The 70,843-nt window shown below is 45.2% G+C and overlaps 6 protein-coding genes and 1 long non-coding RNA gene across 7 annotated transcripts; 3 read left to right on the top strand and 4 right to left on the bottom strand.

The window, feature by feature from the left end:
* Positions 1–4,347: 4,347 nt before the first annotated feature.
* Positions 4,348–6,045, top strand: LOC100384173 (uncharacterized). The gene has a single exon (NM_001176750.2). It carries the CDS (start codon positions 4,508–4,510, stop codon positions 5,837–5,839), a length of 1,332 nt encoding a protein of 443 aa, NP_001170221.2. The 5' UTR covers positions 4,348–4,507; the 3' UTR covers positions 5,840–6,045.
* A 25,769-nt stretch (positions 6,046–31,814) lies between these two features.
* LOC100191623 (uncharacterized) lies at positions 31,815–33,263 on the top strand. The gene has a single exon (NM_001137052.2). The coding sequence runs from the start codon at positions 31,820–31,822 to the stop codon at positions 33,176–33,178; it is 1,359 nt and encodes a 452-aa protein (NP_001130524.2). The 5' UTR covers positions 31,815–31,819; the 3' UTR covers positions 33,179–33,263.
* Positions 33,264–48,864: 15,601 nt separating this feature from the next.
* Positions 48,865–54,720, bottom strand: LOC100281814 (uncharacterized). The gene is made up of 4 exons (NM_001349039.1): positions 54,504–54,720; positions 54,292–54,391; positions 49,286–49,438; positions 48,865–49,201 (listed from the first exon to the last, which is right to left on the bottom strand). The coding sequence occupies exons 1-4, from the start codon at positions 54,637–54,639 to the stop codon at positions 49,165–49,167; spliced, it is 426 nt and encodes a 141-aa protein (NP_001335968.1). The 5' UTR covers positions 54,640–54,720; the 3' UTR covers positions 48,865–49,164.
* LOC103647474 (uncharacterized) lies at positions 50,157–54,284 on the bottom strand. Its single transcript, XR_562868.2, has 2 exons — positions 53,096–54,284; positions 50,157–53,005 (listed from the first exon to the last, which is right to left on the bottom strand). It is a non-coding gene; the product is annotated as an uncharacterized lncRNA (long non-coding RNA).
* A 143-nt stretch (positions 54,721–54,863) lies between the features above and the next one.
* On the top strand, positions 54,864–57,322 carry LOC100285181 (uncharacterized). Its single transcript, NM_001158075.1, is given in 4 exon segments — positions 54,864–55,111; positions 56,563–56,772; positions 56,861–56,937; positions 57,047–57,322. Coding segments are annotated over 4 exon segments (633 nt in total). The 5' UTR covers positions 54,864–54,910; the 3' UTR covers positions 57,192–57,322.
* LOC100275591 (uncharacterized) lies at positions 57,100–58,861 on the bottom strand. Its single transcript, NM_001365909.1, has 5 exons — positions 58,603–58,861; positions 58,300–58,530; positions 57,961–58,194; positions 57,759–57,848; positions 57,100–57,660 (listed from the first exon to the last, which is right to left on the bottom strand). The coding sequence occupies exons 1-5, from the start codon at positions 58,807–58,809 to the stop codon at positions 57,448–57,450; spliced, it is 975 nt and encodes a 324-aa protein (NP_001352838.1). The 5' UTR covers positions 58,810–58,861; the 3' UTR covers positions 57,100–57,447.
* Positions 58,862–59,635: 774 nt separating this feature from the next.
* LOC100282882 (nucleoporin p58/p45) lies at positions 59,636–66,154 on the bottom strand. The gene is made up of 6 exons (NM_001155788.1): positions 65,742–66,154; positions 65,077–65,191; positions 61,358–61,780; positions 60,417–60,903; positions 60,127–60,167; positions 59,636–60,027 (listed from the first exon to the last, which is right to left on the bottom strand). Exons 1-6 carry the CDS (start codon positions 66,050–66,052, stop codon positions 59,995–59,997), a joined length of 1,410 nt encoding a protein of 469 aa, NP_001149260.1. The 5' UTR covers positions 66,053–66,154; the 3' UTR covers positions 59,636–59,994.
* Positions 66,155–70,843: the final 4,689 nt, after the last annotated feature.

Genomic DNA, 70,843 nt, shown 5'->3' with positions numbered 1-70,843 from the left:
GAGTGCCGGATCGCAGGCACTCGGCAAAGAACATTTTGCCGAGTGCCAGCTGGATGACACTCGGCAAAGAATCTTTTACAATCCTTTGCCGAGTGCTGTACAGCTAGCACTCGGCAAACATAGTCTTTGCCGAGTGTCCTATGTAGACACTCGGCAAATCATATTTTTATTTTTTATATTTTCCCTACCAAACTTTTTGTGGTATGTTCCTACACTATGTAGACCAACATGTACCATTTTGGGATAATTATAACAGTGTTTTCTATACCTAGTACATTTAGTTTGTTTATTTGAATTTCTTCGGAAAATTCAGATTTGAACTGCAGGTTACTCGAAACTTGGAAATCCGTGCATGCAAAAATGATATCCATGCTACTTAGCACAAGTTACGACCGATTTCAGGAGCGGACCGGAAACTTCGAGCACCATGCTCACTCAACATGACCGTAAACTTGCCATCCAGGTGTTTAAAAATTGTATAAAACATAAACAAAGTCAGAAAATCATGAAACATGTCCACGTGTCATGATATCATATGTAGAGGCTGTGATAAAAAATTTAGAATGTTTGGAGAAAATTGTGAGACATTATGTGTAGAAACCTAAGAGAACCACACATGAAATCATAGAGTTTCAATGTGGATCTCTTAGGTTTGTACACATAGTGCGTTACAGCTTTCTCGAAACTTTTTCAATTTTTTATCACAGCCTCTACATATGATATCATGACACGTGGACAGGTTTCATGATTTTCTGACTTTGTTTATGTTTTATACAATTTTTAAACACCTGGATGGCAAGTTTACGGTCATGTTGAGTGAGCATGGTGCTCGAAGTTTCCGGTCCGCTCCTGAAATCGGTCGTAACTTGTGCTAAGTAGCATGGATATCATTTTTGCATGCACGGTTTTCCAAGTTTCGAGTAACCTGCAGTTCAAATCTGAATTTTCCGAAGAAATTCAAATAAACAAACTAAATGTACTAGGTATAGAAAACACTGTTATAATTGTCCCAAAATGGTACATGTTGGTCTACATAGTGTAGGAACATACCACAAAAAGTTTGGTAGGGAAAATATAAAAAATAAAAATATGATTTGCCGAGTGTCTACATAGGACACTCGACAAAGACTATGTTTGCCGAGTGCCAGATATTTGACACTCGGCAAAGACTGACGGCCGTCAGTTGTAGACGGCCGCTAACGGCCCTTTGCCGAGAGCCGTATTTGCCGAGTGCTTGACGCTCGGCAAAGAAGTCTTTGCCGAGTGCTTGGATGGGCCGAGTGTACTACACTCGGTAAACCAGCTCTTTACCGAGCGCAGAACTTTGCCGAGGGCGGTACTCGGCAAAGTCTGCTTTGCCGAGTGCCCGATAAAAAGCACTCGGCAAAGCCTTCGGCACTCGGCAAAGGCGCGGATTCCGGTAGTGGATGCTAGCTTCCAAATCGATAGAGATTATAGTCAATCATACTAGATTTATGTTCTACCTCAATGGAGGAGCGATATATAAGTTGGAAAAGTTCTAAGCAAGAGATGATAGTTAATTCTATGATCGAGGCTAAGTATATAGCAACTCTTAGAAGATGATAAGGAGGTTGTCTAGATCAAAAAGTTTGCTTTCTGAGTTAGGTGTGGTGTCGAGTACACCATATCATTTGGTCCTTTATTGTGATAATAATGGTGCCATTGCATATGCCAATGAACCTAGATCACAAAAAAATCCAAACACATACTTTGGCACTACCACCTTGTTTGTGAAATCATTAATTGAGGTAATGTGAAGATTTGTAAAGTACATACTGATTCAAGTGTTACTAATCTATTGACAAAGCCTCTTCCACAACTAAAATATGAGACACACACGAGTGCAATTAGTATTAGATACCTGCATAATTGATTTTAGTGTAAGTGGAAGATAATTATATAAATGTCTCATATTTAGGAGTGTTGAATAAATTGTTATTTAGCCCCTTAAATTATCATTATTATATTGATTGGCGAGTATTTGACTTGTTCATGAAACTCTATAAATATAATGTTATTCAAAATATTCTAGTGTTATGTCACTATGTAGAACGATAATGATTTTATATGGTAGCACATGTATTGATTGATAATCATATTTCATGGATCATTGATATAGAGATATCAAATCAATAATACAAACACATGATAAAGTTCATAAGTTTGTTTTGTTAAAATATATGTCATCAATCGTTCACGAGTGGTATACCTGTTGGATCCTTAGAGATGGGTTTGTCATTGTTTCTCACTATATGTAGTGATGCATTTGAGGTTATCAAATGCTATTATGTAACTTGGTAGCAATAAAAGCAGTTTTTGAATGTACTATGAATTATAGAATGGGATGTGGGCAAATCAAGATAGAATTTGTCCCTACATAATGAGAGATAGAGAGATTCTAGATCTCCCGATATGATCGGATTAAGAAAGTGCATGGCCATACTAATGTGATTAAAGAGTTCATCATGATGTAACTAAAGAGTTCGTCACAAGTTGTAATGATGTAATTCACTACAAGACTGAGTGAAATGTTGAGCTATTATAAGGGTGGCACAAATCTTACTTTGAGTTCGACAAATGTAATGTGATAAAATGATCAAACATATGTATATATCATGGTTTAGTTGATACTATCTTTATGTGCATATGTGATTCAATATATGCTGATAGGCTTCGCTATTTATTAATGGCTTACAATAGTTTTCGATCATGGCCATCTACATATGAACCTAATGGGTTATATACTTAATGGGTTGGAACATTTGCATAGATTATTAAATCTAGCACAAGTATCAGATTTTTGAATATATGGCCAAGATACAATCATGATCCAAGAGAACACTAACAAACCTTTACGGTAAAAGCTCATTAATAAGGGTCTATAAATACGATAGGGCTGGTCTGCCAGAGAGAATCATTTAGCCATTGTCGTCTCTCTCCCTACGCTTACGAACGTGCGTCCAACACACCACTGTCGTTTCTCTTACTCCATGTGCGGTACTAGCACACCGACCAATGTCACGACGTTTCATCTCATGCGTATAGATACCATGGAGACATTGTTACTATATTGATCAACAACAAACTTAAGAAGCATGTGTAAATGTGTTGCTTACGAGAGGACGTTCAATCATTTTTACTATATCGATGTATTCTTTTTCCGCTGCGATGTACGTCACTACACCAAACCAATTAACTTTCCAGAGCCTAAACTCTAGGAAGTTAGCTAAACCCTCGAAATTAAAGCGATACCGTCGGAAGTTTGGCTCTCGAAAATTTTTGGTCAGAAGTTAACTTGACTTCCTATAGGTTATAGTGGTAGCGATTGATGATTCTTCACTCACATGTTAAATATGCTAGATAATGATGGTGCGTAGTATACGATTTTTCCTACGCTACCTTGTAGTATGGTTTTAGCACGCGCTGAAACGAGTGTACACTTTGTCCACACATTCCGGATCCGAACAAGAGCAGTGTCACTTCCTCTGCACGCCTGCGTCTCACTGAAACCGGCCCACGCATCCGGATGTTTCCGTGCGCCACGCACGGTATCAGTGCCGGCGTCGCCCACCCATGCCCATGCCGATCAAGTTGCGAGGTGCCTTGCGCTTCACTCCCGGGCTCCCGCCGCCCGAGAGCGAGCAGCGAGCGGAGTAAACAAAATCTGCTCGGAGATCGGGGAACAAACTCGATTCGCCACTGCAGATTTCGCGTGCGCCCCTGCGGAGTGCCGACTCCGTAGACGACGAAGCCGATCCCGGTGGCTCCCCGTCTCTCGTCTGCCGCTGCACGTCAGCACATGGCAGAAACCGCTTCGCTATGCTAGTCTACTACTCTAGGCTCTAGCTCGTGCATCTCAGCACCTCTGCTATGGCTTGTACATGCATGTAAACCTTCTGCCTGTCTGTGTCGTGCTAGAAATGCTAGCAGAGGATGAAGATTTCTCTGGCAAACCATCAGGCCACTCTTATTGAAGACACTCATTAATTCTTTTGTTCCTGTCAGCAATAGATAGCTTCTTTCCATGGAGATCGATTGTGCTATCTGCAGCTCTTCAAGTGGTTCAAACCCCAAATATATGACTCTGACTACCACTCCTGGGTTACTGGACATAAACAAAAACCACGATTTCTAACTGGTGAAATGGGGCACTCAAACGCAGATCTCCAAGCCACCTACGGTAGCTAGCGTTGATGTTAAGCAACGCAGAGCTTGACGCGTCATTACGACCTCGATTCCTGCCCATATTCCTCATTGCTCCATGGCCAAATGGCCTAAACTAACTTCCACAGAGCAGAAGCAAGAACTCACGTTCTCAGGATCAGTGTCGAGAGTAATGGAGTGATGCAACACATCACACATGCATGGCCACGGTATTTATACAAGGATCCAAGAAGCCTTCGTGCTCACAGCATACCTTTCATGGTAGCTAGCTAGTGGCGTACTGCGCTCGCTACCACTCAACACGTCTCGACCCCGACCAAAAATGCCGAGTCTTGCGGCGTTCTTGGTCCTCCTGCTCCCGCCGCTGCTGCTTTCCGCTGCTGGTGCCGCAGAGGCAGAGGAGCTTATCGGCTTCAAGGCCACGCTGAGGCACGTGGACGCGGACGCCGGGTACACGGAGGAGCAGCTGCTCTCGCGAGCGCTACGCCGCAGCAGTGCTCGCGTGGCCACGCTGCAGTCGCTCGCGGCGTTGGCGCCGGGCGACGCGATCACCGCGGCGCGCATCCTGGTGCTCGCCAGCGACGGCGAGTACCTGATGGAGATGGGGATCGGCACGCCGACGCGGTACTACTCGGCCATCCTCGACACCGGCAGCGACCTCATCTGGACGCAGTGCGCGCCGTGCCTGCTCTGCGTCGACCAGCCCACGCCCTACTTCGACCCGGCGCGGTCCGCCACGTACAGGTCGCTCGGCTGCGCGTCCCCGGCGTGCAACGCGCTCTACTACCCGCTCTGCTACCAGAAGGTGTGCGTCTACCAGTACTTCTACGGCGACAGCGCCAGCACTGCCGGCGTCCTCGCCAACGAGACGTTCACGTTCGGCACCAACGAGACCCGGGTCAGCCTGCCGGGCATCTCGTTCGGGTGCGGGAACCTGAACGCTGGCTCGCTCGCCAACGGCTCCGGCATGGTCGGCTTCGGGCGGGGGTCCCTGTCGCTGGTCAGCCAGCTGGGCTCCCCCAGGTTCTCCTACTGCCTCACCTCCTTCCTGTCTCCGGTGCCCAGCCGGCTCTACTTCGGCGTGTACGCCACGCTGAACAGCACCAACGCCAGCAGCGAGCCGGTGCAGTCCACGCCGTTCGTCGTCAACCCGGCGCTTCCCACGATGTACTTCCTGAACATGACGGGCATCAGCGTCGGCGGCTATCTGCTGCCCATCGACCCGGCGGTGTTCGCCATCAACGACACGGACGGCACGGGCGGGACCATCATCGACTCCGGCACCACCATCACGTACCTCGCGGAGCCAGCGTATGACGCTGTCCGCGCGGCCTTCGCGTCGCAGATCACGCTGCCCTTGCTCAACGTTACGGATGCCTCGGTTCTGGACACGTGCTTCCAGTGGCCGCCGCCGCCGCGCCAATCGGTGACGCTGCCGCAGCTTGTGCTCCACTTCGACGGGGCGGACTGGGAGCTCCCTCTGCAGAACTACATGCTGGTGGATCCCAGCACAGGGGGCGGCTTGTGCCTGGCCATGGCGTCGTCTTCCGACGGCTCCATCATCGGCAGCTACCAGCACCAGAACTTCAACGTGCTCTACGACCTCGAGAACAGCCTCATGTCCTTCGTCCCAGCACCGTGCCATCTAATGTAGCTGTAACTTGAGTTTCCGTGTACCTTTATTTCGTTTCCGATCCGTTGCTATTTATGCATAGATGTGTTCTATGGATTGGTGATTGGTGCTTGGTACTTTGGTAGGGCTTTTAACTAGGTCGGTGATCTGTATCAGTAAAGCATACTGTATTTGGTTTATGTATTGTTGTCTCTTCTCAACATCTGATGATTATAATGACTCTTCTCAACATCTGATGATATCAGTAGGTGTTGGAGGACTCTATTGCCGAAGATCCTTGAAACCCCTTATTATCAAACCAAAAAGTGTTTCAGAAACTATGTAAACGAGGCACGGCTTCTGCTAAAAAGGTATTAATACATGAAGCAAGGCTGAAGGAAGGAGCTTCAGTTTGCACATGACGAAGTACGAAGCACAGAAGGTTAAAAAATCCAGAGGACTTAGCAGGGCAAGTGAAGGAAAAGGAAATTTATAGTTGACATATATAGGGCGGGCTCGTGGGCATGTTTGTCTATAAAGAAGAACAATATCATGCATTAGATATCTCTTGGAGTGTGTCGCACCCAACACGACGGGGGACCACTTCCGCCACGCGAAAAGCCTTGGGGACTTCTCCAATGTCGCGATATGTGCCAGGACGTCTGCCCCGCCTCATCTCAACCTACTTCCTCAAGAATCACCACCGGGCTCGAGCCTTTCACGGAGCAGCGAACACCTCGCGATAGGGAGGGCCACGATGGAGGACGGGACGACCGCGTCAAGTTGCAGGGCGAACACACGTCATGATAATTAACACATGTCGGCGCGTAGCCTACGGTAGGGGGCGGGCCGCCGTGTTTCCCTCGAGCAAGCCAAAATGTCGTGGCAGTTGTGACACTTCTGAACAAACTCCCTAAGGTCGATACTCTGAGCGAGCGAAGAACCCACCAAGAAATCCAAGACCTTCTCAGCCTCGCAGTGCAACAGTAGGCCGAGATCTCCATGTCTCGACGTCATGAGCCGAAGACCAACCGGTGAAGAAATAGTTGCGCCTCTTCGACGAAGAAAAACGCAAGGCCATCGGAGAAGAGATCAGCAAGCTTCTCGTTGTATGTTTTATCCGCGAAATTAACCACCCCGAGTGGCTGGCCAACCCCATGTTGGTCCGAAAGAAAAGCGGAAAGTGGAGAATGTGTGTCGATTACACCATCCAAATAAGGAGTGCCTGAAAGATCCATTCCCCCTCCCACGCATCGATTAGGTGGTCGATTCTACCTCCGGTTATGAGGTCCTAAGTTGCCTTGTGAGAGCACCTATAGGGGGGTGAATAGGTGATCCTGTAAAAGTAAACACTAAATAGCCACAAACTTGATTGTTAATGAGTTAGTGTGATCAAGTGGCTATGGAACACGCTCGTGTGAACAAAGCAATCACAAGAAGCAACACACGAGACACGCGATTTTTATCCCGTGGTTCGGCCAAGTAACACTTGCCTACTTCCACGTTGTGGCGTCCCAATGGACGAGGGTTGCACTCAACCCTTTTCAAGCGATCCAATGATCAACTTGAATACCACGGCTTTCTTCCTATAGTCTTTCTCCCATTTGCGAGGAATCTCCACAGATTGGAGTCTCTCGCCCTTACAATTTTGTCACAAGAGAGTCACAGTAGTAAGAGAGGGAGAGCAACACACACGCACACAAGCCAAGACTTGAGCTCAAAACACAGCATAGGGAGTACGTAACTCAAACGGAGCTCAAATCACTAACACAATCAATCAAATGCGTGGAGGCAGAGTCTGGGAGTCTTAGAATGTTTCTTGCAAGCTTGGTGTACTGCTCCATGCGCCTAGGGGTCCCTTTTATAGCCCCAAGGCAGCTAGGAGCCGTTGGAGATCAACATGGAAGGCTATCCTTGCCTTCTGTCGAGTGGCGCACCGGACAGTTCAGTGCGCCACCGGACAGCCATTGTAGCTTGTCCGGTGCACCATTTCCTTCCAAATCGGGCACAGTCGACCGTTGCTCCCACGGGTCAGATGGCGCACCAGACACTATCCGGTGCACACCGGACAGTCCGGTGCACCCAGTCGACCGTTGGAGCAGCCACGTGTTGCGCGTTGATCGCGCGGACGACCGTTGGCGCGGACGCCGTTGGCTCACCGGACAGTCCGGTGCACCACTGGACAGTCCGGTGAATTATAGCCACGTCACCCTGTTCCTTTTCCCGAGAGCGACGAGTTCGTCGCGGATGTCTCACCGGACAGTCCGGTGCACCACCGGACAGTACGGTGAATTATAGTCGTACGACTCCGTCGATTCTCGAGAGTGGCTAGTTCACCGGAGACTCGCCTGGTGCACCACCGGACAGTCCGGTGTGCCAGGCCGAGCTGAAGTTTGGTTGTAGACAGCCAAGTCTTCTTCAATTCACCTTTTCTCTTCTTGGCTCTGTTTCTAGCACTTAGACACAACATGTTAGTACACAAAAACAATGTACTAAGTCTAGAAACATACCTTGTGTCTCGATTTGCACTTCTTATTTTATTTGGCACATAAGAACTTAATCAAACGTGTTGGACATTTAATCACCAAAACATTGTAGAAATGGCCCAAGGGCACATTTCCCTTTCAATCTCCCCCTTTTTGGTGATTTATGCCAACACATCAAAAAGCAACCAACATAAGTGCAACATCAATGCAAATGAGGACCAAATCATTTTTGCACAAGATTTGACATATTTTGATCATTCTTTGCCACCACTTGGTATATTTTTACAAATCAAATTCATTTGCCTATCTCTAAGTCAAACACGCTTGTTTGGGCACATTGAGAGATATTTCAAGAGTGAAATTGATTAAGTGCCAAAAACTCCCGCTTTTTTCCATAATCAAAATTCTCCCCATAAGAGACCAGATTTTGCAATAAGAGGATTTTGGGCAAAACACAAATTCTAACTCTATTGTTTTCAAAATTCACAAGTGGTTGGCTGATCCATTTGCTTTGGTCTTAAATTTCTCCCCCTTTGGCATTAAGCACCAAAACGGGATCATTTTTGGCCCTTTAACCCCATTGCCTCACCAAAAATGTCAATTCAAAGCAAAAGGCAAATAGAGCATAAGAATGAACTTGGAATTAAATACACTAATACTGGAGTGCAGTGGAAGTCTTTGCATCGTCCAAATCCATTTTTCCTTTCAACGTACCTTTGAGACTGCATTAAGGATACTCAAACAAACAGGTTAGTCTCAAAGGGTCAAGTTGTAGCACACTCCCCCTAAGCACATGCATCATTTGCATACGGACTGGTGAGGTCCGGGGGGACTTGTACAACTTGAGCACCATAAATAAACAACAAGTGATATAAATGCTCAAATTAACATGATCAAAGGCATAGAACACATGTATGCTATAGATCAATCTAAGTTACGTGAATCTAAGACATTTAGCTCACTACGCAACATGCAAAACCTTTTCTTATCTAAAAGCTTAGTGAAGATATCAGCTAGCTGGTTCTCGGTGCTAATATGGTACACCTCGATATCTCCCTTTTGCTAGTGGTCTCTCATGAAGTGATGCCGGATGTCTATGCGCTTAGTGTGGCTGTGTTCAATAGGATTATCCGCCAAGCGGATTGTACTCTCATTGTCACATAGGAGTGGGACTTTGCTCAGATTGTAGCCAAAGTCCTGGAGGGTTTGCCTCATCCAAAGTAGTTGCGCGCAACACTGTCCTGCGGCAACATACTCGGCCTCAGCGATGGATAGGGCAACGGTTTGTTTCTTTGAACTCCAGGACACTAGGGACCTTCCTAGAAATTGGCATATCCCCGATGTGCTCTTCCTATAAACCTTGCACCCGGCATAATCGGAGTCTGAGTATCCAATTAAGTCAAAGGTAGACCCCTTTGGATACTAGATCCCGAAGCAAGGCGTAGAAACTAAATATCTAAGAATTCGCTTAACAGCCACAGGGTGACATTCCTTGGGGTCGGATTGATATCTAGCACACATGCATACACTTAGCATAATATCCGGTCTACTAGCACATAAATAAAGCAATGAACCTATCATGGACCGGTATGCCTTTTGATCAACGGACTTACCTCCTTTGTTGAGGTCAACATGCTCGTCAGTTCCCATCGGTGTCTTTGCGGGCTTGGCGTCCTTTATCCCAAACCTCTTAAGAAGATCTTGAGTGTACTTCGTTTGGGAAATGAAGGTGTCGTCTTTGAGTTGCTTCACTTGGAACCCAAGGAAGTAGGTCAACTCACCCATCATCAACATCTCAAACTTTTGCATCATCACCCTGCTAAACTCCTCACAAGACTTTTGGTTAGTAGAACCAAATATTATGTCATCGACATAAATTTGGCACACAAAGAGATCACCATCACAAGTCTTGGTAAAAAGAGTGGGATCTGCTTTCCCAACCTTGAAAGTATTAGTAATTAAGAAATCTCTAAGGCATTCATACCATGCTCTTGGGGCTTGCTTAAGTCCATAGAGCGCCTTAGAGAGCTTATACACGTGGTCGGGATACCTGTCATCCTCAAAGCCAGGGGGTTGTTCCACGTATACCTCCTCCTTGATTGACCCATTGAGGAAAGCGCTCTTTACGTCCATTTGAAATAGCCTAAAAGAGTGGTGAGCGGCATAGGCTAATAATATTCGAATAGACTCTAGCCTAGCCACAGGAGCAAAAGTCTCCTCGAAATCCAAACCTGCAACTTGGGCATAACCTTTTGCCACAAGTCGAGCCTTGTTTCTTGTCACCACCTCGTGCTCGTCTTGCTTGTTGCGGAACACCCACTTGGTTCCCACAACGTTTTGCTTTGGATGTGGCACCAGGCTCCAAACTTCATTTCTCTTGAAGTTGTTAAGTTCTTCCTGCATGGCCAGCACCCAGTCCGGATCCTGCAAGGCCTCTTCTACCCTGAAAGGCTCAATAGAGGAGACAAATGAGTAATGCTCACAAAAATTAGCTAAGCGTGAGCGAGTAGTTACTCCCTTGCTGATATCACCCAGAATCTGATCGACGGGGTGATGTCTTTGGATCGTTGCTCGGACTTGAGTTGGAGGGACCCGTGGTGCTTCTTCCTCTATTTCTTGATCTTCTTATGCCCCCCCTTGATCATGCCCTTCTTCTTGTGGTACCTGTTCATCGTCTTGAGTTGGGGAATGCACCATCGTGGAGGAAGATGGATGATCTTGCTCCTTTTGTTCCTGTGGTCGCACATCACCTATCACCATCGTGCGCATTGCGGCCATCAGAATTTCATCTTCATCTATGACATCAAGATCAACTTGCTCTCTTGGAGAGCCATTAGTCTCATCAAATACAACATCGCTAGAGACTTCAACCAATCCTGATGATTTGTTGAAGACCCTATACGCCTTTGTATTTGGGTCATATCCTAGTAAAAACCCTTCTACTGCCTTGGGAGCAAATTTAGAATGTCTACCTTTCTTCACCAGAATGTAGCATTTGCTCCCAAATACACGAAAGTAAGAGACATTGGGTTTGTTACCGGTAAGGAATTCGTAGGAGGTCTTCTTGAGAAGGCGATGCAGATAGAGCCGGTTTATGGAGTGACAGGCTGTGTTCACAGCTTCCGACCAAAACCGCTCGGGCGTATTGAACTCTCCAAGCATCGTTCTCGCCATGTCGATTAGCGTCATGTTCTTCCTCTCTACTACACCATTTTGCTTTGGTGTGTAGGGAGCAGAGAACTCGTGCTTGATGCCTTCCTCCTCAAGATACTCCTCGACTTGCAGATTCTTGAACTCGGATCCGTTGTCGCTTCTTATCTTTTTCACCTTCAGCTCAAACTCATTTTGAGCTCTCCTTAAGAAGCGCTTTAGGGTCCCTTGGGTTTCTGATTTGTCCTGCAAAAAGAACACCCAAGTGAAGCGGGAAAAGTCATCGACAGTTACAAGACCATACTTACTTCCCCCGATGCTGAGGTAGGCAACGGGTCCAAAGAGGTTCATGTGAAGAAGCTTCAGTGGTCTTGATGTTGTCATCACATTTTTGCTGTGATGAGTGCTTCCCACCTGTTTCCCTGCCTGACATGCTGCGCAAAGTCTGTCTTTCTCAAAACAGACATCGGTTAGTTCTAACACATGTTCTCCCTTTAGAAGTTTATGAAGGTTCTTCATCATGTGCTAGACGGTGATGCCAAAGCCAGCCCATACTAGTCTTAGCCATTAAGCATGCATCTAGATCGGCATTCTCTTTCGAAAAATCAACTAAATAGAGCTTGATGTCTAATACACCCTTAAAAGCTAATGAACCATCACTCCTTCTAAAGACAGATACATCAATATTTGTAAACAAACAATTGTAACCCATGTGGCACAATTGACTTATAGACAAAAGGTTGTATCCTAGTGATTCTACTAAAAATACATTTGAGATGGAATGATCGCTTGTGATGGCTATCTTTCCCAAACCTTTGACCTTGCCTTGATTCCCATCTCCAAATATGATTGTATCCTGGGAATCCTTGTTCTTGACGTAGGAGGTAAACATCTTCTTCTCCCTCGTCATGTGGTTTGTGCATCCGTTGTCGATAATCCAGCTTGAGCCCCCGGATGCATAAACCTGCAAGGCAATTTAAGCTTAGGTTTTAGGTACCCAACTCTTGTTGGGTCCTACAAGGTTAGTCACAATACTTTTGGAACCCAAATACAAGTCTTGTCTCCCTTGCATTTGGATCCCAATTTTCTAGCCACTACTTTTGTATTTTTGCATGTAAGTACAAAAGAAGTGTTGCAAGTATGAAAAACAGTAATTGGTTCATTGCACATTTTTCTAGGAGCATGAGACACAACATAATTTCTCCTAGGCCTACTTCTACCATGAACAAAAGTGAAACTAGAGGCAATCATAGCATGTGAATCATTATAAGCAACATAATCATGACTCCTATTATAATGAGAATGACTAGCAGTTTTCCTATCATAAATAAAGTCATGGTTCCTTTGAGGACTACTAGCCATAGGGGCCTTCCCTTTCTCCTTGTTGAGAACGGGAGTCCTTTGGCTTATTAAGTTATTGGTTTCCTTTCGAAAACCAAGTCCATCCTTAATTGAGGGGTATCTACCAACAGTGTAGGCATCCCTAGCAAATTTTAGTTTATCAAAATCAACTTTGCAAGTCTTAAGTTGAGCATTAAGACTTGCCACCTCATCGTTTAGTTGAGCAATAGAAATAAGATGTTTATTATAGGCATCAACATCAAAGTCCTTACATCTATTACAAATAATGACATGCTCTACACATGAACGAGTTTTATTAACTTCTTCTAGTTTAGCATTTAATTCATCATTTAAATTCTTTAGACTAGAGACAGTTTCATGGCAAGCAGATAACTCAGAAGACAAAATTTCATTTCTCTTAGTTTCTAAAGCAAGAGTTTTTGCACATTAACAAATTTGTCATGTTCCTCATATAAAATATCCTCTTGTTTTTCTAACAATTTATCCTTTTCATTTAGAGCATCAATTAATTCATTAATTTTGTCTACCTTGGCTCTATCTAGTCCTTTAAACAGATCAGTGTAGTCTACTTCATCATCAGAATATTCTTCATCACTAGATGAAGTGTACTTGGATGTGTCTCGAATATGTACCTTTTTCTCCTTGGCCATAAGACATGTATGGCGTTCGTTGGGGAAGAGTGATGATTTGTCGAAGGCTGAGGCAGCAAGTCCTTCGTCGTCGGAGTCTGATGAAGAGCAATCAGAATCCCATTCCTTTTCTAGATGTGTCTCGCCCTTCGCCTTCTTGTAATTCTTCTTCTTCTCCTTCTTCCCATGTCTTTCTTGTGCCTGGTCATTTTCATTATTGGGACATTGAGCAATAAAGTGACCAGTCTTACCGCATTTGAAGCAGGAGCGTTTTCCCTTTGTTTTATTCTTGTTAGGGTACTCCTTGCGTCCTTTGAGTGCGGTCTTGAAGCGCTTGATGATGAGCGCCATCTCATCTTCATTTAGCCCAGCAGCCTCCACTTGTGCTACCTTGCTTGGTAGCGTCTCCTTGCTGCTAGTTGCTTTGAGAGCAATGGGTTGTGGCTCGTAGACGGGTAGTGGACCGTTTTGTGCATCATCCACATATCGAGCCTCCTTCACCATCATGCGCCCGCTCACGAATTTTCCGAGGATCTCCTCGGGCGTCATTTTGGTGTACCTGGGATTTTCACGAATAAGATTGATAAGATGGGGGTCAATTACAGTAAAAGACCTTAGCATGAGTCGGACGACATCATGATCCGTCCATCTTGTGCTTTCGTAGCTTCGTATCTTATTGACCAGGATCTTGAGCCTGTTGTAGGTTTGTGTTGGCTCCTCTCCCCTGATCATCGCAAACCTCCCTAGCTCACCCTCTACCAGCTCCATTTTGGTGATCATGGTGGCGTTGTTTCCCTCATGGGATATCTTGAGGGTGTCCCAGATTTGCTTGGTGTTGTCCAAGCCGCTCACTTTATTATATTCATCCCTGCAGAGAGATGCTAGCAACACAGTAGTGGCTTGGGCATTTTTGTGAATTTGTTCATTTATAAACACAGGGTTATCAGTACTATCAAAATGCATCCCATTCTCAACAATTTCCCAAATACTAGGATGTAGAGAAAATAGATGACTACGCATTTTATGGCTCCAAAATGAATAGTCTTCTCTATCAAAGTGTGGAGGTTTTCCAAGGGGAATTGATAACAAATGCGCATTGGTATTGAATGGCATGTGAGAATAGTCAAAAGAGTAGTTCTGATTAACCGTTTTCTTCTTCAATGAAGAGTCGTCGTCGTCGTCTCTTGGTGAAGAAGAGGAAGCATCACTGTCGTAGTAGATGATTTTCTTGATGCGCATCTTCTTCTTCCCGTCCCTTTTCCTGTGACTCGAGCCTGAGTTAGTGGGCTTGTTGTCCCTTGGCTCGTTAAAGAGGGACTCCTCCTTATCGTTGACCACTATCCCCTTTCCCTTAGGATCCATCTCTTCGGGCGATTAGTCCCTTGAATGAAGAGTACGGCTCCAATACCAATTGAGAGCACCTAGAGGGGGGTGAATAGGTGATCCTGTAAAATTAAACACTAAATAGCCACAAACTTGATTGTTAAGGAGTTAGTGTGATCAAGTGGCTATGGAACACGCTCGTGCGAACAAAGCAATCACAAGAAGCAACACACGAGACACGCGATTTTTATCCCGTGGTTCGGCCAAGTAACACTTGCCTACTTCCATGTTGTGGCGTCGCAATGGACGAGGGTTGCACTCAACCCCTTTTAAGTGTTCCAATGACCAACTTGAATACCACGGCTTTCTTCCTTATAGTCTTTCTCACGTTTGCGAGGAATCTCCATAGATTGGAGTCTCTCGCCCTTACAATTTTGTCACAAGAGAGCCACAGTAGCAAGAGAGGGAGAGCAACACACGCAAGACTCAAATCTGCAGCACACACACGCACACAAGCCAAGACTTGAGCTCAAAACACAGCATAGGGAGTATGCAACTTAAACGGAGCTCAAATCACTAACACAATCAATCAAATGCGTGGAGGCAGAGTATGGGAGTCTTAGAATGTTTCTTGCAAGCTTGATGTACTGCTCCATACGCCTAGGGGTCCATTTTATAGCCCCAAGGCAGCTAGGAGCCGTTGGAGATCAACATGGAAGGCTATCCTTGCCTTCTGTCGAGTGGCACACCGGACAGTCCGGTGCACCACCGGATAGCCACTGTAGCTTGTCCGGTGCGCGATTTCCTTCCAAATCGGGCATAGTCGACCGTTGCTCCCGCGGGTCAGATGGCGCACCGGACACTGTTCGGTGCACACCGGATAGTCCGGTGCACCCAGCCGACCGTTGGAGCAGCCACGTGTCGCGCGTTGATTGCGCGGAAGACTGTTGGCGCGGGCGCCGTTGGCTCACCGGACAGTCCGGTGCACCACCGGATAGTCCAGTAAATTATAGCCACGTTGCCCTGTTCCTTTTCCCGAGAGCGACGAGTTCGTCGCGGATGTCTCACCGGACAGTCCGGTACACCACCGGACAGTCCGGTGAATTATAGTCATGAAAGGGAAATGTGCCCTTGGGCCATTTCTAAGTATTTTGGTGATTGAGTGCCAACACAAGTGCTTAAATGTGAAATCATGCTTGTGGATGGACAAAGTGAAAATCAAGAGCAAAGGTATGTTTCTATGTCTTAGTACATTGGTTTTGTGTACTAATATACTTGTCTAAGTATTGGAAACAGGAAGAAAAAGAAAAGAAAAGAGTTGGCTGTGTACAGCCAAGGGGCTGTTTCGGTCTGGGGCACCGGACTGTCCGGTGGTGCACCGGACAGTGTCCGGTGCGCCAGGCTGCCTCGGCCGAAGAGCCCGCTCTCGGGAATTTTGCTGACGGCGTACGGCTAAAATTCACCGGACTGTCCGGTGTGCACCGGACTGTCCGGTGAGTCAACGGTCGCCAGGGCCAACGGTCGGCCGCGGATTCTGCGCGCGACACGTGGCCAAGCCAACGGTCGGAAGGGGGCACCGGACTGTCCGGTGTGCACCGGACATGTCCGGTGCGCCAACGGCTCCCAGATCTGCAACGGTCGGCTTCGTCATTTAAGGAAAGGAATCGGGCACCGGACACTGTTCGGTGTGCACCGGACTGTCCGGTGCGCCCGATGACAGAAGGCAAGGATGGCCTTCCTGATTTGTTCTCAACGGCTCCTAGCTGCCTTGGGGCTATAAAAGGGACCCCTAGGCGCATGGAGGAGTACACCAAGCATTCCTACAACCTTTCTAAGCACCAAGACATTGATCTAGCGCATTCGATTCATTGTGATAGCATATAGAGCTCTTGTGGAGTTGTGTACTCTTTGAGTTGTGTTGCGAGCTCTTATTGCTGCTTGTGTGCGTGTTGCTCTGATCTTTTGAAGTCTTGTGTGCGTTGCTCATTCCCTCCCTTGCTCCGTGATTCTCTGTGAACATCTTTTGTAAGGGCGAGAGGCTCCAAGCTGTGGAGATTCCTCGCAAACGGGATTGAGAAAAGAAAAGCAAGAACACTGTGGTATTCAAGTTGATCATTGGATCACTTGAGAGGGGTTGATTGCAACCCTCGTCCGTTGGGACGCCACAACGTGGAGTAGGCAAGCGTTGGTCTTGACCGAACCACGGGATAAACCACTGTGTCAACTCTGTGATTGATCTCTTGTGGTATTGTGTTTTGTTGAGACTCCTTTCTAGCCACTTGGCATTTATTGTGCTAACACTTAACAAGTTTTTGTGGCTATAAGGTTAAGTTATACAGGATCACCTATTCACCCCCCCCCTCTAGGTGCTCTCAATTGGTATCGGAGCCGTTCTCTTCAAGAAAGGGACTAACCGCCCGAAGAGATGGATCCTAAGGGGAAGGGAATCGTGATCAACGACAAGGAAAAGGAGTCCTTCGTCAACGAGCCAAAAGATGACAAATCCAACGACTCTGGCTCGGGCCACAGACGTAAAGATGGGAAGAAGAAGAAGACAAGGCGCATCAAGGAGATCGTCTACTACGACAGCGACGAATCCTCTTCTTCCCAAAAAGACGATGACAACGACTACAGGAAGACGGTCAATTCGAACTTTTCATTTGATTATTCTCGTATTCCACATAGTTCGAATTCGCATTTGCTTTCCATTCCTCTTGGCAAACCTCCACACTTTGATGGGGAGGACTACGGATTTTGGAGTCACAAAATGCGTAGTCATTTATTCTCTCTCCATCCAAGCATATGGGAGATTGTAGAGAATGGAATGAAATTTGATAGCTCGGATAGCCCTATATTTATTAATGAACAAATTCATAAAAATGCACAAGCTACTACTGTGTTGCTAGCCTCTTTGTGCAGGGACGAGTACAATAAGGTGAGCGGCTTGGACAATGCCAAGCAGATATGGGACACCCTCAAGATTTCTCACGAGGGGAACGACATCACCATGCTCACTAAAATGGAGTTGGTGGAGGGCGAGCTTGGAAGGTTTGCAATGATAAGGGGCGAGGAGCCAACCCAAACATACAACCGGCTCAAGACCCTTATCAACAAAATAAGGAGTTATGGAAGCACGCGATGGACGGATCACGACGTCGTCCGCCTAATGCTAAGGTCATTTACCGTTCTTGATCCTCATCTCGTGAACAATATTCGTGAGAATCCCAGGTACACGAAGATGACGCCCGAGGAGGTACTCGGAAAATTCGTAAGCGGGCGGATGATGATCAAGGAGGCAAGATACGTGGACGACGCCTTGAATGGACCGATCAACGAGCATCAACCCCTTGCTCTCAAGGCAACAAGTAGCAAGGTGGCACAAATTGAGGCGGCCGGACTTAATGATGAAGAGATGGCTCTCATCATCAAACGCTTCAAGACGGTGCTAAAAGGTCACAAGGGGCAGCCAAGCAAGACCAAGACAAAGGGGAAGCGCTCATGCTTCAAGTGCGGTAAGATTGGTCATTTTATCGCTAACTGCCCCGATAACGATAGTGACCAGGAACAGGGGAACAAGAGGGAAAAGAAGAAGAATTACAAGAAGGCTAAGGGCGAGGCACACATCGGAAAGGAGTGGGATTCGGATTGCTCCTCCGACTCCGACAATGAAGGACTCGCCGCCACCGCCTTCAACAAGTCATCCCTCTTCCCCAACGAGCGTCACACATGCCTTATGGCAAGGGAGAAGAAGGTGAGTACTCGAGACTCCACTTATGCTTCTTCTAGTGATAATGAGTCTAGTGATGATGATGACATAGACTATTCATGCTTATTCAAGGGTTTAGATAGATCTAAGATAGACAAAATTAATGAATTGATTGATGCCTTGAATGATAAGAATGTGCTTTTAGAAAAGCAAGAGGATTTGTTGTATGAGGAACATGACAAATTTGTAGAAGCACAAAAATCACTTGCATTAGAGATTAAGAGAAATGAAATGCTTTCTTGTGAGTTGTCTACATGTCATGATTCAATTGCTAGTTTAAAGAGCAAAAATGATGATTTAAATGCTAAACTAGAAAAATCTAGTAAATCAACATCTTGTGTAGAACATGTTGAGATTTGCACTAGGTGTAAAGATTTCAATGTTGATGCCTGTAGTGATCATTTAGTTTCAATTTCCAAACTAACTGAGGAATTGGCTAGTCTTAATGCCCAACTTAAGACTAGCAAGAATGAATTTGATAAACTAAAATTTGCAAGGGATGCCTACACGATCGGTAGACACCCCTCAATTAAGGATGGACTTGGCTTCAAGAGGGAAGCCAAGAACTTAACAAGCCATAAGACTCCCATTCCCGCTAAGGAGAAAGGGAAGGCCCCTATGGCTACTAGTGTTAAAAAGAACCATGCCTTTTTGTATCATGATAGGAAAAATTCTAGAAATGCTTTTAGAAGTTATGATGCTTATGATTCACATGCTTATGATTCTTATGCTATGACTGCTTCTAGTTCTCATGTTGTGCATGATAGAAATGTTGGTAGAAGGAATGTTGTTAATATTCCTAGGAAAGTAGTAAATGAACCTTCTACAATTTATTGTGCTTTAAATGCTTCTTTTGCCATTTGTAGAAAGGATAAGAAAATTGTTGCTAGGAAGTTAGGGGCAAAATGCAAGGGAGACAAAACTTGCATTTGGGTCCCTAAGGATATTTGCACTAACCTTGTAGGACCCAACAAGAGTTGGGTACCTAAGTCCCAAGCCTAAATTTGCCTTGCAGGTTTATGCATCCGGGGGTTCAAGCTGGATTATTGATAGCGGATGCACAAACCATATGACGGGGGAGAAGAAGATGTTCACCTCCTACGTCAAGAATAAGGATTCCCAAGATTCAATTATATTCGGTGATGGGAATCAAGGCAAGGTAAAAGGGTTAGGTAAAATTGCAATTTCTAATGAGCACTCAATTTCTAATGTGTTTTTAGTTGAGTCTTTGGGATATAATTTGCTATCAGTTAGTCATTTATGCAACATGGGGTATAACTGTCTATTTACAAATGTAGATGTGTCTGTCTTTAGAAGAAGTGATGGTTCACTAGCTTTTAAGGGTGTATTAGACGGCAAACTTTATTTAGTTGATTTTGCAAAAGAAGAGGCTGGTCTAGATGCATGCTTAATAGCTAAGACTAGCATGGGCTGGCTGTGGCATCGCCGCTTAGCACATGTGGGGATGAAGAACCTTCACAAGCTTCTAAAGGGAGAACACGTGATAGGTTTGACTAACGTTCAATTCGAAAAAGATAGACCTTGTGCAGCTTGTCAAGCAGGTAAACAAGTGGGAGGAGCGCATCACAGCAAGAATGTGATGACAACTTCAAGACCCCTGGAGCTGCTGCATATGGACCTCTTCGGACCCGTCGCCTATCTGAGCATAGGAGGGAGTAAGTATGGTCTAGTTATTGTTGATGACTTTTCCCGCTTCACTTGGGTGTTCTTTTTGCAGGATAAGTCTGAAACCCAAGGGACCCTCAAGCGCTTCCTCAGGAGAGCTCAAAATGAGTTTGAGCTCAAAGTGAAGAAGATAAGGAGCGACAACGGGTCCGAGTTCAAGAATCTTCAAGTGGAGGAATTCCTTGAAGAAGAAGGGATCAAGCATGAGTTCTCCGCTCCCTACACACCACAGCAAAATGGTGTGGTAGAGAGGAAGAACAGGACGCTCATCGATATGGCGAGGACGATGCTAGGAGAGTTCAAGACCCCCGAGTGCTTTTGGACGGAAGCCGTGAACACGGCTTGCCACGCCATCAACAGGGTCTACCTTCATCGCCTCCTCAAGAAGACGTCGTATGAGCTACTAACCGGTAACAAACCCAATGTATCTTACTTTCGTGTATTTGGGAGCAAGTGCTACATTCTAGTGAAGAAAGGTAGAAATTCTAAGTTTGCTCCCAAAGCTGTAGAAGGGTTTTTGTTAGGTTATGACTCAAATACAAAGGCGTATAGAGTCTTCAACAAATCATCGGGTTTGGTTGAAGTCTCTAGCGACGTTGTATTTGATGAGACTAATGGCTCTCCAAAAGCGCAAGTTTTTGATTGTGATGATGTAGATGAAGAAGATGTTCCAACGGTCGCTATACGAACCATGGCGATTGGAGAAGTGCGGCCACAGGAACATGATGAACGAGATCAACCTTCTTCCTCAACATTGGTACATTCCCCAACTCAAGACGATGAACAGGTTCATCAACAGGAGGCGTGTGATCAAGGGGGAGCACAAGATGATCATGTGATGGAGGAAGAAGCGGATCCGGCACCTCCAACCCAAGTTCGAGCAATGATTCAAAGGGATCATCCTGTCGACCAAATTCTGGGTGACATTAGCAAGGGAGTAACCACTCGATCTCGACTAGTTAATTTTTGTGAACATTACTCCTTTGTCTCTTCTATTGAGCCTTTCAGGGTAGAGGAGGCCTTGCTAGATCCGGATTGGGTGTTGGCCATGCAGGAGGAACTTAACAACTTCAAGCGCAATGAAGTTTGGACACTGGTGCCTCGTCCTAAGCAAAATGTTGTGGGAACCAAGTGGGTGTTTCGCAACAAACAGGACGAGCACGGGGTGGTGACGAGAAACAAGGCTCGACTTGTGGCAAAAGGTTATGCCCAAGTCACAGGTTTGGATTTCGAGGAGACTTTTGCTCCTGTGGCTAGGCTAGAATCTATTCGTATCTTGCTAGCATATGCCGCTCATCATTCTTTCAGGTTGTACCAAATGGATGTGAAGAGCGCTTTCCTCAATGGGCCAATCAAGGAGGAGGTGTACGTGGAGCAACCCCCTGGCTTCGAGGATGAACGGTACCCCGACCACGTGTGTAAGCTCTCTAAGGCGCTCTATGGACTTAAGCAAGCCCCAAGAGCATGGTATGAATGCCTTAGAGACTTTCTAATTGTTAATGCTTTCAAGGTTGGGAAAGCCGATCCAACTCTTTTTACAAAGACATGTGATGGTGATTTGTTTGTGTGCCAAATTTATGTCGATGACATAATATTTGGTTCTACTAACCAAAAGTCTTGTGAAGAGTTTAGCAGGGTGATGACGCAGAAATTCGAGATGTCGATGATGGGCGAGTTGAACTATTTCCTTGGGTTCCAAGTGAAGCAACTCAAGGACGACACCTTCATCTCCCAAACGAAGTACACGCAAGATCTGCTAAAGCGGTTTGGGATGAAGGACGCCAAGCCCGCAAAGACTCCGATGGGAACCGATGGACACACTGACCTCAACAAAGGAGGTAAGTCCGTTGATCAAAAAGCATACCGGTCCATGATAGGTTCTTTGCTTTATTTATGTGCTAGTAGACCAGATATTATGCTTAGCGTATGCATGTGTGCTAGATTTCAATCCAATCCTAAGGAGTGTCACTTAGTGGCGGTGAAGCGAATTCTTAGATATTTAGTTGCTACGCCTTGCTTCGGGCTCTGGTATCCAAAGGGGTCTACCTTTGACTTAGTTGGATACTCAGACTCCGACTATGCTGGATGTAAGGTCGATAGGAAGAGTACATCGGGGACGTGCCAATTCTTAGGAAGGTCTCTGGTGTCATGGAATTCTAAGAAACAAACTTCCGTTGCCCTATCCACCGCTGAGGCCGAGTATGTTGCCGCAGGACAGTGTTGCGCGCAACTACTTTGGATGAGGCAAACCCTCCGGGACTTTGGCTACAATCTAAGCAAAGTCCCACTCCTATGTGATAATGAGAGTGCTATCCGCATGGCGGAAAATCCTGTTGAGCACAGCCGCACAAAGCACATAGACATCCGGCATCACTTTTTGAGAGACCACCAGCAAAAGGGAGATATCGAAGTGTTTCATGTTGGCACCGAGAACCAGCTAGCCGATATCTTTACCAAGCCTCTAGATGAGAAGACCTTTTGCAGGCTGCGTAGTGAGCTAAATGTCTTAGATTCGCGGAACTTGGATTGACTTATAGCATACATGTGTTTATGCCATTGATCATGTTCCTTATGCATTTTGTTGCTTCTTGATGGTGCTCAAGTTGTACAAGCACTCCCCGGACCTCACAAGTCCTTTTGCAAGTGATGCACACATTTAGGGGGAGATGTGCTACAACTTGACCCTTTGAGACTAACCATTTGTTTGAGTTTGCTTGATTTAGTCTCGAAGGAAAATTGAAAGGGAAAAGGTGGACTTGGACCATGAAAGACTTCCACTGCACTCCGATGAGAGGGTAACTAATTCCAAGTTCATCTCATGAACTCTTATTGCCATTTGCTCTTCATTGAAGATTTTGGTGAGGCAATGGGGTTAAAGGGCCAAGATTGATCCCGTTTTGGTGCTTGATGCCAAAGGGGGAGAAAATAAAGGCCAAAGCAATAAATGGATCAGCTACCACGTGAGAGATTTGAAAATAGTAGAGTAGAGCTTTTGTTTTGTCAAAACTCTCTTATTTTCTCTTTTGTGAAAAGTTGGCTTCTTGTGGGGAGAAGTAGTAATTATGGGAAAAAGGGGGAGTTTTTGAAATCTTTGATCAATCTCTTTTGGAATGACTCTCTTTATGCTTCAACATGTGTGTTTGGCTTAGAGATAGAGATTTGAGTTTGATTTGCAAAAACAAACCAAGAGGTGGCAAAGGATGATCCATATATGCCAAAATTGAATAAAACTCAAATTTATTTTTATTTGAAGTGATTTTGCACTTGTTCTAGTTGCTTTATGTTGTGTTGGCATAAATCACCAAAAAGGGGGAGATTGAAAGGGAAATGTGCCCTTGGGCCATTTCTAAGTATTTTGGTGATTGAGTGCCAACACAAGTGCTTAAATGTGAAATCATGCTTGTGGATGGACAAAGTGAAAATCAAGAGCAAAGGTATGTTTCTATGTCTTAGTACATTGGTTTTGTGTACTAATATACTTGTCTAAGTATTGGAAACAGGAAGAAAAAGAAAAGAAAAGAGTTGGCTGTGTACAGCCAAGGGGCTGTTTCGGTCTGGGGCACCGGACTGTCCGGTGGTGCACCGGACAGTGTCCGGTGCGCCAGGCTGCCTCGGCCGAAGAGCCCGCTCTCGGGAATTTTGCTGACGGCGTACGGCTAAAATTCACCGGACTGTCCGGTGTGCACCGGACTGTCCGGTGAGTCAACGGTCGCCAGGGCCAACGGTCGGCCGCGGATTCTGCGCGCGACACGTGGCCAAGCCAACGGTCGGAAGGGGGCACCGGACTGTCCGGTGTGCACCGGACATGTCCGGTGCGCCAACGGCTCCCAGATCTGCAACGGTCGGCTTCGTCATTTAAGGAAAGGAATCGGGCACCGGACACTGTTCGGTGTGCACCGGACTGTCCGGTGCGCCCGATGACAGAAGGCAAGGATGGCCTTCCTGATTTGTTCTCAACGGCTCCTAGCTGCCTTGGGGCTATAAAAGGGACCCCTAGGCGCATGGAGGAGTACACCAAGCATTCCTACAACCTTTCTAAGCACCAAGACATTGATCTAGCGCATTCGATTCATTGTGATAGCATATAGAGCTCTTGTGGAGTTGTGTACTCTTTGAGTTGTGTTGCGAGCTCTTATTGCTGCTTGTGTGCGTGTTGCTCTGATCTTTTGAAGTCTTGTGTGCGTTGCTCATTCCCTCCCTTGCTCCGTGATTCTCTGTGAACATCTTTTGTAAGGGCGAGAGGCTCCAAGCTGTGGAGATTCCTCGCAAACGGGATTGAGAAAAGAAAAGCAAGAACACCGTGGTATTCAAGTTGATCATTGGATCACTTGAGAGGGGTTGATTGCAACCCTCGTCCGTTGGGACGCCACAACGTGGAGTAGGCAAGCATTGGTCTTGACCGAACCACGGGATAAACCACTGTGTCAACTCTGTGATTGATCTCTTGTGGTATTGTGTTTTGTTGAGACTCCTTTCTAGCCACTTGGCATTTATTGTGCTAACACTTAACAAGTTTTTGTGGCTATAAGGTTAAGTTATACAGGATCACCTATTCACCCCCCCTCTAGGTGCTCTCAAGTCATATGACTCTGTCGATTCCCGAGAGTGGCTAGTTCACTCGAGACTCGCCTGGTGCACCGGACCACCGGACAGTCCGGTGTGCCAGGCCGAGCTGAAGTTTGGCTGTACACAGCCAAGTCTTCTTCAATTCATCTTTTCTCTTCTTGGCTCTGTTTCTAGCACTTAGCCACAACATGTTAGTACACAAAAACAATGTACTAAGTCTAGAAACATACCTTGTGTCTTGATTTGCACTTCTTATTTTATTTGGCACATAAGAACTTAATCAAACGTGTTGGACATTTAATCACCAAAACATTGTAGAAATGGCCCAAGGGCACATTTCCCTTTCACCTTGACGCCTTCTCGGGATATCACCAGATCATAATGAAGTCTGACCAACCGACAACATCCTTCATCACTCCTTTCGGTTCGTACTCTTACGTGATAATGTTGTTTGGTCTAAAGAACGCGGGCACCGCATACCAACGGTGCATGATCAATTGTTTTGGTGACCTCATTGGATGAACTATAGAGGCCTATGTCAATGACATTGTTGTCAAGACCAGGCAGTCCAAAGACCTCAACCATAACTTGAGGGAAATATTTGATAAGCTAAAAGGAAACAATATCAAGTTGAACCCAGGGGCATGTTGCTTGGTTTCTTGGTCTCCTAGCGAGGTATCGAGGCCAATCCATAAAAAGTTTTAGCCATCCCAAATTGGGACACATACAAGATCTCAAGGGAGTCCAATGAGTTATGGGGTGCCTAGCCTCCCTCAGCCACATTGTGTCATGCCTCGGAGAGCACGACCTATCGCTGTACAAGCTATTGAGGAAAGCCGACCGCTTCGAATGGTCGACAGAGGCGTAGGAGGCCCTAGATGACCTCAAAAGTCTTCTAAACCACACCCCCATTCTAGTCCCATCGGAGGATAAGGAGCCACTCCTACTTTACGTCGTAGGGACTACCCACGTAGTTAGTTCAGTGCTCGTCATCGAAAGACAGGAACGAGAAGGCGCATGCCCGCTTCAACGCCCCATCTACTTCATAAGCAAAGTCCTCATAGGCGTGAAAACTTGCTACCCCCAGGTACAAAAGCTCATGTACGCAATCTTAATTACTAAATGGAAGCTTATACAATCTTATCGCATCCCATCACCGTGGTGACGTCGTCCCCCTCGATGAGGTGACCCGCAATCCGAACATTTCTAGGAGGATCGCCAAATGGGCTCTTGAGTTGATGGGGTATAGGATCTACACTCTGTGAACAACGATCAAAACGCAAGTCCTTGCCAACTTCATCGCCGAGTGTACCAAGACCCAAATAGAACCAACACCAACCAGCGAGAAATGTTGGATCACGCATTTGATGGGTTGCTAACAAAGGAGGGAGTCGGTGGTGGCCTCGTTTTCATGTCGTCATCGGGAGAGCAGCTGTGATACGTTGTGCGACTCCGTTTCCAAGCTTCTAATAATGTGGCCGAGTACGAAGCACCCGCGCATGGACGGTTCGGTGCTCAAGCAAACAGTCTAACTGACTCAGCCAGACAGACCGACAATGGCCAGAAGCGTCAACGTCCACACAAAGCAAAAAATGGTATGCAGGGGCAAAGCACATATGAAGAACATGGTCGACTAGTCAAACTCGGTCATACTTTTCATCAATCGCTCTTAAAATATGCTAAGAAGAAGGTCGTTCTACGTGATCGGCCAATGAAGCAACTCCAATTAGCCGCAAAGGCAACATAGTCGAATAAAACGCCCAAAGGGCGACACGAGTGTCGTCTGTTCATTCAATGATGTGATGGTACTTTCCACCAGCCTATTTATCGTCGATATATTTTCTTGTTCAAGCATGGGGTAGTGCGGCGATGAACCCGTATTACATGTATCATACCTCTATGCATTAGAACTCTATTAAATAATCACCCTATTAGATTGAAAAGCCACTGACCTACATCGGGCTTAGTCCTTACTTCGGCAACAAGATGACTTGTGTGATCCATTGTTTCTTGAAGGGTGATGGCAGTACATATGTTTAGGGTTCATTAACCTCCACTAAAAGACAGGGGGCATATGTTGAACTTCGTTTTAGGCAGTCGGACAGTACGACCCTATAGGCCAGATGGTCTGCAATCTTAACGGTCTGCGGTGGCGGCGCAGACGGCCCGCGCGTGAATAGAATCGGTTAGGGTTTCTGATTTCTCTTGCGGGGCTTGTTAGCAAATTCTACGGGATTTGTTTGGGAACTGACTTGTAATAGGTTCATACCTCCCTTTATATAGATAAAGAGTTACGGTCAATTGGTCAATTGAACCCCTACAATCGATCTAATCAAACCTACTTATCAAAGTTATCTTATTTGTAGTGTTCTTTCTATTCCTTTGGACTAGGAGTAATCTAGTCTTAGTTTAGCTCTAGTGTTAGTCTTTCTCGACCTATTTATTCACCTCTCTTCGGCCCGATGTCATCTAGAGGCGTCTTGTGTGACCTGCTAATCTCAAGACAACCCTTTGGATCTCTCCTCCCTGACGGGTCCCTCCCGAGAGGCGAGATTCAGGTTCTTCGTGGAGAAGACCCTTTGCGCACGTGGGGACCGTCCGCACTCTCTCAGAGAGCACGGCGAGACACCTAGCGTTTGGTGCCAGATCGGCGCCAACAAACATCATTTGTACTTGATAAAAACAAGAATGTTCTATCTTCAAGAAATAAATCCTGCATTATAAAAGAAACTATCTAAATATACCTATGTGGGGTTTTGTTTAAAGATTCATTATTAATGCAATTAGAATTTTAATTGGATGTTTAGTTTATAAACTACGATTTTTTTAAATTTCAAACATTCTCCAAACGCTAACATCAGCAAATCTGAAACATACTGCATGAATGTTTATCCGGAAGATAAGCATAGTAAAGTGGGAGCTAGTGGTCGGTGCAGGACGAGAGGGAGCGTCGAGGGCGACTGTTTCGATCTTCTCTTCATGGCGAAGCAGGAACAGCAGTACAGCACTATCCTCGCGCACATACTTCGCTATGTTGATCGGGAAAAAAAACCCGCCACATGTTGCTCCAAAAAAACCGTCTCATGTTGCCCCCCCCCCCCCCCCCCCCCCCCCCCCAAAATTCTCGCCTTATCGGCCAAAATTGCAGGGTTGACACGTTTGCAGTCACATTACCATCACACCAACCTTCATTCCATTATATTGGAGGCATAATTCTTTGGCAACCCGAAGAGCAGCTAGTGGTGCAGATGAAATTGGCTGGCTAGGTGCGCTTTGGTTAGTGCTGTTGTTCAGTAGACCCAACAGCCACATTCAGACACAGTTAACCTGAAGCTGATGTGCCACGACGATCACAACAAGTGGATGCACGTCCGACTGTTATGTGTGCTACATACAACATATATTTATTTAAATATTTTTTCTTCATATCTCACATATTCCAATTTAATAGGGTTTTTTTAGTCCTATCTTATTAAGATGACTTCAGTTGATCGTGTAAAATAGAGGACGCAGAACTGTAGATGACATTGTTTGAGAGTGTTTACATAGTGAAGCTTGAAATATGGGAGGTTGGATATGGCCGTAGGTCCAACAAATAAATGAATAAAGCATAACCATGAATATGGTCCTATCACATTTAACAAGCAATCACACATGTAGACGAGAACGAAGCAGTAGAGAAACAACAACAACACACACAGGCTAGCATGGATCATTGCCAAGAGAGGCCGCCAGCGATCAATGACTGCGAGCAAGCAGTGGTTGTATGCGAGCGACAAACGCAGGCAAGCACAACAGCAAGCGAGCAATGACATGTACTGTGCATCAACCAAAGATGTTCGATGCTCACGTGTCACGACCTAGATCGAATTTTGCAAGGACTATATGGGCATATGATAGAAAAGAGTGCTCTTAAAATTCAGAAAGTATAATTACTCGTAAATAAGCATATAAAAAGTATAAGAATATGCATGGTACCATATGAAAGCTTCATTGTATGATTTTGGTAATTGAAACAACTAGTGAACTAATCTGTATTCTAAGTATTGTGAGTGAGATAGGTTCAAGTCCATATTCAAATGTTGAGAAGGTGGTTAACTGTAAGGAGAATGGTGATAACCACGATGGATGAACAAGTGCTAAACATTTAGAAAAGCAAAATACAAAGGCTCAAGATGAAAGTATAAGCTAACTTACTTTACTAGTGAAAAGTCAATAGAGTGTGTGATTGGATTTAGAATAGTCATACTATAAAGAGGAAAACTTAAGGTTGAAGATGGTTACTTAAGTGCCATTAGGTGGAATGAATTTATACTTTTCCATTAGACCTGGTGAAGTTACAAAATGCCATCTTAGTCACCATTTACAAAAGACTAACTCATAGACTCTAGAAACTATGAATGTCGGACCATACGATGATATAGTCATTGGTGAGACGGCGATAATATTTAAACGACTAGTACATGTGCCATGCTCTAGATTTATCAAACCCTCGCATTATGGTTTGACAGTGGGGCGTTAAACGGTGTGACAACCCTAATTTTTTGCACAATGAAGATCCAACAACTAGTTTCATCTTAGGACCTTATAAATAGAGCGTATCTGGGTTTGAGGTGAGCATCCTAGGTTTCGAACTTGATATACACCCTAGCAAATCCAATAAAATATCTCTCACTCACCTCCAGTGATAGTGATTCATCCAAGTGAGATTAGGAGTGATTTCTAGTGACTTGTATTGATTGTTACATCTAGTGGCACTAATGATCATATTGAGCTACGCGATTCTTGTAACTTTTGGTGATTGTCATCACCTAGATAGTTTGAAGGCAACGAAAGATCATTGAGCAACTTTGGTGATTATTGTTGGCTTTGTTCATTATATTGTAAGGGTTTCTTATGGCCATCCCCGTGGGAGATTCGCAAATACTAACTCTAGTGATATTGTGGCTCATTAGAATTATTCTTGTGGCATTCTTTGTAGGATTGGCTTGTTATGCCAATTAGTGCTTGAATCAACTAATTTGGATTCGCCACAACAAGGATGTATGTTGTCGAAAAGTAGCCGAACCTTAGGGATAACTATCGTGCCATCTTTTTTCATGTATGGTTTGCTTTCTAAACTATCGTCACTATTACATATACTTGTTACAAGTTCTCTCATTGTATATATATATTTTGATTGATTCATTTCTGTTGTTTAGCACATAGCTTGTTATATTCATACATATCTTTTATAAGCTATTATTTTATTTAGAGACATAGTCAATAGCATAACTAGAGTAAGTAATCATTTTCATATATTTATATTAGCTCTAGTTATAACTGATAGCTTTGTAAAAAATATAGGTTATTCACTTTGTTTTTAGCCATTTATGTCTTCTCACTAGATCATTACGGTAAATCAATATGATTAAGAAAGTATGACACACTAAATAAATATATTTTTTAATTATAAGAGAGTCCAAAAGCTAAATAATTGTGATAGCCAGTTGAAGTTTATTAAATGATAATGAAGGCTAAATTTGAATTTGCAAGGAAAAGAATATAGAGGCGGCAATAAATTTAAACAAAAAAATATATCGACAATAAAGTCTGTACAATATGTCATATGAACATAATGCAAATGCAATAAAAAAGGAAAATGATTATTCCAAGCAAAAAAATCCAAATATATATGAGAAAAAAACTAGTTATCCACACTATATGTGGTGATCATCTTGATAGATTAATACTATAAAAGGAGCCACTATATTTGCCGAGAGGTTTAGAAATCATGAGAATAATAAAAAAACAGTATACCCTTGATTTTAATGATCATCTAAAGATTTAGATCTGACTGAATAGTCTAGACCAACTATAATTAATATAATTGATAAGATATAGCTAAATTTGGATTCTAAAAATATGAAAGTGGACTATATCAATTATTAGCATTAAATAACTAAGATTACAAGTGATACATGGATTGTCATACTACGCATATGGTGTCTTATAGCTATAATACTTTTGAAAGCAATACCGATAAACTACATGTTATACTAATAAAAGATTTAGATATAGCTATATTTAAAATTAAAGAGTGTGAAAGATACTATATAAACTAAATACAATTATTAATTATAAAAAATCCACACCATTAATAGTTACGTACTATATATACTGTATTTGATAATTACGCTATCAGCAAGCTTGTCCGTTATACGACTTTGGTATAAAAAAATAAGAACAAGAGAGTCTTTATACCTTTCCTAATTTATAATTTAAGGAATAGAGATTTTAGGAAAAAAATACCATCCAACTGGTTTTTCACTTAGATATGTAAATATAGACACCCTCTATTCCGTATTTCTCGCGAGCCAAAGATAAAGAGCGAGGATGGCTCTTTAGATCACGCACAAGACATAAAAAAAGTTATTGGAGGATATAAAGATATAGAAAACGATTTTAATAGATTTTAGAAAGACTCTTACAGATGTTCTAAGATTTAGTAAAGTTTATAAATGTATTTAGGGAACATCAAGAGTAAACAATTATAACTAAACAAACAATTTTCTTTTTTCAAAAAAAATGCGCAGGTCGCCCTGCTAGTTTTATTCACTTGCCGTGTTAACGAAAGCATACTTGGATTAGGTCTGAATTAGATCCGCTGTCCACACATGTAGCCCCAGATCGAAGGCTAGAATATTTGTCTCTCTACAGTCGCCCGGCAGCATCGCTGCGTTCGGATCGGCCCTCTTTTCACCGGCAGCCACATTCTCCTCAAAATTCGGCGATCACATCAAGAGCTTTAGCCGCCAGGGTGAGTTACAGGTCGCCAACCTTTTCTCTTGATCTTAGCAGCCCGGGTGCCCCAAGAGCATTCCCCCGACTGATTCGGTGCCTAGACCACCATGGGCAAACGAATTTTGTGAAGTTTCGTGAGCAATCCTGCCCGTTGCTTTCTTCCCCAGCTTGCATCGATGCGTTTGCAACAAGACGGTGCAAGAATATATATTGTTTGTGCCTATATATATAGCCATCACACTATAGGGCATTATTAGAGAGAGCTACAAACATGAAGCTAAGACTGGTAGCGCTAGTGCTAGCGGTAGCGTCGGTGTACGCTTGCTCGTCGGCGGCATCAGCGTTCGCGGGGGACGACGTCGTCCGTGTCGCGCTAAAGCATGTCGACGCTGGGAAGCAGCTGTCCAGGCCCGAGCTGATCCGGCGCGCCATGCGGCGGAGCAAGGCGAGGGCGGCCGCGCTGTCCGCGGTGAGGAACCGCGCCCGCTTCTCTGGCAAGAACGAGCAGCAAACGCCCGCCGGCGTGCTGCCGGTGCGCCCGTCGGGGGACCTCGAGTACGTCGTCGACCTCGCCATCGGCACGCCGCCGCAGCCCGTCTCGGCGCTGCTCGACACCGGCAGCGACCTCATCTGGACGCAGTGCGCGCCGTGCGCCAGCTGCCTCTCGCAGCCGGACCCGCTGTTCGCCCCGGGGCAGTCGGCGTCGTACGAGCCCATGCGGTGCGCCGGGACGCTCTGCTCCGACATCCTGCACCACAGCTGCGAGAGGCCCGACACGTGCACCTACCGCTACAACTACGGCGACGGCACGATGACCGTGGGCGTGTACGCCACGGAGCGCTTCACCTTCGCGTCGTCGGGCGGCGGCGGGCTCACGACGACTACCGTCCCGCTCGGCTTCGGGTGCGGCTCCGTGAACGTCGGCAGCCTCAACAACGGCTCCGGCATCGTGGGCTTCGGCCGGAACCCGCTCTCGCTCGTGTCCCAGCTCTCCATCCGCCGCTTCTCATACTGCCTCACGTCCTACGCCAGCCGCAGGCAGAGCACCCTCCTGTTCGGGTCCCTGTCCGACGGAGTCTACGGTGACGCCACGGGCCGCGTGCAGACCACGCCGCTCCTCCAGAGCCCCCAGAACCCGACCTTCTACTACGTACACTTCACGGGCCTGACCGTCGGCGCCAGGCGGCTGCGGATACCGGAGTCAGCGTTCGCGCTCCGGCCCGACGGCTCGGGCGGCGTGATCGTCGACTCCGGCACGGCGCTCACGCTCCTCCCAGCCGCGGTGCTCGCGGAGGTGGTGCGGGCGTTCCGCCAGCAGCTGAGGCTGCCGTTCGCAAACGGCGGCAACCCCGAGGACGGCGTGTGCTTCCTGGTGCCCGCGGCCTGGCGGCGCTCGTCGTCGACGTCACAGATGCCGGTCCCGAGGATGGTGCTCCACTTCCAGGGCGCGGACCTCGACCTGCCGCGCCGAAACTACGTCCTGGACGACCACAGGAGGGGCCGCCTGTGCCTCCTCCTGGCAGACTCCGGCGACGATGGCTCCACGATTGGCAACCTGGTGCAGCAGGACATGCGCGTGCTCTACGATTTGGAGGCAGAGACCTTGTCGATCGCTCCGGCACGATGCTGACACGCGCGCAACTAGTAGAAAGGCCGCCGACTACTCGACTACTCTCACTGTATGCAAGTTAGTGTTAACCATGCAAATGCATGCCAACCATACCGGGTCGCACTTTGCACGCAGCAAACAAATTTTTTTTGTCGGTCTAAGGGGAGAGGGTCCCGCCTGAATATTCCATTAATCGTCCGTCATAAGCGGAGAGGGAATCACAAACGTGTTACACAGCTTGTTTACCAGCAAAACAAGGAAGGAGGAAGGGGGATACATTTTGGGCGGAGATCACAGAGAGATTACACACCAAAGATATTGCACCACACCTCCGTCTGATGGCGTTTATGGGGGTGGAGGGGTTGCGCCCACAGACGAGAGTGACTTGCACGCGCATATTACCTTGCGCAGGGAGTTGAGTTCATACTTAAAATTTTAGTGTTTCGGCATTTCCACAAATGCCAGCAGCAAAGCAGAATGAAGGAAGGAGGAAGGGAAGATATATTTTGGACGGAGATTACACACCAAAGATATTGCACCACACCTCCATCTGATGGTGTTTATGGGGGCGGAGGGGTTGCGCCCACAGACGAGAGTCTGACTTGCACGCGTATATTACCTGACGCAGGGAGTTGAGTTCATACTTGAAAATTTTAGCGTTTCGGTGTTTCCACAAATGCCAGCAGCAAAGCATAATGAAGTCGTTGAAGCCCCGATCTTAAAGAGCTATTTTCCTAGATGAACATAGACAGGGGGAGGTAGGCTCCCCATGGATTTTTAGAACTCTATAAAGGAGCCCTGAGTGGAGAGAGTCGTCTGACTTAGCAAGAGTGCGCTGTCTGACGTTGGGTGTGTCTGAAAGCCTAACAATCTGAAGGAGGGTGCTGAGATTTTCAAGCTCAACTTTAGCTTGATCTGAGAAGCGGGAGACAGATGACATAGGTAGCGAGTGGGAGAGGACTCCCAGGCACTTTGGTCAGCATTTTTGGCGTGTGACTTGAGAGCAGGAACCTGGTGGCGAGGTTGACATCCTTGCACCAGACATCGTGTCAGAATGACGTGCTTTTCCGATCGTGGACATCACAGGTGGTGATAGAATGGTAAATGGGGAGCATGGAGCACAAGGAAGCCCAATGTACACCTGGGAGGTCACCTGTAAGGCTCGCCAGACAAATGTCGGGGCGGACCTAGGCTCCCCAGGAGGAGCAAGACGATGTGTGGAGGCGGTGAATGAATTTAAGGTGGAGGCAGGTGTTGAACAACTTGAGATCTCGAACGCCCATGCCACCGACAGGTTTGCTTCGAAGCACCATTTCCCAGGGAACAAGACATCGTGATCCATGGGCAACATCCTTGCCCGACCAGAGGAAGCCACGACGACGTTGATCAAAGTTTTTGATAGCACCTTTTGGGAGCTGGACATCACTCATGATGTAGTTCAGGTGAATGTCCAGGACAAAGTTAATGAGGATTAGGCATCTCGTTGGATTTAGGAGAGACGCATGCCACCTTGCAAGGTATTTATCAGTTTTGGCTATGGTGGCAGCAAAAAGATGGAGGCAGAGTTTGGTAGGGGAAAGGGAAAGACTGAGGTAGTTTTGAGGGAAATCTCCTAGCCAGCAGCCGACAAAGGAGGTGATTTGTTGAACGACAATGCTCTTGTTGAAGTTAATCTTGAGCCTCGCTAGAGAGATGAACAGGCCGAGAGCAGTTTTTAGAAGGGAGACATCATCCAGGTGACCTTTGAGGAGGATGAGGGTGTCGTCCACGTATTGCAGGACCGCACAAGTTTGGTCGGCCACGAGAGGGTGTCTGATGCAGGCGTCGCGGCTGAAGATCGCTTGTAGCACATCAGTAATGAGGATGAAAAGATAAGGGGACAACGGATCACCTTGGCGCAACCCACGTTTGCAGGAGAACCAGGGGTTCGGAGGTCCCTTTCACAAGGATATAAGTTCTGAAGGAAGCTAGGATTTTTTCGACCCACATCCTCCAGGAGTCGCTGAATCCGTGGGGAGCTGCCAGGATTTTGAGCAAGGCGCCCCCAATAAACTGTGTCGAAGGCTTTGGCGAAGTCAAGCTTGAGGACAAGGGTTGGAGTTTTCCATTTGTGAAAGCATTGGATCAGTTCAAGAGCATATATGAAGTTTTTTGAGATGGATCTCCCTTTAAGGAACCCGGTTTGGTCAAGGTTGATGAGGGAGCCAATGATAGGTTTGAGGCAGTTCTTAATAACCATGGAGAGGAGTTTTATGCTGCACTTCTTATGGAAAAGAAGGAAGGAGGAAGAGGAAGGGGTAGAGGAGATCCTCAAAGTTTTTGAGATAAATGATAATCTGCTTTTCCATAAGAAAAGCTCTTTTCTTTGTCTTTTCTTTGTAAGACAAATAATTAGAGAGATATGTTTTGCAGGCAGATGGGGCGTAAGTTGCCTACTGCAAGGACATAAAGCTTTTTGGTGAGTAGGGTGATGTAGGATCTATTAATGTTGTCAAGGTTAAGGATGCTAGTGTGGAAGGCACGAAGAACACACATAAGAGTAGGGTTCACGATGTGCCATGCAGCTTTGTAAAAACTCGGCCAAAGCCATCAGGGCCAGGGGCGCTCTAGCAAGGCATGACAAGGATTGCGTTGAGGGCGTTTCTTTTGCAGTGAATGGGATGTTGAGACTGGTAGGGAGGATGGAGGGTGGGTACAACTCATGGTAGTCGAAAGTAGGTCCAGGGATGGGAGCAGCCCCCATAGACGAAGCGTAGTGTTCAGTGATAGCTTTGGTTTTTTTCTCCTGTCCAGAGTAGATGACGAAGTCAACTTGAATCCGGACGATAGAGCACTTCTTCCGAGCACAAGCGTGAGCACAAGTGTTGTGCAAAGTGTGAGCGCAACATACAAATGATCATGTTGTTTTTAGAGGAATAATGTTACAAAAAGGCAAGCATAGGATTAATGTGTTAGGATGTCCTCCACATCAACACGGCCACAACATAACAGATAGAAACTTGGGGAGTGTAATACCCACTTTGTAAGAAAATCTAAAAGGAGAAATTATATTCCTTTAAATACATGTGTGTCATTACTATTCATCATTTCATGTGAACACCTCATTTAAAAACAAAGGATTAATAAAAGTCGTTAAATGGTGCATCATGCTGAGACTTTATCTTGTGTGTATTTTGTGATAATATAAAATAATGTTGATAAAAATATATTAGTAGCCAAGTTGGAAATAAATATCAAATTGGAAACACTAGAATTTGAGGAGGAGAAGCATTAGCCATCACTAAATAAATTTCTTAAAAATAAATCAATTCATCTCATGCCATATTCAAGTTGAACATTTAATTTGGAGACAGGTTTGCAACTGAATTCGAATTTAAATTCAACTTGGAGTTTGAATTGGGAAAGAAGAGAAAAGGGAAAAGAAATTAAAAAAAAAAGAGAAAGCAATTTTGGACGAGTGGGCCTCTATACCCTCAATTCAGCCCAGCTCCCCTTTCACACCCGCGCCCACTCCCAGCCGCATGCAGGACGCTGGCTGGCGGGTCCCACGCGGCAGCCTCACTCTTCCCTTGGCATGCGTCTTCAGCTCGTTGACATGTGGACCAACTTGTCATCTCCCTCTTCCCCGCGCGGTGCAGCTCTGGCTGAGCGTCGCAACAGAAGGCGGCGAAGATCTCGGCGGCCGTTTCCGCTCCTGCTCGGACTTCCAGATTGATCTCCCAATCCGCGTAACGGAATAGCGCGCGCAGAAATCGCGCGGACTCGGTCGAACGGCGCCCGCAATCCTCGCTTCGACTCGCGACGTGACCCAGGATGGCGAACCGTGCTCCTGCTCCGCGCGGATGACGTTGTGGCTCACGCTCAACCACCCGCGCCGAACTCGCCGGGGCCTATCTTCTTCCCTGCGTTCTCGGTAACAGACGCGGCGCCAGTAGATAAATGAAGACCCTGCGCTTCCGCCATTAACGCAGTGAGGAAAAAAAAATCCAGTTCGCCGCCATCGCTGGAACCGAGAGCCAACGCCAAATCGAGGGGGGAACTGTGAGCAGAGAGTACCACCAACGTCGCCCTCGGCCTCAGCTTGCAGTCGGGGTTCCACAGGGGCTCTGGGGATTTCTCGCCGGAACCTTCTCTCCGCCGCAACACCACCTCGCGTCGTGGTCGGGGTAACCGCGCTGTTAATCCTCCGGTAAGGGTCCCTCTGTTGGGTTCGCTTTCCTCTCCGCTGCCCATAGCTTCATCCGATTCGAAGGTGTATGTCCAGCGTGGTGGGTCGGTGGTTGTGGCAATGGCGCCACCGCATCCTTGCTTACGCCGTCGCTCAGGCCGCCGCGCGGCTGTCTGGAAATGGGTGGTGGGCTGTGAACCGTTGATTGTTCGCTGGACGGTCACGATTAGATCAGGAGCGTCCCCCTTCGTGGCTTTGATCCAAGCCATCGATCTGACAGTGGACGATGTGGGATAGGTCACGTACCCATAAAACACTGACCGTAGGATCAAAATCCGAGGACTCGTAGTTCGTACCGGTTCACGGTCTAATCTAGACTCTTGATTCTTCATCGGGCGGCTGGGGTTTACCCGTACCCCTTCACCGCCGCATTTCACATAAGAGCCCCTGTACTTCACAGTAATCAACCCGCCGTCCGTAACAGGGACGTTCTGTGTCTGAGATAGTTTTATGGTTAGACCCCTGTACTTCCCTGTTTTCATGTGCTCAGTCCAGAGACTTATAAAAATTCCAGTAAAAATAATTAGAGATGATTTTTAATGTGAGAAAAAAATGCTAGAACTTATTTAATCCTTAGAAAATTCATACCTTGTCCAAATTGACCCATTCTTGTTCCTATAATTTTGTAATTTTATTGTTTATCAATTAGTGCCACAGTTTTGACATGAATATCACAATAAAATTTGTATCATATTTAATCTTGTACAAAACATATAAAACCTTCAGAAATTCATAACTTGATAACCGTAACTCCGAATTTAGTAATTCTTGTTCTCGCGATCTCGTAGCAACGCGTAGATCATTATTATGTAGTATATTCATATGTTTGATGTGATGTTCATTTTGCCTATACCATGTTTGTCTGTATTGCTACGTTTAGCAGTGAGGACACGTGTCACCTGAAGATCATCCTGGTACCTGGAATCTCAAGTCCCAGGCAAGTTGTGCCCTTGATCACCTCTTTTACCCACTCATGTTCTAATTAATCATAATGATCTGCATAGGTTAATTTTGATGGGACCCAATAGGTTACCCTAGTTTGTCTATCTTTATACCTTGTTTACCACTGAACTTTTTGGGTAGTACTTGCTAGTGCTTTATGTGGTTTTGGGTATGAAGATACATTATTCATGATCACACTTTTATTATCTGTTTATTATCACTGTTCATGATAAGATCATTATGTTAATTGGAACATGGAGAACCACCCGGGAAAACAGTGCTACCACAAGGGTTTAATGGGACGCCCTTGGCCGATTAATTAGGAAAGCTAGTGGAAGACTACCTTACCTGAAAGGGGCAAGGGCAGTAGGGGAGTGGTCAGTGTAGGGAGGCCCTCGGGAGGATTTTGCTGTGATGGCGGTCCTGCAAGGGATTCCTGGGGAGGCCCTCGGGAGGATTTTGCTGTGATGGCGGTCCTGCAAGGGATTCCTGGGAAGGCCCTCGGGAGGATTTTGCTGTGATGGCGGTCCTGCAAGGGATTCCTGCATTGGAGCTTCCTATAAACTGTAGCGGGTTTTCTGAAGCTAGTGGAACTTTGTAAAGGCCTCGTAGTGTTACCCTGCCTCGCCTCCTCGGTAGAGGTGTATGGGAAGTCGCGATCCCTTGGCAGATGGGTAACATGACTTGTGGGTAAAGATGCGCAACCTCTGCAGAGTGTAAAACTGGTATACTAGCCGTGCTCACGGTCATGAGCGGCTCGGACACTCACATGATTAAATTATGGAACTTAAACTCAATTTGTCATATGCATTGCATCGCAGGTGAGTTTGTTACTTTTGTTCTACTACTTAATTGGGTTGGTATTTACTTATACTTAGTAATTGCTAATAAAATTTTGACCAACTTTAAAAGCAATGCTCAGCTCTAACCATCCTCTTTGGTAAGCCTTACACTTCACGTGAGCTCCCACCTTTGGCGAGTTCATGCACATTATTCCCCACAACTTGTTGAGCGATGAACGTATGTGAGCTCACTCTTGCTGTCTCACACCCCCCCCCCCCCACAGGTCAAGAGCAGGTACCGCAGGATGATGCGCATGGAGGAGGATGCTGCGATGTGTTCGTGAGAGGTCTAGGCCGTCGTCTCCCAGTCAACTTTGGGTTGCTGGACCGTTGTCTCCTTATAATGTAATTATTTAATTATTTTGTATAGAACTCCTGTTATATAGTAAAGATGTGACATTCGATCCTGTGCCACTATGCATCATATGTGTGAGACTTGGTCCCAGCACACCTGGTGTTTATGTTTACGCCCGGGCTTTGGACCTCTAAAACCCGGGTGTGACAGAAGTGGTATCAGAGGAATGTTGACTGTAGGACGAAACCTAGATAGAAATGGATAACCATTATCTACTTACCTTTGCTATTCTGATTCTTTCTAAACTTCTCTTAATCTTTCTCATCTATTTCCGCTTACTCTGATTATTCTTACCTTTTCTTTCTAAAGACAAATGTGGATTTCACACTTTGAAATCCTGTGCCTAAAGTGACCTTTAGGAATAGGAAACCTAATCCTAGGAACAAAAACAAAACTATTTTATAAGTATTTGTATGATTGATTATTTGTTCTTGTGATACATGTCTGATTTGGATCTTTGATTGAGTGTGATGGGTTGTGGAGTAATGTCCACGATTACATCTGCATATACATAATGCTTATAAAACTAACTACACAAACTAGATTATCCCTCATTAAAGTATCTAACCTAACAATATCCATCTCATCTTAAAAGATTCTATCCTACACTCATAGATCCATCTTATCTTAAAAAATATTCTCTTATCTTAATAGATTCATCTTATCTTGAAGGATTCATCTTATCATAACCACTTCACTTATCCCATCTTAATAGATCTAACTAACCTCAAAAGATTCTACCTTATCCTTATGGATTCATCTTGCCCTAATTAGCATATTGATCCCACTCTAGAATAACAACCATAAGCTAATCCAAAATTTATTTAGATTTTATCTAGTCTATCTAGTCATAACAATCTAACCTAGATCTGATCTGATAGATTAATCCAACCTAACAAAGTCTAACCTTAAGTTGAGCTACTCTAATCTAAGTTACTTAAACAAGTTAGTTAATACTGGTAACATAGATTAGATTATATTCCTATAAATGGGTGCTAAACCTGAATTGGTGTCTTAGACCAACTCGTCCGTGAAACCACAACCTAGCCTATGTTATAGGTTGCCCAACCCATTTATCCCAAAAGCAAAGTAAACCTTGTTGGGCCTACCCATCCAAGCCCCGACAACTATCTTAACCATATGTCCTTAACTCGGATGATAACTCCAAGAATAAAGGCCAAAGAAGACCAACCACGTCAAAGAAAGATAAGCATCAACTCAAGTCTTTAAAGATCAAGTTAGATCGCGAGAGGAATCAAGATCCAGAGTTCAGGATGAAGTCTTTCCTTATTATACCCTTGCCACAACCTCTACTTGCCATAACCGTACCTAACCTAATGAATATCTAGACATACAATATTCATATCATCTACTAACTGTTAAAAAAAAACTTGAACAAAACTTTGATTCCCAAAACCAAATGAGAAACTAAAATTCTATACCAAACCTATTATATCCCTTTTCTTACAAATCTCGAGGACGAGATTCTTTTTAAGGGGGGTAGGATTTGTAATACCCACTTTGTAAGAAAATCTAAAAGGAGAAATTATATTCCTTTAAATACATGTGTGTCATTACTATTCATCATTTCATGTGAACACCTCATTTAAAAACAAAGGATTAATAAAAGTCGTTAAATGGTGCATCATGCTGAGACTTTATCTTGTGTGTATTTTGTGATAATATAAAATAATGTTGATAAAAATATATTAGTAGCCAAGTTGGAAATAAATATCAAATTGGAAACACTAGAATTTGAGGAGGAGAAGCATTAGCCATCACTAAATAAATTTCTTAAAAATAAATCAATTCATCTCATGCCATATTCAAGTTGAACATTTAATTTGGAGACAGGTTTGCAACTGAATTCGAATTTAAATTCAACTTGGAGTTTGAATTGGGAAAGAAGAGAAAAGGGAAAAGAAATTAAAAAAAAAAGAGAAAGCAATTTTGGACGAGTGGGCCTCTATACCCTCAATTCAGCCCAGCTCCCCTTTCACACCCGCGCCCACTCCCAGCCGCATGCAGGACGCTGGCTGGCGGGTCCCACGCGGCAGCCTCACTCTTCCCTTGGCATGCGTCTTCAGCTCGTTGACATGTGGACCAACTTGTCATCTCCCTCTTCCCCGCGCGGTGCAGCTCTGGCTGAGCGTCGCAACAGAAGGCGGCGAAGATCTCGGCGGCCGTTTCCGCTCCTGCTCGGACTTCCAGATTGATCTCCCAATCCGCGTAACGGAATAGCGCGCGCAGAAATCGCGCGGACTCGGTCGAACGGCGCCCGCAATCCTCGCTTCGACTCGCGACGTGACCCAGGATGGCGAACCGTGCTCCTGCTCCGCGCGGATGACGTTGTGGCTCACGCTCAACCACCCGCGCCGAACTCGCCGGGGCCTATCTTCTTCCCTGCGTTCTCGGTAACAAACGCGGCGCCAGTAGATAAATGAAGACCCTGCGCTTCCGCCATTAACGCAGTGAGGAAAAAAAATCCAGTTCGCCGCCATCGCTGGAACCGAGAGCCAACGCCAAATCGAGGGGGGAACTGTGAGCAGAGAGTACCACCAACGTCGCCCTCGGCCTCAGCTTGCAGTCGGGGTTCCACAGGGGCTCTGGGGATTTCTCGCCGGAACCTTCTCTCCGCCGCAACACCACCTCGCGTCGTGGTCGGGGTAACCGCGCTGTTAATCCTCCGGTAAGGGTCCCTCTGTTGGGTTCGCTTTCCTCTCCGCTGCCCATAGCTTCATCCGATTCGAAGGTGTATGTCCAGCGTGGTGGGTCGGTGGTTGTGGCAATGGCGCCACCGCATCCTTGCTTACGCCGTCGCTCAGGCCGCCGCGCGGCTGTCTAGAAATGGGTGGTGGGCTGTGAACCGTTGATTGTTCGCTGGACGGTCACGATTAGATCAGGAGCGTCCCCCTTCGTGGCTTTGATCCAAGCCATCGATCTGACAGTGGACGATGTGGGATAGGTCACGTACCCATAAAACACTGACCGTAGGATCAAAATCCGAGGACTCGTAGTTCGTACCGGTTCACGGTCTAATCTAGACTCTTGATTCTTCATCGGGCGGCTGGGGTTTACCCGTACCCCTTCACCGCCGCATTTCACATAAGAGCCCCTGTACTTCACAGTAATCAACCCGCCGTCCGTAACAGGGACGTTCTGTGTCTGAGATAGTTTTATGGTTAGACCCCTGTACTTCCCTGTTTTCATGTGCTCAGTCCAGAGACTTATAAAAATTCCAGTAAAAATAATTAGAGATGATTTTTAATGTGAGAAAAAAATGCTAGAACTTATTTAATCCTTAGAAAATTCATACCTTGTCCAAATTGACCCATTCTTGTTCCTATAATTTTGTAATTTTATTGTTTATCAATTAGTGCCACAGTTTTGACATGAATATCACAATAAAATTTGTATCATATTTAATCTTGTACAAAACATATAAAACCTTCAGAAATTCATAACTTGATAACCGTAACTCCGAATTTAGTAATTCTTGTTCTCGCGATCTCGTAGCAACGCGTAGATCATTATTATGTAGTATATTCATATGTTTGATGTGATGTTCATTTTGCCTATACCATGTTTGTCTGTATTGCTACGTTTAGCAGTGAGGACACGTGTCACCTGAAGATCATCCTGGTACCTGGAATCTCAAGTCCCAGGCAAGTTGTGCCCTTGATCACCTCTTTTACCCACTCATGTTCTAATTAATCATAATGATCTGCATAGGTTAATTTTGATGGGACCCAATAGGTTACCCTAGTTTGTCTATCTTTATACCTTGTTTACCACTGAACTTTTTGGGTAGTACTTGCTAGTGCTTTATGTGGTTTTGGGTATGAAGATACATTATTCATGATCACACTTTTATTATCTGTTTATTATCACTGTTCATGATAAGATCATTATGTTAATTGGAACATGGAGAACCACCCGGGAAAACAGTGCTACCACAAGGGTTTAATGGGACGCCCTTGGCCGATTAATTAGGAAAGCTAGTGGAAGACTACCTTACCTGAAAGGGGCAAGGGCAGTAGGGGAGTGGTCAGTGTAGGGAGGCCCTCGGGAGGATTTTGCTGTGATGGCGGTCCTGCAAGGGATTCCTGGGGAGGCCCTCGGGAGGATTTTGCTGTGATGGCGGTCCTGCAAGGGATTCCTGGGAAGGCCCTCGGGAGGATTTTGCTGTGATGGCGGTCCTGCAAGGGATTCCTGCATTGGAGCTTCCTATAAACTGTAGCGGGTTTTCTGAAGCTAGTGGAACTTTGTAAAGGCCTCGTAGTGTTACCCTGCCTCGCCTCCTCGGTAGAGGTGTATGGGAAGTCGCGATCCCTTGGCAGATGGGTAACATGACTTGTGGGTAAAGATGCGCAACCTCTGCAGAGTGTAAAACTGGTATACTAGCCGTGCTCACGGTCATGAGCGGCTCGGACACTCACATGATTAAATTATGGAACTTAAACTCAATTTGTCATATGCATTGCATCGCAGGTGAGTTTGTTACTTTTGTTCTACTACTTAATTGGGTTGGTATTTACTTATACTTAGTAATTGCTAATAAAATTTTGACCAACTTTAAAAGCAATGCTCAGCTCTAACCATCCTCTTTGGTAAGCCTTACACTTCACGTGAGCTCCCACCTTTGGCGAGTTCATGCACATTATTCCCCACAACTTGTTGAGCGATGAACGTATGTGAGCTCACTCTTGCTGTCTCACACCCCCCCCCCACAGGTCAAGAGCAGGTACCGCAGGATGATGCGCATGGAGGAGGATGCTGCGATGTGTTCGTGAGAGGTCTAGGCCGTCGTCTCCCAGTCAACTTTGGGTTGCTGGACCGTTGTCTCCTTATAATGTAATTATTTAATTATTTTGTATAGAACTCCTGTTATATAGTAAAGATGTGACATTCGATCCTGTGCCACTATGCATCATATGTGTGAGACTTGGTCCCAGCACACCTGGTGTTTATGTTTACGCCCGGGCTTTGGACCTCTAAAACCCGGGTGTGACAGGGAGGCTCCTAATTACCCGTGTCCTGATCGGGAGCGCGATCTAACTGGTTGGTTATAGCCCTCGGACTTGGTGCGCTATATTGACCACGATAGGGGCTGGCTTGGTTGGCCAACTCATCCAACCATCTGACAAACCCTAGCCACCACAAAAACACGTGATTCGATCTCCCTAAGCGCACATAGCGATCGGATTAGCTTCTAATCCATGGAGGCAATGGACACTAGAGCTCCAACAAGGCTTGTCCCTCCTTCTCCGACTGGCTTTGTTCCTCCTCCTCCTCCACAGGGACATGGCGATGGTGATGGTGATCGCGAACTAGGGAGACGATATACAAGGGCACCATCTATCTAGGACATCAATCAACTGGCTAACCTTGTCCTTAATCAAGGGCAAGAAGGTATGTGCAATTCCCTCCTCTAATTATGTATTTACTGCATGAATGGATTAGATTACCTCACTATTTAATCAGTCCTCGGATTACTAAGTGAGACATTACAAGATCCTACAATTCTATCAATGGCATCAAGAGCTAGGTCTGTTGTCTCCTTAGATCAATTCGAGATGAGTAGAATCAAGAAGAGAAAACAAATAGTGGGATTTAGGAGGGGGCAATGTTCCCCTGATGATCCAAATTCGAAGAATAAGAATCATGGAACCGAGGGGCACATGGGGTCCTAGGATCTTTAATCTTCTAGTTATTGCCCCATGATTTAATGTGCCTTGGAAACTTAGAATATTCCACCCCTAGAGGTCTCAAGGCATAAGGGAGGTAGGGCATGTGTAGGAGACCTAGAAGGCCACCAAGTCTTCTAGCAATCGAGTTATCTTATCTAGATACTTCACTATAGTGTTACTTAGAGCTATGCCCCTCCCTTGGTTAGGGCTAGAAGATATACCTGGGACTTGAGGCCCTAGAAACGGTGGTCCCATTATGATGGGTTTCGAATTTAGTATCACGAGTTGGGATCCCTAAGTGTGTCTTGGAGGCAGCTAGAGATATGGCCTTCCTCGAACATTGACATAATAATCTTATGTTGTCATTAATTATCGAAACTGAACTAGGGCCTAGATGCTTTCACCAAAAATTATAATGATGGCACTACTAAATATAGCTTTCTTACCACTATTGATTAACTTTGAGATTTAGATGAAGCATTGCATGATAAAAAATGAAAACATGATATGAATAATGAATTTATCGCACTCCAGAAAAAACTGGTTTAGTTCCACCTCAGTAAGGCATGAATGTTATTAACTACAAATGGATTTACATGATCAAGAGAAAACAAGATGGTAGCCTAGATAGATACATGGCTCGTCTAGTAGCAATTGGGTTCAAACAAAGACATGGTATTGAATCAAGATACATTTAGCCCTGTTGTTAAGATTGCCATAATCTAGATTAGTCTATTAGTTGTTGTGTTAAGGGGTTGGACCCCTAGACAACTTTTATGTACAAAATATGTTTCTTCATGATGTTCTTGAGGAAAAAGTATATATGTGCCAACCACCAGGGTATGAAGATCAGAAGTTTTCCAACTATATTTGCACACTTGACGAAGCACTTTATGGGCTAAAACAGGCACCTCGATCCTGATATTTACGATTGAGCCATAAACTACAAGAGCTTGGTTTTAAAGGTTCTAAGGCTAACACCTTTCTATTCTTTTATAATCAAGGGTGTGTGTCTATATTTATTTTGATTTTATGTGGATGTTATAATTATGGTAAGCTCAACGCAAGATGTTGATATAACTTTACAAGATTTGCAAAAGGATTTGGGTAATTTATAGTACTTTCTTGGTATTTAAGTAACTAAGTCATCGTGTGGAATTGTCATAATGCAAGAAAATGATGCACCTGACCTATTGCAGAAAGCTAGGATGTCAGAGTGTAAGCTAGTTGCTACTCTGTTACTCCCTCCATCTCAGTATATAAGGTGTAACCACCTCTGGTTCAAAGACCAAGAAATACATATAATTCTCCCTATACCATTGCATCGATGTACGTGTGCATAGAGAGTGCACGCCTTACATTGTGGGACAAGAACAAAAAGTGGTTACGTCTTATATTCTAGGACGGAAGGAGTATTAGTCAATGAGAAGTTTTCAATTCATGAAGGTTCACCTCTATGATCTATAGATGGGACACAATATAGAAGCATGGTTGGTGCTTGCGATATTTAACACTGACTCGATCAGATATTGCTTTTTTCTATAAATAAAGTGTGTCGGTTTCTACATGCACCAAGTACTGCACATTTAATGATAGTAAAATGCATCCTAAGATATATGAAATCATATACTCAACTCGGTTTAACGTTTTGCAAGTCATCATCCATGTTGGTGAGTGGCTCTCAAATGTAGATTGGGTTGACTGCTTGGATGATAGAAGATTTATTGAATGGTTTGGCATCTTCTTGGGAGAGAATTTGGTTACCTAAAATGCTAAGAAACAACAATCAATATCTAGATCAAGAACTGAGGCAGAATACAAAGCAGTAGCCAATGCTACAATGGAGATTATGTGGGTGCAAGCAATGTTAAGAATTGAAAATACAAAGCTCTACTATCAAGTTATGGTGTGATAACTTGGATGCTAAGTACCTTTCAACTAATCCGTATTCCATGCTAGAACTAAGTACATAGGGTCTGATTATCATTTTGTATAAGAAAGAGTGTCTAGAAAGTTACTAAAAATTGCTTTATATGACAAGATGCGCAAATTGTTGATGGCTTCACAGAGGCTCTTACAGAAAGGTTAGAAAACTTCAAGCACAATCTCAACCTTGGAAAGTTGTGGTTGAAGGGGGTTATCAGATAAACTACGAAGAGTATATTGCAACCTTCTATGAGTTGGTTGTATTTTTCGAGAGGATGTTGTTAACGTAGACTATATCCCTAATATGTGTTATAATCTATTGGAATGTAATAACCTTCACAATTTGTAAATCAAGGCAATGCCTTCGTATAAACACACAGGGTGTTAGTCCTAGGAACTCATGACATCTTTCACCCAACTTCTGCCCTCTTATTATCTTTTACTGTCTACATGTGTGACACATGCTAGAACGCCTTTACTACTGCTCGCTGATTATTGTCTTCTTCCTAATACTGCCTTGGATCATTTTTTTTCCTCTTTGATGGACGTCCTAGAAACAGCACTGCAAACATCTGTCAACACTGACTATGGTCCACTACTTCGAGCAATACACAATATCGACTTATGTTATGAAGCCATCAATGCACTGAACACGAGTACCTCGGCTAGGTATATTTTACTCTCTGATTTTAAAAAATCAATATGATTTTGATTAAATATAATTTGCTTGTATGTATTCGTATCATTATAAATTTATTATATTATTTTTTATATCAAGTTAAACATAAAAATACCTAGATTCCTGCAGGTACGACTGGTAATTCTAAAGCATGTGTTGCCCGGTCTAACACTGCACGCTTTAGGGAAAGCGACGAAGTTGAACAAGCGTCGCGAACAATTTGGCCTCGTTCGTTAGTTCCGTTTCGAAAATAGGCGTGTTTTTCGTTCTGGGCCGGACAGAGTGAATCCTGCTACTGCTAGTTCACTAAAACTGGAAGTCTGGTTTGGTTCAGTTCTAGGTGTTTGTAGGCTTAGATCCAATCCAAGCTGAGAAAGGGGTGAATGGTCTGCGGATTGAACCTATCCGAACAACTATTTCGGATTCCGGTTTCAATCTAGAGCAAATAATTCCAGGTGGATTGGGCTGTGTTCCAGATCGTTCAGGGCCAAACGAACGAGGCCATGGATTAAGCAGCTCTCGATCCAGGCAACACTGGACATCGAAGCATGGCCTAGCCCACGTTGTTTTGTGATCGTGCGTGCCCAGCCGGCAATGGGGCCCTACACTGTCTTAACAAGAGATTCCTCCTCTACAGATCCTCTCTATTTCCCTGATCACCAAATTAAATCTAAGGGTTAATTTGAGAACCATATTTTTCTAAGTGATTTTTATTTTTCTAAACAAAATGAATTCATTTTCCCTTGAAAAAAATAAAAATCTGTTAGAAAAATGACGTTTCCAAATTAGTCTTAAGAAAAAAGTGGAATGCCGGCAGTACAGAAATGGCGTTCTCAACTTGAAGCAATGGTGTTTTCAACACTAGCTTCGATGGCGTAACCACTCATGTATCCATGTATGCATGTCTAGGAAGAACACTTCTTATATTATGGAACTAAAACAAAAAGTGGTTACGGTCATATATGTGGGACGGTGGAGTAACGATGAAACAGGCCGAGACAGCGTCTCGACTTAAATGAAGTCAACTGTAATTGACTAGGAGGCATGGTGTAAATAGTAGCACTAGCTTGTTGCTGCAGCCGGTTTCAGCTTTAGCCAAAAGATTTGCATGATCACGACCGCATCACAGATTGGCAACTCACAAGAAGCTGGGGCTAACACATGCACCGGTGTTAAGAAACATCATTTTCCAAAAGTCAGATATGCACAGATGAAACATCTAGTCATCCCATTCAGCAGTGAACAGTGTCCGTCATTTCCATCACACAAAATCATATGTTGCCAGAAATAATTTCCTTCACACAACTGTGACCAACCTTGCAAGTCTGCTCATGACATTACGCCCTTAATCTTCTGAGTGGCATGTCCAATACACCAGGCCGCTGCAAGGGTGACAGAGAGACAGAGTCAGCACACAAGCGCATGCGAGAGTGAAACATTAAAGTAGATGAAAAATGCAGACATACCTTATCAACACAAGAACACATTGCAGAACGCCAGCAACACCAGTCCAGACAGAAGGGCCCTTGTTCGTCAGTGCATCTTGCACCAATAAACCCACGGATCCAGCTAAACAGACAAAAGAAACGACATATGCCACAAAAAGCCAGAGCTTCACTCTGCAAGATCAAGAAATCAATGTTAGAATACTTCTATGCAGGTATCACAGGAAAAATAGTTCTTACACCCTAACTTCCATTTGAGAACATTCCAGCACCCTGAAATTGGTCTATTAAACTCCAGCAGTTATTCTATCACATCCTTTATCTATCATATCCTCTATTTCAAACTTCACTCTCTAACCAGTATAGTCTACAGTGCAAATCTCATGTTTTACACGATCTGCTGTGGACAGCTTAAAGATATTTCATTTTGATTTGAGATTACAAGGACAACAACATGACTTACTGAATCTGATGAAAAGTGAAGCATCGCATAGCACAATGCTACTTGCCACTGAATGTAAGGATGACTGGAAGACAAGTCTAATAGTCTATACTACTCATGTTGAAGATTCAACTAAAAATTTCCAAAGGCCTTCTTTCAAATTCTTGAAGCAGGTTGACATTGAGAAGCATGGCCTGTATGATGCTTACAATATTATCTTGTTGCGTTGAATATATGAAAGGCAGTCCATGCACTCTTTTGTTTACCAAGATATGTTTTTTAACTAACAATTTTCCTTGATTTCGACATTTTGAAAAGAGGTGCAAATGATTTATTTGCAAGCTTTATGTTGCTGCAGACATCCTTAAAATCTAGAGCCTTGATCAGTGTAGTTGTTCAAAAAAAAGAAAAAAAAGACCTTCATGTAAATAGTTCCATAACGAAGCAACAGTTCAAAAAAATCTAAATATAATACTAATACGGTAATAGATTACTCTAAAATCCAGAAAATTTAAGTTCAAAATAATTAGTAGGCAAAATATTATCAAACAGCAGGTGAACAACTGTGTGTGTGTGGAGGGGGGGAGGTGCCAATGTCATGACAATGACAAGGATACAAGACACAGTTATGTAGAAAATAATGTGCATAATCAAAATCAAACACAAATGTGTCAGGTTTTCATGAGTACAAACAATGCCCTCCAGTATCTCAGCCTGGTTTACAGGACTAATGTTTTCAGATTTTTCAAATTATAACTCAAGTCAAACAAGTCTATTCGACCTATTGTATATTGGTTCTGCAGCATCAAGATAAATGATAAGACAGTATTTGAAAAACAAATCTATGTAACTCCATTGCGCAGACTCAACAGCACAAAATATGGGGCGAGAAAACATGAAAACAGTGTCCTGGGCAGGACAACCCTGCTAACAAGGAGTAACACATAAAGTCACCATTACCTGAATACAGAAGTTATATTTGACAGACAGAGATGTTGTATCTGGAGCCACGGGAATTCTAGCCCCTCCCCGGGTTTCACGCGTCTGGAGAGTTCGGCATGCCAGCACGTGCCCAACTGCCCATACGGACCCGAGATATTTCTTCAATTCGATGGAGCCATTCGCGTCCACGTCCGCTCCCCCATATCCGATCCACTGTACTCGCGAGCGATAGGGCGACTCCCTTCATGGATCCATTGCTCCTCGTCCCTGCGCCGCCGCCGCTCGACGGAGCCAGCCTCATCATCGCTCGGAAGCAAGTCTTCGCCCCCTTTCCCACCCCCCGCCCACGCACACACACGTTCGCCAGATCCCCTCCATCTCCACCGTCGTGATCGAGCAGGTGGGTCAAGTCGCTGGTGGCCCTCAAGGCGCCCGAGAAGGCGACGGGGGCATAAGGGTGGCCACACGTAGTGTCTCAGGTGGAGCTAGCCGGTCGTGTCCATGGCGAGCGCCAGCGAGGGCAGTGCGCTGGCGTCTGAGGCTTCTGTGGCGTCGGCTGACTCGTTCAGGGTGGCGTCGACCATAGGGTTTTGCGTGGCGGCGGGCTAAGACAGCGAGCCGCGGGACGCGCAGGCGAGCTCGGGCGCGCGCGACAGGCGGCACGGTTGGACCATTGGCCCTTCCATCCTTCTCCTCCCCCTTCCACTTCACAGACATTCCCCAAGGCCACTCTCCATCAGGTCCACGTCGTCCCACTGGCCTCTCTGCTTGCCTCTGCGGCCACTGCTCGACTCTGCGGCTGTTTACCCCGCCGCCTTTTCGTTTCTAGACCAAGGCCTGGTCAAAGAATCGTAGCAGATCGGGAGAGGGAGGGCTAACGGCGGCCGATATGATTCACCCGCGGTGGCAATGCTCCTCATGGTGAAGGTCGGGTCGTTGCGGGAGCTGGCGATGCGCAGTCGGAAGAGGAAGCCGTGAAGTCACCTTGATTCGGTGAAGTGGAAGCTCCACCCTCCATTGCTCCCAGTAAACAAGAAAGCAACCAGGTAATCACACCACATGAGAAAGCAATCAGGTAATCACGCCGCATGAACTAGGTGCCCTGCTATAATAGTTCTAAATTTATGGTTGCTGCTTGCTGCCAGTCGCAACTCCTCGTGGTTTGTTATGGTGGGTACTCTGGAAGTTTCACATTTAGCTGTTTCAGTTGTGATTGAGGGTCAAACCCATGAGCTAGAACCATCTGCGAATATGTATTCTTTTGTCTCGGACTCTCGGTCCATTAGCATCTTTCCTAGAAATGTTACAGTTCAAATACACTAGCAGACGGCAATGCTTTACTGATATTTTATTGCAACGAGCTTATAATTGTTGTATACTATTGGACACATAAACAAGGTATTACCTCCACTTCTGAATGGCAATTCACCATGATATTAAAAATATTATCAAGGCCACCCGACTGCCTTAATGTTTCTTTGAAATTTCCTCTAAGTTTCGACACCATGTCAGATGTATTTGTGAAAATGTTATAGCACCTTTGATTGATGATGGCAAGCCTTGCTACTAAATCAGGTTTATTAAATTAAAGGTAATACTTGGATCTCCAATGCCTCTTCAGTTATCTTGGAACAATTACTGTAACATATATTTGTCTTGCAGCAAGGTTTATTAAATTAACTAACTTCTAAATAAACGAAGGAACACAACTTACTTTGCATTCTAAAACACATACACGTTATCGAGTTCTTCAATTGACCTATCCAATACCTTTACTTTTGCATCCTTCCCTTCATCATATGCCTTCTGAATTTCTATCTTTGATTGTCAAGTCTGCAGAGCTTGTCTATTTGTGAATACCAAAAGTTGGTTCAAACCCGTCACATGTGTTGCAATGTAAACGTCTGGTGTCCTTTTTAGGTGTGCTCTTTTAATTTGCCCTTTTTACTCTCTGCTGAAGCTGACTAATTATAACATTTTAGGAAATGCAGTGAGTCCTATTGTGCTGTAAAATTAAGAGAAAATTGCTAGACAATTAACTCTCTTGTTGTCTTAAAAACACAGTATTTGGCTGATGTAGTTTTTTTGTTCAGACTGATAAACATGGGAACTTGAAGAGCTGTTCTACAGTTTCATGCTGATAATGTGAAGCAGAGTGAAATGATTGTGACCTTTGCCATGCGTGCTGGTTTTGCTGGTGGATTGGTTGACTGGCCTCATATTCAGTTACCATGTAACAATGGAGTTTGAACAATCCTATAGATTCGATGTCTATGCTTGTGAGCATGCCTTTCTTCTGATGGTTCAAAAGTGAAGAAGTCCTACCTTGTCCTCATTTGTGGCACATCAGATTTTACCTACTCGTAAAAAAGGAATATTATTTAAAAACTACATTAACTACCTTGTGAATGCATTGAAGAATAAACTAACATGTGATTGGTTCGAACCTGTAAGATGTTCGCCTCCTAACAAGGAAACAAGTACAAGTGACTCTGTAAAATCTGACTCTATAAAATACACTATTAGTGATTCAGAAAAGCCTGATTGATGAATGATTACTTGAATTAAATTTTATCAGTTACATCATAACATGTTTTAACAGTTTGGATCCTAACTAGCATTGTTACTTGCTTTTTATCACTCTTTGAACGCAAGAGTTTTCAGTCTGCTCTCTGTAACTACCTATGAAGATAGGTTTCTTTCACACAGTGATAGAATTTAGAATTTTCAATAGGCCAATGAATTGGATTTCTTTCTGCTCTGTTGGGGAGGGCAGTGAGTGGTGCTGCTACAGTCTTAGAAATGATGGTAAAGATTTTTTTTAGATAATGGAATGATGGTAAAGATATTGAGCCTTTAGTTTTATTCCAAAGATGCTCTTTGTTACTTGTCATCCTTACACAACTTATATTAACATTAATTTCTAATGACTTTTCGCCTAAATCTGGTGCCCTGATGTGTTTATTTAAATCTTACTATTACCATCTAATTAATATAGTTGCACAAAACTATGTTGGTTCGTCGACATTAGCTTCTGTCTTAAACAACTGTAGGGCGCCCGAATGGGCGCCTAATGTTCTAGTTACCTTAATAAACATAAAGGAGGATAAAAGCATCATGATCCATGATCATGGACAATTTATAACTGCGGGTGTTTGGGACTGCTGCAGCTCTAGAAAATTTGATAGAGTTGGTAGAGCAGGTCATTAGATGCTCCAGAAAACTGCGGAACTGGAGTTGTGAACCTTTAGATAACATTTAGTCATTTAGATAAATCGTTTTGTTTATTATTTAAATTAAAAATACTTTTTAAGCTATGCAAATTTATATTATAAACTATAGCTCCAGCTGGAGCTGGAACCTGGGGCAGTCTAAAACACCCCCTTAGTTTACTATTCACAACAATTATAAGTCCAGAGCCTGCTTAGGGAAATGGAGATTAACCCGAATCGAAAGTCTGGCATCATTGTAACATAAGTTTTTTACGTCGCATGCAAATTCGCGTGATTTCCTAAAATTATGCTTATCTTCAATCGTACAGATAATATCAAAAACCGGGATCGACTCAATCATTTGGATTTCAAAAACCCTAAATTCATCCACCAATCCCATCAGTCTTTAACAAATCAAGCAGTATCCTCACCTCCACTCTGAATCGTCCCCGTAGGGTGAGTAATAGTCGTATCCGATCTCATCCTTGTTCACGCAATTGAACATGAGCGCCGCCAGCGAAGCGAAGATCCCTGCAAAATGCCCATGCCCATGCCCAACGGAATCGCACCCATCAATCGAACCCCAAAGCTCTCAAGCGAAAAATGGAGGCTACTCCTCGAATCTTAGGGCTCCCGGTCTCACCTGGAAGGTAGTGGAGGAAGGAGACCTGGACCGCGCTGCAAACGACCGCGTCCACCCAGAACCACCATCCGGCCCCGAAGATGGCGCCGGACACGCCCGGGCCGATGATGCCCCAAAGCAGAGCAAGGTTCTCCATGGTCGCGACCTCTCCTCACCAACTCCTCCCACCAAGCAATCTCCTCGTCGTTCTGCTCTTCACCCTTTTTCGGGAGAAATTATTCTTTTCTAAGTGGAAACTGGAGGTGGGTAGAGTCACTGGGCCAAACAATCTCCGTCCAATAAAGCCCAACTTGGTATTTTCTTTGAGCCTGTTGCGCCACGCATGTTTATGGGCCTATCGAATCGCGTTGAGATGGACGTAGTGGCGCTTGGGGCTGTTCGTTGTGGTGGTGCGGCAGGAAGAGACGATGGCGCGAGGTGGCGCGTGGGCCGCGGTGGCGGCGGCGGCCGTGTGGTGGATGGCGGCGGGGGCCGGGGCGGTATGGCTGGAGATTGCGCCGTCAGGGACTAAGTGTGTGTCGGAGGAGATCCAATCCAACGTTGTTGTCATCGGCGACTACTCCGTCCTCTATGATCACCACCACGCCCAGCCTACCATCTCCGTCAAGGTAACCAATCGTTTGGACCTACAAATGCGAGGACATATCATGTGCAATCACTTATCCTGGTGCAAGCGTGCAATCAAGCGATCTGGTGCATCCGATCTAGATCTAATGATGACTGTTATTTTATATTTAACCCATTCCACCTAAAACATAGTACCTATTTTACTTTTAACCCCTTCCATATGAAACCGTTGGATCTAGATTGGATGCTCTGGATAATTTGATTGCACGCTTGCACCAAAATAAGTGATTGCACGGGATATATCCTCTACAAATGCAATATCAGACTAAAACGGCGTTACGACGTAATTAGTTTAAGGGGGATAAATTGAACTAAAATAGTAGTTGACACCGTAATTAATTAATTAGCCGACCTAGAAAACACCAGTTGGGGTATCCATTTGCATCCACCAGATCGGGATTGATCGAAGCAGTACAGCATGGGAGGTGATAGACAAAAAATGTACTGTTATATACATTGTAATTTTTGTGGATCGGTTGGTACTCCTCTATTTTCTATGCTTTTGTGTAGACTAGGATTGGAATGGGAGTGCATTATGTGTAGTAACTGTTCTCAAATATTTATCATTCGCTAGTTTATTTTTAAACTAAACCGCGATAAATAAAAAAGGTCGGAGGGAGTATTATGGAAGGAAGTGCATTATGTGCAGTAGCTGTTATTTCTTTGACGTCATGGAGTTATGGTATTAGGTACTATTAGCTAACAATCGATGACAATTGTCAACTTGAGCACATCGGACATGTGATTAGCCATTGGGAGATATCACATATGCCTCTTTTCATTGTGGTCACGCAGTCTGTGGGTGTACTAAAAACACTATTTGAAAACTATTCTGCTAGCTCAGATGCATGATAAAAATTAAAAACAGTTTTTCCCGTTATAAAAGATACATAACTCTCGTTATTGTTTGGGAAAGAAAAAAATCATTGTGATTTTATTGCTGTTGCGGCTCCCCATTAGTTTTAGGTTCAGTCAAATTGGTCCTGAATACGGCAAGTTGTTGATTCCTTTCGTCCTGTCCTAGGCCTTCTCCATTTTTTCTGCACTATTGTTTGTGGTACATGTACATCAAATGGATCACGGTTACATTGTTAGTTCTTCAATAATGAAACTGGAAGATGCTGTCCAACACCTTGCTTATCTTGCATGTGGGCCATAAACTCGACCTTCGATTAGAGGGAACTACAAATGGGCGCCATTTTGTTGGATAGAGTTGTGATTATGAAACACAGGAGACATGGAATCCACCTCCATATTGCAACATTTTACCCTCAAAAGCCTTTGACTTATTTGCGCATGGTAGTGGTAGTGGATAAATCTATTGCAATTCACTTCATAGAGAACATACTGGTAACTTTGCTGGGAGAGGAACTGGACATTGACCGGGAGTTGTCTAACATGCTTACATTTCTTTGGGGGGTCATTATTTCAGGTTACGTCCCCTTTTGGAGACATTGTTCATAAGAAAGAGAAGGTTTCGATGGGGCAATTTGCATTTACCACAGCAGAAGCAGGGAACTACCTTGCCTGCTTCTCAATTGATGGTGAGGACAGAGGGTTAGTGGTGAAGCTAAACCTTGACTGGAAAATTGGGCTGGCTAGTAGAGACTGGGATTCTGTTGCCAAAAAGGAAAAGATCGAGGTGAAGTATATTAAAAAATGAGGCGTTATACTGCCAGCTGTTGTCTTGTTTTACTCCCCTTCCATATGACATGGAGTTTTATAATCAGGGAGTTGAACTGGAGTTGCTCAAGCTCGAAGTTGCTGTCCAATCAATCCATGACAACCTGCTGCTACTAAAATCCAAGTCTGTGCATCCATTTGTTTTTTCTAGCTTCATGTTGTGATTATCCACGTACCTGGCTGATATCCAGGGTACAATAGCAATCTATTTAACGAAGTTGTTCTCGGTGCAGAGAAGCTAACATGAGGGACGTCAGTGAGCAGACGAATTCTAGGGTCACGTGGCTGAGCATGCTGTCTCTTGTTGTTTGCATTGCAGTCTCTGTTTTACAGCTGTGGCATCTACAACAGTACTTCCGAAAGATGAAGCTCATCTGACCTGATGTCTGAAATATAGTGCTCTGCAATAAGCTTATCTTCATCTTTTTTTTTTTTGCATATGAGATCTGGTAGTTCCACCGTCGAGCCTAGCAATTGTAAATAAAATGGTATAACAAACTGAAATCCCACACATGAGACTGCTGTTTTCCTTGTTCGACTTACTTTTGCAGCGTGCAAAACAGTGTTTTTTCTTTCCTTTTCTTCCATGGACAACTCAGGGATGCCTCTGCTACAACTACAAGCATGGACAACCTCATTGTGCCACTGACGCACTCGCCACAGCCACGAGGAAATCCCTGTAGTCACTCCCAGGCAAGTTTTCTTGGATGTATTCTGCGAGGCTCTTCCCGTAACTACTCTGGAACGCTGATCTGATCTCGTCTATACCGACATCATCGCTGCCCAAGATAGCCCTCGTTACCATCCTCGTATCAGTCGCTGCGGGTAGCATACTTCTGTGCAGTAACTGGAAATATCAAGGGCAGAAGAATGAATAAAAACACAGGTACAGAACAGTCTGCCTTTAATTTGATACCGATCCATGGGTTTCTGGGATTTTGTTACCTTGGAGTAGTACTTGGAAGGGTTGTAGATGCACTTGACAACGACTCTGAGGGGTCCTTCGAATTCGCCAGACCCGTTTATCTTCAGTGCCTGCATGCGTACAAATTGTTGCAAGGGTAGCCAAGAAAACAGAGTCATTGAGGCTGCATGAGGTGGATGGCATGGCACCATGTGGTGTAGCTGACGAGACGAGTCCACTTGCCTTGGTGTAGTCATGCCCATATATGTGCTTGTAGCTGCAGAAGGCCAGCCTGAGCTGCGGGATGCTCCTCTTGCTGAACATCTCGAGGATCACAGCCTCGTCGACGACGGAACCAGAACCAGCACCAGCGCCGCTGTTCTTGGTGTCGTGCAGCCTCCTCGCGTCGCATTTCGCCACGTGCTGGCTGAGGTCGTCGTGGTGCGACCTGCGGGACGCCGCGAGAGCCAGCAGCAGCTGTTGGAACGAACAACGGTGACGGTGGTTAAGTCAGGTGGTCTGACGCCATGACCGCCGCAGAGAAGAGAAGAAGCGAAAGAGAAAAGAAGGACGGGCACGTGCCCTGTGGTAAGGGTGAGACGGCTCGGTGGCCATGTCCTGGTCCAGGCTCCTCCTGAACCTGACCGCGTAGGCCTGCTTGGTGAAGAAGAGCTGGTCCTGCTTCCGGCGCGTGAACACCTCGACGAGGGCGCGGTAGCCGGCCGCGGTCACGCCGCCCTCGACCGCCTCCCGCGCCACGACCGCGTCCCGTTCCGCCGGCTCCAGCGCCCACAGGTAGAGCAGCTTGGAGAGCTGGAGGAGTGGAAGGAGGGAATTCAAGTTAAACCGCTCGCCGTGAGCCTGACTCTGGTCTGTGGGTTTTACCTCGTCCACCTGGTTGGTGTTGGGGGCCGCCAGGGTGCCGTGCAGCGTCGCGGCGAGGTCCTCGCCGAACCTGGCACGGTACGCCGCCCTGATCTGCTGCCTCTCGGCGGGGCTCCGCGGAGCCAGCAGGAGGCCCAGGCGCCGCGGCGCGCCGCACGTGCGGCGGATCTCCCTGCACGCCTCCTCAGACCCTGCAGCAGAGGCCATGGCCGCCGCCGCCGTCTGAACGAAGTGTTCGATGTAGAGACTGGCCCTGGCCGGTTGGCCCGTCCAGCACGCGCGGCCGTATAAATACTACCAGACATTGCTCGCGGTTTCTGAACAAAGGGAAAGCTATCTGATTCTGGAATGGAAATGGAAACGAGCGGCCGCAAACGCCGGGTCGTACTCGGTGATTTGAGAGACGCTGATGATATCTGGGCATCAGCCTTTTCAGCTTCTCGTTAATCTTCCTTTTTTTTTTTGTGCAGTGAAATGTACGAGCATTTCGCAGGTGTGGTCATTCACAGGCTCGTACGTCAGTGATTGCCAGTACGAGTAAACAAACGTGCGCTGCAAAGGCAGCCCACTCAAGTGTGTAAAACGGGATCCATAAAGCTGGCCCTTTTCGTGGCGGATCCACACTACATTCACCTACTTTTGCGGCTGCTGAGTGGGCGCCCGTTCCGTTCGTGGATTCCCCGTAGACGACGAGTCAAGTCCGCCTCTCTGGGTCTGGGGCTCTGGGCGGTGCCTTTGCCTTCCGTTCCCCGAAACGAGATGGATCGCCTGGAAGCCGGAACGGCGGGACAACCCAGTGGCCTTTCGTCGCCGAGCCTTTTCAGCGCCGGCTACTGTACTTTGGAACGGTGCACCTGGGAATGTGCGGATGGTTGTGCATGACTACGATTCCACGAACGACCATGCATACTCCGTGTGGAATCAAGATACACCCCCCGTCCGTCGTGTCTGTCTCCGTCGCCGCTCTCGGCTTCCATGTCGTGGGTGACAGCATGAAGTAACCTCTAAACAAAGGAATGACGATCAAATACGTGCATTAAAGAACGAGATTGTCTACCAAGGAACGAGCTGCTAACGCTCATGTTCAAAGAAGAAACTGGAATTCCAGCTGGCATGTTCTAACTCTAGATTTGTTCAGCCCTATGTTGTGACAGCACACCCTGACACCCAGGCAAGAGACTGTGAAGGGGCACAAAGATTAAAAGTTTATGACAACTAATGCGATGGTATATCTGATACAAAGGCTTAAAGGTAGTAGTCATGCAATAGGTCACTTAAAACTCCACTAGAATTGCTGGCGACAAGTAGTCACAAATTTTGCATAGGATAGAGGGAAAGGGGAGCAGTCAAGTGAACCAGGAGCATCCTCGTTTCACGTTGGTCCATTTACATCTAGCGTCGTCCCCGGGGCTTCGACCTTCCTTTCTGCAACATTCAAAATGGGTAAACATGGTGTAAGGCGAAAAGGCGAGTTTGGCAACACGAAGGCAGAACCAACTAAAAGCGTGTGTCAGTTTTACTCACGGATGCACCACCAAAGCTGGAACCTGAAGCTGTAGCTCCACCTGAAAAGAAAAATACATAGATGTGTCATGATCTACAGTTTGTCCTAATGTTGAATAGTCATTTAGAATGAAAGCACTGAACTCAGGATAAACAAGCAACACGCAGGAAAGAAAAACAGTGTTAATACGGTCAATCTATATCAATCAGTAAGTACGTGCAGTTCCAAGTTAGTAGTTGCTTTAAGTAGCATGCAAATTACTAACATGCAGCTTACAGCATGTAATGTTGATTGAGCAAGCATGCGTTACCTCCAAACGGTGTAGAAAATAGAGATGTCCCACCCAAATTAGATGTAGCGCTAGTCCCAAATCCAGGAGCTGGCGTCGATGCTAACGTAGGAGTGGAAGGTGTCCCAAATGGTGTGGTCAACTGAGCCGATCCTGGCGCACCAAAAAGGTTGCCCGATGGAGCTGGAGTTGTTGGAGTTGCAAACAGACTAGACGAGGATGGAGCGGAAGCCGGAGTGCTAAAGGTTGAGAAGGCGCTTGAGGAAGTCGCAGCGGACGGAAAGGAAGGTTGCTGCGGTTGGCTTGTAGCTGGTGCAGCGATCTGTGCCGTGGGCTGCGCAGGGGTAGGCAGATGCAGTGTTGGATGGACCCTTCTGGCAGCTGCTTCTTGTTTAGCTGCTTCTCGTCTGTTTGCCTCCAGAAATGGATCGCTCCCGTTGCCGGTGCGGCGTTGTTCATTGAGATATTCAGTTTTCATTGATTCGACATGTTGATGAAGATTTTCCACCTGAAAAATACCAAAGATAAGGAACTCCATAGCATGAAGGCAATACTAGCTTAGTAAATGATAACTAAATAATGTATTCTCATTTTGTCCACAGCAATGTTGCGATTTCTAAATGTTCAATCAGTTAAATACTTTTATATTTGACTCGTCATAAGCAAGCAATAATTGTTAGACATAGCGGGTGTTTGAATGCACTAGAGATAGTAGTTAGTTGGCTAAAAATGCTAGTGCAATTAGCTAACAAATAGGTAGCTAACTATTAGCTAATTTGCTAAAAATAGCTAATAGTTGAACTATTAGCTAGACTGTTTGGATGTCTTCAGCTAATTTTAGCACCTAACTATTAGCTCTAGTACATTCAAACATGGCCATAGGCACATCATAAAACTATATTTCAGGAAAAAAATTTCCTGAATTTAATTATTTATACAACCTGTTTGTTTAGCAAGCTTACCTTAGAAGCAACATAGATGAAGTAATCATGCACATTTGACATAACTTTTGGAAGAGATTCTAGAGAATCTGATGATCTTTTATTTGTCTCCATTTGAACAAGCTGCTCTAGCTCCCCGATCCACTTGCAACACTCCGCAAGATAGCACTCAAACTTGTTGACAGTGCGCTGCATAAAAATGGAAGGACGCTTTGGGACTCCACTGTAGAAATCTACCACTGGCTGATTGGGTGGAGCACCAGCAGAAGGATTTGAAGAACCGCCATTTGCAACTCCAGCACTTGGACGGGTGAATCTTGGCCTCAACATCAGATATGACCTAATACCAAATTCTGTGTTCCACATCATTTCATTGACAACATTCATCAACTCTTGAATGGAAGCCTTCTCTCTCTCCATTACAGTGGTGGTCCCTCCAAGTTCCTGCTAGAGCAGACAACGAATATTACTAACGGATCCAAGGTCCTGCTAGAACAGACACCGACCAGCCTACCACTATGGCACTACAAATATGTACAAAATAAATTATTCAGCATTGGTACATCAATTGCCAGCTGCCAACCAACATTATTTTTCAACAAAGCAAGTCATTTTTCACCAAAAAGGCATGTTAACATCAAGTTAGATGCAAGTTTGCACTAAACAACACATCATGATCTTAATAGATTTATAACTGCACTACAAGGTTATTAAGGCGTTGCTAAAGCGATGTTTAAGGCTCACGGTGCAACTGGTGAGCCGGACATGCCAAAGAAGCGGTCTGCTGGGCCATCCCGGGTTCGAGTCACGGCATCAACTTCTTAAGCAGTCCAGGATTGGACCCAGAATTATTCCACCTGATGAAATCTTATATAAAATAGGTAAACAATGCAGGCAGGAATAGTTCTAGGCCACCGTTCCTGAGCAACCGAACAGCCCCTAAGTGAAAAGGTCAAGGGGATGTCTCTCCCCTTGGTCGAGAAAAAAAAAAGGCGAGCCTGGTCATGCAAGGCGTCCTATCGCCTTGCCCGCAAAAGGCGCGGGCCAAAACAGAGGAGGAGGAGGCGCACAGAGCGCGGCCCAGGCCGGCCAGTCAGGAGGAAGGAGAGCTGCAGGGGAAGGAGGGAGAGAAAGAGAGCTGCGGGGGAGGGGGAGAGCGGCTGGCAGCTGCAACTGGGAGAGGTTTCTGTTGTGAGATAACCCTAAAACTAGTGTGTTGGGCTGGTTGTGGGCTATTAAGTTCTTTATTTTTCTTTTTTCCTGTTTCTCTCTTCTACTAGGCTTAAATGGGTATACTAGGCCTTATTAAGTTCTTTATTTTTCTTTTTTCCTGTTTCTCTCTTCTACTAGGCTTAAATGGGTATACTAGGCCTTACAGTTGTGCTAGCTTGCTTATTAATTTCGAATTATGATATATAAATAATATTTGGTCGAATTTTGTATATTACTTATATAATGGAAAAAGTCTAGTTAACCCCCTGGCGTTTGAAGGGTGGGATACTTGACCCCCCCACCTGGAAAACCAGGTATTCCACACATTAAACTTTGTATGTTGGTACATATTACCCACCCCCCCCCCCAAGGCGGTATTAGGAGGCTGTTTTGCTTACTGGGCGCCCAACGTAGCTCCTAGGTGGCGCGCCCGTCCAGCCTGGCCCTATGGCCCGCTTGTCAGCCCTCGTCGGCCCCATGTCAAGTACCTACAGGTAGGTTCGGGTTGGAAGCTGGAGAGCCCGTCCATCCTTCCGTACTGCGTGGCGCCCTCGGAGCCTCCGCACTTCTGCCTTCACCATCTCCGACGAGGCGATCGACGAGTCCATGATCGGGAGGCTGCTCGTCTGATCGCTTTGCATCATGAGCGAGAGATGAGTACCCACTTGTCCATGTTGCTGATAGTTTTGGAGTTGGCAGATTTTTTGGGGAAAGTTCGTATCTTGTGGGTGGATGGATGACAACGTAGCTGTAGTCCAAGGACTACTGGGGTCGGACGAGTTGTGCAAAAGAGGGGTTTTTTGGTACGAGGTCTGCATGATTTAGGAAGTGTATTAACAGTTCCTTATGAAATGTAGGTTGGGTGTGTAGGATCGTTTGTCGATTAGGTTCCATCATAGTGGGGGATTTGTCAATTAGGTTCCATCATTTGTCAATTAGGTTCCTTATGAAACATATGATGCATGGTACTAGTTTCTAGGATTACTTCAAAAAGATCTGAACATCAACATTGGAGGTGATGGTTGGGTTATCATATCTGATCAACAGAAGGTGCATTCTAAATCATAAAACTATATGTCTGAAAACTAGATGGTACACAGAAATTCTTAATCATCTAAGTGCTTTTGCAGGGTCTATTGAAGGCTGTAGACGAATTGCTTCCTAATGCAGAGCACAGAATGTGTGCCAGACACATTTTTGCCAACTGGAGGAAGATTTATACAGACAAGAAGTGCAGAAGAAGTGGTGGGCTTGTGCCAAGGCACCTTGCAGAGTTCTTTTCAACCTCAGAAGGGCATGGCTTGCACAAGCTTCACCAGAAGAAGCACAAGATATGAAGAAGACATCCCCAGAGCATTGTGAACTTGGTTAGCAAACAATCTGTCCTAATATCTTCAAGAAATTGAAAATCAACATTCTGAGGTCTGGTAGCTGTGATGTGCTGTGGAATGGTGAATATGGCTTTGAGGTGCAAGAGAAAGAAGACAGGAGGTACATTGTGAACTTGGTTGGCAGAACATGTACATGCAGATATTGGCAGCTCTCAGGTCTGCCCTGCTGCCATGCTATTAGCTGCATCTACAAGGCATCAAAGCTGCTAGATGATTTCATTGCACCATGCTTCACCAAGGCAGAGTACTTGAAGACCTATGCACATGTGGAGCCTGTTGAGGGCCAAGCTAACTGGGTGCCCTCTTTACCGCCTCGGCCACCTCTTTCCCGCCTGCCTCTCCGCTCGTTTGGTGCCAAAATAGGGCCAGGCTGCACGGACAAGCCACCTAGGAGCCACGCTGGGTGCCCAGTAAGCAAAACAGCCTTCTAATACCGTCTTGGGGGTAATATGTACCAACAATCCAACATACTAAGTTTAATGTGCGGAATACCTGGTTTTCCAGGTCGGGGGGTCAAGTATCCCACCCTTCAAACTCCAAGGGTTAAGTAGACTTTTTCCCTTATATAATTAACGCGTCACCTTGCCTTACTCTTTACCGCCTAAAAGGTAAAAAAGGGGTCGGTCATCTTACCACCTCAATAACTATGCTGCATTATCAGGGGAAAACTGTCCTAGTCAAACTATGAAACTTTTATGAAGTTTCAGTTGCAACATAAGTTGTTTGTGTTCAGGGCATTCTTATATCTAATACACTTATATTATAGATCAAATATTTGTGGAAAGTGGAAAGGAATTAATCTTTTAGAAGTTCGGCTAATAAAGAAAAGGAAGCAGGGTTTCAAAGTCTACAATTGCCGGAGGCACTATGTTTAAGATACAGCTCAGTAACTCATGAATCTTAAAATGCTTAAAAGGTCTACAAGTGACTCTTATCTGTTTGCATTTGCAATGATATAACAAACTCTACAAAAATATTTTGTATTCTTTTAGAATGCCTACCAAAAGTGCAAAACCATCTGACAAGCTCAGTTAAGACTACAGTGACCTCTGGGTTGTGAAGCATGACAAAAACAATCAATGCACTAAAAGCTAAGGAAATCTTGTGAAAATGAAGATCCTAATGAAATATCCTAACCTGAGCAATGCGACTCGCATCAAGCTCAAAATTGGCATTTGAGATTGAGGAGTCATAAAGGCGACTGCACTGGTCCAACCTCTCACACTCGTCTTTGTAGTCCCGTATCTTGTCCCTGCAAAATCAATTAGGGAAAAGAACAACATGGAAACAACTTAGAGTTAGAGTGCATAATCGAAGCATCAAGTGCTCCTATAAACCCAATGGATGCAATAGGTTAAAAAGATTGTAGAAAGTGACTCCCTTAACCATAGGAGTCTAAGACTCTGAGGCTTGCCTCAAGAACATCAAACACAGCAGAAGCCCACCCAAATAGAAAATCAGATCATGGAGGGCAAAGATGCATCAATCCGCCCAAAGATCAAAACTTTACAACAGTGGATTATGACAGCAACCTTAAATAAAAAAACATTTTGCCCCATACAGGAAGGGAACAATTTAAATACGTCATCCCACAATACCTTTAATTTAAATCACACATTCATTTCACCGTAAAGAATCAGTGGAGAGCACATTTGATTCCACTAATCTGGCCTAGTAATTGGGTGGAGCAATTCTAGTTGTGGGCGTAAATCGACAGCGAGTTACATCTAAGCAATAACCGCGCGCTCCTGTGCAAGGAAACCAAAAGAAGGAAAAGTGAACATTCAGAGGAAGAACCCTACTCGATCTGGAGTAAGGCCTTCTGCGACTCGGCGTGCAGCTCCTCCCACTTGGTGCTGTATCCCGCAGATTTCATATCTGTCGTGTACAGCATCAGCTTCTGCGGCTGCGGCTGCGGCTGCGGCTGCGGAGGTTGCGCCGCCGGCGCCACCTGCTGCTGTGGCTGCGGCTGCTGCTGGAAGCTGAACTGGAACGGCGAAGGCGATAGGGATGGCGCCTGCGAGGTGGCCGGAGCCGGTGTTTGAAAGGGATTCGGCGTCGCCGGCGTCTGGAAAGGGTTCGACGCAGCCGGCGAGGCGAAGGAGAATGCCATTGCCGCGTGCGGAGACGAAGGGGTCGGCTCCGGCGATGGCGGAAAGTAGTGGAGATGTGCCGGCCGGCGCACGGCGGGCTCGGCAAGCTCTTTAAACCCTAGAAAACCGGGAGGACTGGAGTGGGAGGGCGATCTGCTATTTTACCGGTTCGAAATTCCAACTTTTTTTTTTGCAATTTGGCCCTTTTATAGTTTTTTTTTACAATTATGCTCTTCCCAGTTCATTTCAAAAAATGACCTCAAGCTCGGTCGTCATCATTAGCGTCGAGGTAGTGTGTGTCGGCGCCAATAATTTTAGCGTGCATACGTCAGACGGAGTGATGTCGTGGAACCGACGTGGCACGTACCTCAGCGCCGTAGATCTTGGCGCCGAGGTAGGCGTCGTAGATCAATGGCGTCTACCTCGGCGCCGAGGTACGTGCCTATAAATAGACCCTACGCCCGACTGGTTTTTGTGCTCATTCCTATTCTTCGAAACTAGAGATATCAGCCTGATTTGTAGGATGTCTAGACGTGGTAAAGCTGCTAAACAAAAGTAAGTGTTGTATTAAATCCTATTTTGTGAGTCTATTATATTTGTGATTGTTATAGATCTTATCAAAATTTAGGAAGGGTCCTTTGACCGGTACTGCCTTCGACCCACTGCCTTTGCCAACTGGTGTTCCAGTGCCTATGTGTTTTTGTGGTGATCCTTGTAAGGTTGATAAGTCTGAGGATCATGACACCTATCGATAGAGGTATTGGATGTGTGCTAACTTTGCATTTGAGCCAACGAGTGTTCAACATCGGTTGAATTTAATGGTGAGAATAGTCTTGTAATATGTTAACAATTTGAAGACTCGGGGTGGTGAATGTTTTCTTTGCCTACTAATAATTGCATGTTTTGTAGACTCCACCGCTATGTGATTTTGAGCAGTGGATTGACACAGAAATATCAGAGAAAGACAAGAAGTGGTTGGATAATATTAAAAAGTGGGATGCAGAGGACAAAGAGAGGATGGAGAAAAGACGAGAGGAGCTTGCTACCGAGCAACAACGTGAAGACGAGCAGGAAAAGAAGCGTGTTGCTGAATGCAGGGAAGAGAAGGAGAAGAAGCTTGAGCGTGCACGTCGTGCAAAGGAAGCAATGGAGGAGAACCCTGATGCATTTCGCAAGGGCAAATGGCCTCGTTGCACTCAGTAGTCTAGATGTTTTATGTGATGTTATGTAGTAATGATCCTATTATTCGGTATTATGTAGTGTCGAACAATGATATTTGGTAATGAACTACCTTCAAATTGATGAAAACGACATAAATATGCAATTGATGAAAACTACATTAAAAGCAATTGTTGAAGACGACTTAAAGCAATTGATAAAGAAAATCAACACGCTGAAAGCAATTGATACAGAAGAGTTCTCTAGTAGTGCTCCCACATTCCAAATTATGTGGACCCTTCTCCATAGTATCCTCTCATTGTTGTTGTCTGCTATGGGTGCGGTGGAGACGTTGGAGGACCAACATTCTTGTTGTGACAAGGGTAGCAACAATATGGATCTGAGCATACTTGCACCTATGAAGCACCACCATTGTTGTTGTCTCTTTCTTCCTCGTCATTTATGTTGCTTACTTCCCTCTCTAGATCAAATATCATATTCTGTAGGTAGGAAAACTTGGCGGCGGGCGCGTGGGGAGGCGAGCGTGGTGGAGAGCTTCGCGGCGACGTCCTCAGGGATAAAAAACGGGAGGATGGTGACCCGGTCGGTATAAAGGGGATCGGCGCCAAGATCTATGACGCCGACCCCCCTGACAGGAATCCGCGCCGGCGGCAGGGGGTCCGCGCCAAGATCTATGGCGCCGACCCCCGCCACCTCACTAGCCACGTCACCTCCTCCGGCGCCACTGATATTGGCGCCATCACAGTATAGCTAGGCGCCAATGATAATGGTGCCGAGCCTAGGGTCTATTTTTTGAAATGAAACTGTGAAGGGCATAATTGTGCAAAAAAACCAAAAAGGGTCAAATTGCAAAAAAGTTGGTGTTATAAGAATAAAATTTAGTTACTATCCTATTTAGTTCTAGGGACTAAATATATTTAAAATCATTAAATGGATCATAAGAGGACCAAAATACTCCTTAATATTATTCCATCATTAGTGTATCTTAAATAATAGAAAAGGTAAAAGGTAAAATTAATATGGTTTAGTCTCTTTTAGTCATCTCTTAAGGGAATAGAGACTAAAACAGTTTAGCCTGTTTTAGTCAAACTGTTCAGTAATTTAGTAACTGAATGAAAATAAAATAGAGAGTGAAAGGGAAATAGGTTCACACCTTTTCCTAAATGATTTTGGTGTTTGAATTGCCCAACACAAATAATTGGACTAACTAGTTTGTTATAGATCATAAGTTCTACAGGTGCCAAAGGTTCAACACAAACCAATAAAAAGTCCAAGAAAGGGTTCAAATAAAAAGAGCAAAAGACAACCGAAGGTGCCCTGGTCTGGCGCACCGGACTGTCCGGTGCACCACCGGACAGTGTCCGGTGTACCAGGGAGATCAACTCCAAACTTGCCACCTTCGGGAATTTGGGAAGCCACTTCGCTATAATTCATCGGACTGTCCGGTGTGCCAAGCGGAGCAACGGTCGCCAGTGCAACGGTCGAGTTCAACGGTCGGCTGACAACGCTACAGTGTGCGGACTGCGCGTGCAGAAGTCAGAGCAGGCGCAGATGGCGCACCGGACAGTGAACAGGACCTGTCCGGTGCACCACCGGACTGTCTGGTGGCCCATATGTCAGAAGCTCCAACGGTCGAACCATAATGGTTGGGTGACATGGCTGGCGCACTGGACAGTGTCCGGTGGCGCACCGGACTGTCCGGTGCGCCATTAGACAGCAGCCTTCCCTAACGGGCAATTTGGTGGTTGGGGCTATAAATACCCACAGCCACCAACACTTCAAAGCATCCAAGTTTTCAGCCAACACACTCAATTCAAGAGCTAGTGCATTCAATACAAGACATAAATAGAGTGAATCAAAATCTCTCCAAGTCCCAATTCCACTCAAAGCAATAGTGACTAGAAGAGAGATTTTTTGTCGTGTTCTTTTGAGCTCTTGCGCTTGGATCGCTTTTCTTCTTCCTCCTTTCTTGTTCTCAACTCAATTATAATCAAAGCAAGAGACACCAAGTTGTGGTGGTCCTTGTAGTGGACTAAGTGTCCCGTTTGATTGAAGAGAAAAGCTCACTCGGTCTAGGTGACCGTTTGAGAGAGGGAAATGGTTGAAAGAGACCTGGTCTTTGTGACCACCTCAACGGGGAGTAGGTTTGCAAGAACCAAACCTCGGTAAAACAAATCAATGTGTCATTCGCTCTTATTTGCTTGTGATTTGTTTTTGCCCTCTCTTTCGGACTCGATTATATTTCTAACGCTAACCCCGGCTTATAGTTGTGCTTAAAGTTTATAAATTTCAGATTTGCCTACTCACCCCCCTCTAGGCAACTTTCAATAGGTATCGGAGCCCAGTACTTCATTAGAGCCTAACCACTCGAAGTTATGTCGGGAGCTCACGCCAAGAAGGAGATGGTGACCGGCGAGAAGCCCACCACAAGCCACAAGAAAGCTCCATCGGGAGAGTCCGACAACAAGAAGAGGGAGGAATCACCTCCTCGCGTCAAGTCGCACCGGAGTGGCGACAAGAAGAAGAAAATGAAAAAAGTGGTCTACTACGAGACCAATTCTTCATCACCTTCCACCTCCGGATCCGACACGCCGTCCGTCACTTCTAAGCGCCATGAGCGCAAGAAGTTTAGTAAGATCCCCTTACGCTATCCTCGCATTTCCAAACGCACTCCTTTACTTTCCGTCCCACTAGGCAAACCACCGGTTTTTTATGGTGAAGATTATTGTATGTGGAGTGACAAAATGAGGCACCATCTAACCTCACTCCACGCTAGTATATGGGACATTGTTGAATTTGGTGCACAGGAACCATCCGTGGGGGATGAAGGCTATGACTCAGACGAGGTAGCCCAAATCTGGCACTTCAACTCCCAAGCCACTACTATACTCCTCGTCTCTCTAAGTTGAGAGGAGTATAATAAGGTGCAAGGGTTGAAGAGTGCCAAAGAAATTTGGGACGTACTCAAGACCGCACACGAAGGAGACGAGGTGACCAAGATCACCAAGAGGGAAACGATCGAGGGAGAGCTCGGTCGCTTCATGCTTCATCAAGGGGAGGAGCCACAAGCCATGTACAACCGAATCAAGACCTTGGTGAACCAAGTGCGCAACCTCGGGAGCACCAAATGGGATGACCATGAAATGGTCAAGGTTATTCTAAAATCACTTGTATTTCTTAATCCTACACAAGTTCAATTAATTCGTGGTGATCCTAGATACAAGCTAATGTCTCCCGAGGAGGTTACAGGAAAATTTGTGAGCTTTGAATTGATGATCAAAGGCTCCAAGAAAATCATCGAGCAAGGCGCCTCCTCCACACCCGAGATGCAACCCATCGCATTCAAGGCAACGGAGGAGAAGAAAGAAGAGTCTACATCAAGTAGACTCCCCATCGACACCTCCAAGCTCGACAACGAGGAGATAGCGCTCATCATCAAGAGCTTCCGCCAAATCCTCAAGCAAAGGAGGGGGAAGGATTACAAATCCCGCTCCAAGAAGGTTTGCTACAAATGTGGTAAGCCCGGTCATTTTATCGCTAAATGTCCTTTGTCTAGTGATAGTGACAGGGATAACGACAAGAGGGGAAAGAAGAAAGAAAAGAAGAAGTACTATAAGAAGAAGGGCGGCGAT

Source organism: Zea mays, chromosome 2, assembly GCF_902167145.1.
Source record: "Zea mays cultivar B73 chromosome 2, Zm-B73-REFERENCE-NAM-5.0, whole genome shotgun sequence".
NCBI classification, from domain to species: Eukaryota; Viridiplantae; Streptophyta; class Magnoliopsida; order Poales; family Poaceae; genus Zea; species Zea mays.
Note: the sequence above shows the minus strand (reverse complement) of the source record. Positions and strands in the feature narration are given on the sequence as shown.

Coding starts and splice junctions, on each gene's coding strand:
- LOC100384173 (NM_001176750.2), top strand. CDS start 4,508: ATGCCGAGTCTTGCGGCGTTCTTGGTCCTCCTGCTCCCGCCGCTGCTG.
- LOC100191623 (NM_001137052.2), top strand. CDS start 31,820: ATGAAGCTAAGACTGGTAGCGCTAGTGCTAGCGGTAGCGTCGGTGTAC.
- LOC100281814 (NM_001349039.1), bottom strand. CDS start 54,639: ATGGAGAACCTTGCTCTGCTTTGGGGCATCATCGGCCCGGGCGTGTCC. Junction 54,392..54,503: donor CTTCCTCCACTACCTTCCAG/GTGAGACCGGGA, acceptor GGCATTTTGCAG/GGATCTTCGCTTCGCTGGCG. Junction 49,439..54,291: donor GGGGACGATTCAGAGTGGAG/GTGAGGATACTG, acceptor TTGATCTTGCAG/AGTGAAGCTCTGGCTTTTTG.
- LOC100275591 (NM_001365909.1), bottom strand. CDS start 58,809: ATGGCCTCTGCTGCAGGGTCTGAGGAGGCGTGCAGGGAGATCCGCCGC. Junction 58,531..58,602: donor ACACCAACCAGGTGGACGAG/GTAAAACCCACA, acceptor CCACTCCTCCAG/CTCTCCAAGCTGCTCTACCT. Junction 57,849..57,960: donor ATGGGCATGACTACACCAAG/GCAAGTGGACTC, acceptor GTACGCATGCAG/GCACTGAAGATAAACGGGTC.
- LOC100282882 (NM_001155788.1), bottom strand. CDS start 66,052: ATGGCATTCTCCTTCGCCTCGCCGGCTGCGTCGAACCCTTTCCAGACG. Junction 60,168..60,416: donor ATTTTCTACACCGTTTGGAG/GTAACGCATGCT, acceptor TTTTCTTTTCAG/GTGGAGCTACAGCTTCAGGT. Junction 60,028..60,126: donor CCAGCTTTGGTGGTGCATCC/GTGAGTAAAACT, acceptor TGAATGTTGCAG/AAAGGAAGGTCGAAGCCCCG.